Genomic DNA, 72089 nt, shown 5'->3' with positions numbered 1-72089 from the left:
TAATTGACACTCCATTGCACCGAATTCAAATAGATAGATCCCCTTTCATTCCCATTCCCAAAGCCTCTACTGCCAACTGCATTTGCCGCCATTTCGGCGTGGTCAGCTCGGGGAAGAAGGGCGTGCCCGGCCATCGTCATCAAGGGTGGAGCCAGAGAGCCCGTGCCCACCAATCGGACTGTGGAGAGCGACCCGATGGGCGTTTCCTGGAGGCCGGCGGCTTGATCGCCCGAGGCGTTATATAAGCGCGCGCTGAAGCCTTTGAGAAGAGTTCTGAGTTCTGAGAGTTGCGCCAGAGACGGCAGATGAGTCGAGACGAGCCCTCGGAGAGAGAAGGGAGACGCGTCCTGAGGTGAGCCAGAGAAGCAGCTTTGGCTCCACCAGTAGTTTTGGCTCCACCAGTAGTTTTGGCCCCACCAGCAGTTTTGGCTCCACCAGCAGTTTTGGCTCCACCAGTAGCTTTGGCTCCACCAGCAGTTTTGGCTCCACCAGTAGTTTTGGCCCCACCAGCAGTTTTGGCTCCACCAGCAGTTTTGGCTCCACCAGTAGCTTTGGCTCCACCAGCAGTTTTGGCTCCACCAGTAGTTTTGGCTCCACCAGCAGTTTTGGCTCCACCAGCAGCTTTGGCTCCACAAGCAGCGTTGACTCCACCAGGCAGCGTGGGCTCCACCAGGCAGCTTCGACCCGTTACCCCGCGGGAACCAGATTGCGGTGGCATCGGTGGCCGTCGAGGTCCAGCCCGACGTCCCGTGCGGGATCAAGCCCGAACCATCTGCCCCAGCTGAACCTTCCCACTCCTCCTTCCAGTCATTCCTGCCTCCATTCCCCAGTCGTGTAAGTGTGATCGTAGTGTCTTTTGTCTTGTCCTGGGGTATTAATTAAGACTGTAGGTAAGCTAGCGTTGCACTGTGTCTCCTTGATTCCTTCTGTCTTTATTTTATTATCTTTCCTTCTTCCTTGGTTATTTTGGTCCTGTAATTAGTAGTAATAAATATAGTAGCATTTCCAACCCTTTTGCCTTCGTCTTCCTCTTCTTCACATCCGTGTCGTCTGTGATTTCCCTCATTGGACACCTGTGGCACGATTTTGGCCAACGTTTCAGGATCGGGTTAATCTTGGTAACAGTTCGTGCTGCGGTTGCTAAACACCGCTCGGCAATCAAGTAACATCTGTCCGCGGTACGAACGAGGCTGTGCACCGGCCTTTCCGGAGGCCGCGGTGCAGCTTCAGGGACCACGTCGGTCAGTAACAAACGAGGGGACTAATCCCCCCTCAGAGGGGAACCATAGGCCGACGTTGGGTTCCGTAACAATATATATATATATATATATATATATATATATATATATATATATATATATACAGTGGTACCTCGGCTTACGAGTTTAATCCGTTCCGTGACGGAGCTCGTAAGCCAAATCGCTCGTAAGTCAAAGCAAATTTTCCCATTCAAATGCATTGAAATGCTATTAATCCGTTCCAGCCTCAAAAAAAAAACACCAATTTTTTTTGTTAGGTGCTTTTAAATAACAAAAATGTACTTTATAAATAACAAATAATGTATAAACAAGCACGACCTCGTATATACTGTACATAATACAAGAGAATGTAAAGAAATAAACTGGACCTCTATCCATGAAGATATGGAGAAGTTGTTGTTTGTGTGGTTGAAGGAGAAGCAGCTCGCAGGAGATACCGTGACCGAGAGCATCATGTGTTTGAAAAGATTGAAACTCGGATATCGAGCACGGACCACGAGGTGTTTTTTCTTTTTTCTTAATCTCGGTTTCAGTGAACTTTTGCTCTGTGCTCACGTGTACTGTACCTGTACCTGTAATGGTACGTCAGAGGATGGCACCTGTTGTCATCATATTAAGTGCAAGATGTTCTGCATCGTAAGTTGGTACACCGTGGTCTTTCGGCGGTGTTTAAGCCGGCCGTCTTGGCTTCTGTCACCATTGGCATTGAGTCTTTCGATGTAGGTAGGTCGTTGTGTGCCGGTGCCTTGGCCGAATTCCTTCATTGCTGCATTGTTAGCTCACCTGGTTTTTTATACCACATCTTTGGTTATCGGACCAGCGAATGACGTCATCTCCAAAGTATGGCTTATTCTCACTTGTCTTGGACGATCTTCTACTTCTAGCCTTCCACCGTGCATTTGGTGTCCACTGTACTTACTGTACAGTGCCTGGTAAAATTGATGTAATGGGTTTTTGACCGTCAACGCCATGAACCGTCATGAACCGTCAACGCCATGAACCGCTAACACTCAAAAGCCCATTTATCGCGCCTTATAAAGCAAAACGCAAACCGAAAGCCATGCCTCTCAAGCGAGGCGTGCTTCCGTGGTCACGTGATCCACAGGTGTAGCTCATTATACCCGCACGCGCGACACGCTTTGGCGGTCACGTGACCAGCCACTCTGGAGGCGGGGATCCCCGCCGATGACGTCACCGGCTGGAGCAAGGAGATTCCTCGCTAATGTATTTCGACGATTGCGTGTTTTATATCCAAGCAGAGATGCTTTCACGGCAAGATAACCACGTGACCGGAACCGGAAGCCACAACCGGAAAATTCAAAAAAATAAATTTTTTGAGCTCGTACATCGGATCTCGGCTCGTATCCCAAAGCAACAAACCGCCCGAGCGACGGCTCGTATCCCGAAAAACTCGTACGTTGGGGCACTCGTAAGCCGAGGTACCACTGTATATATATACAGACTTGGCATTTAATATGGAATATTTTTTTTGTGGGGGTGAACTTACTTTTCAAGATGACTTAGAACCAAAAGTTCATTGGAATTATGTTGAAATTATTCTAGATTTTGTTAATGTGACCTTTAAAAGAAACAAAAACCACATTTGACATTTTAAAGCAAATAAATTGATCCTTGAAAGTGATGTAAAATGATATCGAACTCAATTCACGGACAGTACTGTGTTAAACTTCTGTGCGTTTTCCACAAGTATATCTTTATTTTGCACATTAGGCAAATTTTTTTTTAACAAAAACAAAAGTTAAATTATGACTGGGATTACGGACAGTAAAATTACAGTTCAGTACTTCGTGTAACCCCCACGAGCATTCAGGAGAGCACGTACACGTTGAGGCATGTTGTTCACGAGATTTGCCAAGGTTTGGACAGGAATCGCTTGCCATGCAGTTACAATAGCCTGCTGCAATTCACGCACAGAGGCAGGCTGCTGGTCCAAGTTGTCGATTTGACGTGTTAGTTCTGCCCACAAGTTCTCTGTCGGATTCATATCCGGGGACATGGCAGGCCACTCCATATGCTCTACACCACGGTCAGCAAGAAAGTGTTGGATCATGCGAGCATGATGAGGCCGTGCATTGTCATCTTGGAAGACAAAGTTTCCTCGAAAAGCTGCACGAACAAATGGAAGCAATGTTTCTTCCAGAATGGCCCTGTGCTTGAACTGGTGTGCAATAGCACGCTGTTTCATGCCGGAATTTCGTAAAGCCACCACTAAATGACAAACAGCATTGTCGAGTTGACGGACCATCTCCAGGGGAAGCGGCAATAACTTTTGTAGACGTGCAGCAGTTGTTTTCCACTAGTACAGAACGCAACAACCCTTATATACCCGATTGTGAAGCCAATCGTCAAATGTACCTGTCCGTACATTTTGTCACGCCACCTGTGATATAATCCTGTTATTGACTTCTTGCTGCGACAGACAATCAGTGACATGGTTCTTTTAACAAAGAAATCACCGAAGCGTAAAAGAAACTCACCAGATTGATATACCGAGTTCAGAAATTAAACCCAAGTCAAGAAAAAAAAAAATTCCATATTAAATGCCAAGTGTGTATATATATATATATACAAATATATTAAATCGAGCCTCTTCATCATCGGCAGTAACAGCTGACCGTTGGTGCTTTAGCGAGTCCTCTTTTGGCATTAAGATGTTAAAAAAAGTCAGGTTAGGGGTCAGAGTTCAGGGGTCAGTCCACCAGTGGCCAGTCGGATGCTCATTAAACAAAGCCTCATGGCATGACCCACCCGACTGTGTGTCTCACAAGCCTCTGATCGATGCCCGCATGATCGCTACCTGGACCCACAGGTCTCTGGGTGACGTGATGATGTCATGCGTCAAAATTTGGCCAAGTCTGGTGAGCATGACAGATTTTCGTGCTTTCTCCACACTCGTCATAATCTTCTGTCTTTGTGATTATTGTCCAATAAAATTACTTTGGATGAAGATATAACCATCAGATTAGTCTTCGTTTGACTTTTCACAGTTAGTGTGTCACAGAAGACATTTTTACCCTGCGTGACCTCACAATCCCCAAGGCACCACATTTACAATTAAGGGGTTTGTGAGCAAGTCTGTCGGTCGGAAAGGAGCACCCAACGTGCAAGCTCGATGCGCAGTTTTGAGGCAGGCAATACATGCGGCCTACGTTATATGCGCTGGAGGTGAGTGGAGTCCAACAGTTTGACAGGAAACCACTGGGTCTGGTTTGAATTAGAAAAAGAAATGTCAAACAAATGCAAAGCGGACAGCATGGTTCCTCAGCAAATTCCAGGTCTGTGCTGTTATTCATCCGTTCATCGCTGAAGGGGACAATCCACGCGATGCGCGTTCGCGGGCGATCCGTCCTAGGCCTGCCAAGACATCACTTTGGCCGGGGAGGGATGCTTCAAAATGACATCCAGAACGGGATCCATATGAGGCCATGGAGCAGCGAGATTGATAGGAAACCTCATCAACTCCTCCCTCATCGGACATGTGTAACGATTGCCTGAGACGCTGCAGTAAACCCCAAGGAAAGTTTGCCATGAATGGCGGGATAAAGCTAGGCCTCTGCAGATGGGATCCTTTTTAAGGATCGCATGGCCCAAGGCAAGCACGCGCGAAGAACACGAGAAAGTGGGTTTCCTCGCTCCCAGGACCTGCTCCATCACAGCAAGGCCCTCCGGGGCCTTCGCGGCTCACCTGAACCGTTACGGAATGGCTCTTTTGCCGGACGGCTGCAAGCCAGCTGCCATCTCTGTGACGAATACCCACCATTGGTGGCCAAAAACACACCTACTTGTTCTGGACTGAAACATTCCTAGAACCCAAAAAATCTTCAAAACACTCTATTGAAGGCAAACGGTGCCATCTGCAACGCCATCATCATGGAGCAACACGTTATTGTATAGGAAGGCCGCAGGCATGAGGTACGGCCTAGCTAAAGTGACATGATTGCGAGAAACCGTGTGAAGAAATCAAATAAACAAATTATTCTCTTTGTCAAACTCTAGAGCATTGCAGTTCCCCCGAGAGGAGACTGCAGAAACCATGGCAGGAGATGTAAAGAAAAAGAGCGGTTCCGTCAGGGAACACACGTGATGCCGTTCTCGAGACTTGATTGGCTGCGTCATCCCTTTTTTCCCCCCTCCAAAACAACTGATCAGAGGAGCTTAGTGCGAAATGCCACTGCGGCCTAACTGGAGGCCTCGGATCGCTCTGGGCCTGAGGTGGGTTCACAAGGTGGGAGGAATGCGTATCCACGTAGGCCTATAAAGGCACATTGTTTGGACCTGTGCGTGGAGCATGCCGACCGAGCGCGTCACGTGAACACCGTATGAAAACATCTTAAACAAATGTCAATCTTTTCCAACCGTAGAGCGAATTAAAGTCATCGCCAAACCACAAGTTTATTCAATAACCAAAGGGCAAAGCCACCGACCCCCACCTTAACCCCCAGCTACACCCTTCGCACCCCCAAATCCCACTTCCGACAGCAGCTCAAAATATTCAGGAAAATAAGCACTTCCAGGATCATCGATTAGAGCAGCTTGAGGTTCCGTCTATCGATTACATACCGAAGCCGCCTCGGCATAGGACGATAGGAAAAAGGATGCGAGAGGAATGGGGAGAGGAGGAAAGGAAGTTTGGATTGGGAGATCAGTGAATGGAGGGAAAGGGAATGGAGCACAGTAGAGGGTGGGAGAAGTGTCAAAAACGTCACCATATTTCAATACGTAATAAATCGACGATTATTCTGCATATCCTTGCCGTTTTTGTACATTATTTAGTTTCATATTCACACTCCAATCGTTTTGCACACGATGATCGACGATAAATCAAAAACACGAACAGCACTCGGTAGAGCGCAAACTTCCGCCAGGCTGAGCAGTTTACGTTTTGTATCCCAATGATCCGTCGGATATCGTCGGGAATTCGGACCTAAACCAAAATCGAATCGGCTTGTTCTCGTCACCGACACAACTCATCCACCAAGATTTGTCATAATCCGTCCATAACTTTTTGAAATATCGTGATATATACCGGTTTTCGCCCTTTCACTCAATGGTGAGGAATCACTTGAAAGATTTTTAAAAATTCTCGTATCCGGTTCCAGATTCTCACCAGAATCGAATCGATTCTTCCCTGTCATAACCCCAACTAGTCCACCAAGTTTCGTCCGAATCTGTCCATAATTTTTTGAGACATCCTGGTATATATCGGTTTTGGCCCTATCACTCAATGGTGAAGAGTTACTTTAAAAACTTGGAGTATCCAGATGCGAATCCAGATCTTTTTTTCTATTTTCATTTTTTTTTATTCATACAGAATCGAGGCTGATGTAAGAGCTAACACATTGAACATGAAAACATGCAGACACATAAAACATACAATGAAGGGAGCGGGAGACAAGAGGGGAAGAGAGAGGGAAGCACACAAGCACAACAGTAGAGAACAAGAACATCGGGAGATCTGTGGAAGGGGGAGGAGGGAGGGGTACACGATATAAAGCAAATGAACACTTCTAGGAATTTCAGGAAAGAAGTTGTGGATTGAAAGAGGCTGATTTTGGGGGTGTTTTAATGGGGGTAGAAAAGATTTAGGTGTTGGATGGGGGACGAGAAGAGATGGTGGTGAACAGCTGTTTTAAAAACCTGGAGGGAGGAGTGGGATTGAAGAGAGTGAGGGAGTTTGTTCCATAGGCGGGAGAAAAGAGGCATTAAGGAGTGAAGGTGAGCAGAGAGTCTTCACCAAAATGGAATCATTTCGTCCTTATCAGACTCCCAAACTCTCCACCAAATTTCGTCCAAATCCGTCCACAACTTTTGCAGATATCTTGTTCACAGACAGACAGACGGGGGTGAAAACATAACCTCCCCCCACCTTCGTTGGCGCAGGTAAAAACAAAAAAGAGAACACAGCAAGACACATCCACACGACGCACATGATACGGTCTTGCGTAGTGTTCCTTGAGCCTCCAGTCGCGATCTCAAAAACAATTCCGAGCTCCACTCCAACAGCAACATTCATTTAAAAAAAGTCTACGGGTGCAATCAGCGATGTTGTCCGCATTAAACTCTCGACACTGCGATGGCGCTCGTTGTGCGAGACGACCAATGACGGTCACTTTGCCCTTTCGACGCGATGGTCAGAGTCCTGTCGGACCTGCAGCTTTAGTCTTCTTAGCTTCCTCTGCTGTCGTCTGGTGCTTCCACAAACTGACGTTTACATCTGACTCTAATTCACCAAATATCTGTCTGTCTGTTCCCAGGTACCGCAAAAACGGCTGAACCGATCGCAACGATATTTTGGGTGGGTGATCCTGGGACCCCCTGGAGTAAAATAGGCTATATTGTTTTTCCAATTTTTTTCCCAATTTTTTCCCCCATTTTTTCCAGACACGATGGAATAACATTTACCGATATGAACAGTGATGTGGCTTTTATTGAAATTCTACAAATACAGTTTAGATTTTGATGATTTGCGTGTGATATGATTTAACGGATGTTTATATGAATCGTTTAAAATAAAATAAAAAGCCTTCAATTTCTGATATTTTGCCTTTTCATTTGGGCCTCCCAATTCAAGCCCCGTCCGTAGGGCGGGTGCCGTTGCTAGTTTTATAAAATTCAAGCTTGTTATTTGGTTCCCATCTGAGCACTTACCTTAGGATGCGGTAAAGCCAGCTTCAAACGTCCCACGTACAGTGTCCGCCATCTTCAGGTGTCTCCATTAGTCTGAACCAGTCCTATCCATGGACGCTCCTCCATGAGCCTAAGACGCTGTCGGAATGAAAAAGACAAATCAGGAGGGCACTGGGGTCACCTGTACATCACAGAAGTTACTCGGTGCATGGGTAATATTTGTGAAATGCATCATGGGATCTTTGACACCCCACAAGAGAATGCGTGAATTCCAGAAAGTTTGTCTGGATGTCTGCAGGAAAGGTTCGATCGGCAGGACAGCCTGGACCTCGAATCGTACCAGACAACAACAAATGAAGTCGGTCAAACAAATTACTCCCATTGAACATCGTGTAGCGGAACCCGACACCTTAAGTACACCGTCGTCACACGTCACGACCGAGCAACCTTGGACCGTCAGACCAATGCTTCATCTGTCCTTCCCTAGCTAGCCCCCCAATGAAGAGGTGTGTGGAGACTTCCAGACACAGACGGACCAGGTATCACACGAGGCGGTGTGCGAGCGAAGCAAATGATGAGCAAGCGACGATGCGCTTTCTCAAACGCACCAGGAGGGAAGTTGGGCATTGCGGTCGAGGCTCTCGAGGGTGCACGGCAGGTGTGGAAGCGAACGATACGAGTGGCGTTTAACATCCGAACCTCCCCAAAAAGGTGCAAAACACAGCTGGTTTACCGTAATAAAACGTTCTAAACACTCCGCTCGGAGCCCTTTTTGCACCCAGCGGTCTCCGATGGCCGACATTCCCTGCAAATTCCTCCGCTAAAGGTCCAATCATTATGGTCCGTTTTGAGCCATATACCCTCCTCAAACAGCACAGACACCTTTAAAAGTGCTGCCGTCGATAGATCATTTGGCTGCGGCCATTGTACGGTCAATGCTTGAGGATGGGTGTTAACAACTTGCAAATTTTAAAGAGCCCTAAAACCGCTTCCCCTCCGCCATAAAATGCAGGATTCTTCAGCGACGGGGTCATGGTGGGGCGGTGGAGGGGATGAGGAGGAGGGGGGCAGCTCACATACAAATCAGGAGGCGGGCGTTTGTGTTGAGACAAATGGACAGTAAACGCTGAACATTCGGGCATGTATCAAGACGTCTTGTCGCAGACAGACCCCGTTCGTCTCGCACCCGAACCTCGGGAGAGCGTGGAATCGATTCTTGTCCGGAAAGCCTTCAAACTTTCCTGTGGAAATGTTTGACATTTTACCTCCTGGAACCTTTCAATCCCACAACCCACAATGACCTCAGGGTCTCTCTCCCGTTTCCACAACACCCACTGAGAACCTGCTCACCATTCTCTTCCACTTCCTCTTCTCGTGCTGTGGTGCATCTGTTGGTTGCTGTCTGACTGTTTTCCTTTTACTCCAATCTTGTCCATTACTTCTGCTCTTCCATGATCCTCAATACAGGACTTGAACTTCAATAAAAAGTCTGAATTCTGAAAATGGCAAAACCTGTCCCCATCCGCTTTGTATTCGCCCTAACCACAACAACAACCTTAACCCTATCCCCAACAACCCGAACCCTATCCCCAACAACCCTAAACCTATCCCCAAGAACCCTAACCCTAACCACCCGAAACCCAACAACCCTAAACCTATCCCCAACAACCCTAAACCTATCCCCAACAACCCGAAACCTATCCCCAACAAGCCGAAACCTATCCCCAACAACCCGAAACCTATCCCCAACAACCCGAAACCTATCCCCAACAACCCTAACCCTATCCCCAACAACCCTAAACCTATCCCCAACAACCCGAAACCTATCCCCAACAAGCCGAAACCTATCCCCAACAACCCGAAACCTATACCCAACAACCCTAACCCTATCCCCAACGACCCTAACCGTATCCCTATCCCTAACAACCCGAAACCTAACAACCCTAAACCTATCCCCAACAACCCTAAACCTATCCCCAACAACCCGAAACCTATCCCCAACAACCCGAAACCTATCCCCAACAACCCTAACCCTATCCCCAACAACCCTAACCGTATCCCTATCCCTAACAACCCGAAACCTAACAACCCTAAACCTATCCCCAACAACCTTAAACCTATCCCCAACAACCCTAACCGTATCCCTATCACTAACCGCATCCCTATCCCTAACAACCCGAAACCTAACAACCCTGAACCTATCCCCAACAACCCTAAACCTATCCCGAACAACCCTAAACCTAACAACCCCAAACCTAACAACCCTGAACCTATCCCCAACAACCCTAAACCTATTCCGAACAACCCTAAACCTATCCCTAACAACCCTAACCCTAGCAATCCTAACCCTAACAACCCTAACGCTAGCAGTATGCTAAACATGACGAAAAGAGCTAAAAACAAGTCTGGTGTCAAGAAAACCATTGACAGGTCAAAATGGCAAAGATCAATCGTTCTGATTGATGGACAGTAAACGATGGAAACAAATTTCAAGTCAATCGGATGAAAAATGACGAATTCACGCAACCTTGACCTTTTCATCATAAATAAATAAATAAATAAATAAACAACAATCGACTTCTAGCTTTTCATTGGTGGACCAATTCAGTGACCCAATTGGCAAATTCAATTGAACAAAAATTGATGAATATATGCGACGTTGACCTTACACCTTTTTACCAAAAAAAAAAAAAATTCCACTTCATATTCTCAATGAAGCTTTGTTGAAAATTTGTTGTTGAAAACAAAACCTCAAATGGTAAAAAAAAAAAAAGAAGAAGTTACGGCCTCAGACGGACGTAAGCACGCACACCTGCACGGGGGAAAGGGGGGAGGGGGTTAATTAATTAAAACGGCACTCAGTAGCGCATGCCTCCGCCATTGCAGGTTCTTCACCAAAATCGAATCGGTTCGGCCTCGTCACGCACCCAACCTGTCCATCAAGTTTCGTCCGAATCCGTCCATAACATTTCGAGATATCCTGCTCACAGACAGACTGGGAGGACATAACTTCCGTTAACCTCAGGTGGCGGAGGTAAAATTTGATAAACCTACCGCGACCGGCACTATCACAAGTATCGGCAATCTCGAATGCCACCTAGCCCATCAACGTGCGACTATCTTACATAACCGGTCACGTGACCTGGCACACGCAGGGTCCAAAGTGTTGAGATTTGCTCTCACGAGGCCGTAAAATAACAGGTATTACGAAGAAGCGAGGCTTGCACGCCAAAGGCTGCCCGGGCATGCACTCCGCAGGTAAGCGTTTTAATGGTGGACATTTGGTAGGTGGACTATATGTTTTAGAAGATCCATTTAATGGGTGCAGGGAATTCAGAAGCGAGAGAATGCGCGTTGAACAAAGGAAAACGGAGAGCCCGGGTAAATCCCACGGTATTCCAGCATGCGAGGCACATTCCAGCGACTTCGAGTGATGTAATATTATACAATGGATTTTGACACGAGGATTCGCAGAGAAATATTTATTTGATTTGACATTTTCTTTCCCTCGCGTGGAGTAAAGCAGAGAAACGAATCTGATATGTACAGGTAAGTTAAAGTCTAAACACCTTGGTCACGGAATAACCCGATTTAGGGAGACGATGTGCATGATTAAAGGGTGGTTCGAGAAAGAAAGAAAAAAACACACGCACACACACGCACACACGCACGCACGCACACGCACGCACGCACACACACTTTACCGGGCAGACGCAAAAGCTTTAGGGATAAAACAATGATCACGTTACCAACTGCGCCCCATACTATTCCTCACTGTTTCAGCCGATACACCTCATTACACCAGTTGTTGTTTGTTTTTCTCTCCACCAGCTGCAGAAATAATTTGGAACTTTTTTTTGCAGAACTCCAGACAGCGAAGGTTGGAACTCCGGAGAACGACGGTTGGAACTCTGGAGAGCGACGGTTGGAACTCTGGAGAGCGACGGTTGGAACTCCGGAGAGCGACGGTTGGAACTCCGGAGAGAGAGAGAAAAAGAGAGAAGGGTAGAACCCAAGAGCGACATTGGTAAAGCCCCAGAGAGATTGGTAGAGCCCCAGAGAGATTGGTGGAGCCCCACAGAAATTGGTGGAACCCCAAAGAGATTGGTGGAACCCCAGAGAAATGGGTAGAACCCCAGAGAAATGGGTAGCACCCCAGAGAGATGGGTAGAACCCCACAGAGATGTGTAGAACCCCAGAGAGATGTGTAGAACCCCAGAGAGATGGGAAGAACCCCAGAGAGATGGGTCGAGCCACAGAGATGGGTAGAATCCCTGAGAGAGAAGGGGGAGAAATCCCAGAGAGAGATGGGTAGAACCCCAGAGAGAGAGAGAGATGGGTAGAACCCCAGAGAGAGAGAGAGAGAGATGGGTAGAACCCCAGAGAGAGAGAGAGATGGGTAGAACCCCAGAGAGAGAGAGAGATGGGTAGAACCCCAGAGAGAGAGAGAGATGGGTAGAACCCCAGAGAGAGAGAGAGATGAGTAGAACCCCAGAGAGAGAGAGAGATGGGTAGAACCCCAGAGAGAGAGAGAGAGATGGGTAGAACCCCAGAGAGAGAGAGAGATGGGTTGAACCTCAGAGAGAGAGATTTCGGTAGAATCCCAGAGAGAGATTGGTAGAGCCCCAGAGAGATTGGTAGAGCCCCAGAGAGATTGGTAGAGCCCCAGAGAGATTGGTAGAGCCCAAGAGAGAGATTGCTAGAGCCCCAGAGAGAGATTGGTAGAGCCCCAGAGAGAGATCAGTAGAGACCCAGATAGAGATTGGTAGAGACCCAGAGATTGGTGGAACCCCAGAGAGATGGGGAGAGCCACAGAGAGATGGGTAGAACCCCAAAGAGAGATGGGTAGAACCCCAAAGAGAGATGGGTAGAACCCCAGAGAGAGATGGGTAGAACCCCAGAGAGAGATGGGTAGAACCCCAGAGAGAGATGGGTAGAACCCCAGAGAGAGATGGGTAGAACCCCAGAGAGAGATGGGTAGAACCCCAGAGAGAGATGGGTAGAACCCCAGAGAGAGATGGGTAGAACCCCAGAGAGAGATGGGTAGAACCCCAGAGAGAGATGGGTAGAACCCCAGAGAGAGATGGGTAGAACCCCAGAGAGAGATGGGTAGAATCCCAGAGAGAGATGGGTAGAATCCCAGAGAGAGATGGGTAGAATCCCAGAGAGAGATGGGTAGAATCCCAGAGAGAGATGGGTAGAATCCCAGAGAGAGATGGGTAGAACCCCAAAGAGAGAGATGGGTAGAATCCCAGAGAGAGATGGGTAGAATCCCAGAGAGAGATGGGTAGAATCCCAGAGAGAGATGGGTAGAATCCCAGAGAGAGATGGGTAGAATCCCAGAGAGAGATGGGTAGAACCCCAAAGAGAGAGATGGGTAGAATCCCAGAGAGAGATGGGTAGAACCCCAAAGAGAGAGATGGGTAGAATCCCAGAGAGAGATGGGTAGAACCCCAAAGAGAGAGATGGGTAGAACCCCAAAGAGAGAGATGGGTAGAACCCCAGAGAGAGATAGGTAGGATCCCAGAGAGAGATGGGTAGAATCCCAGAGAGAGATGGGTAGAATCCCAGAGAGAGATGGGTAGAATCCCAGAGAGAGATGGGTAGTGGCCCAGAGGGAGAGAAAGAGCGAAGGGGGTAAAACCCCAGAGCAAGGAGGAAAAACTCAGCCTCATCACGTGATGCACGTTTCAGGTATTAATAGCGAGGTATGAATCCAAAGATAAGGAGAGAGAAGGAATGCAGGTCCACCATGTCATTTTCCACCTGATGTTGGATCGGTCCAATTCGAAGCAATTTATTGTGACCCTTAGCCCAATCACAAGGGGTTAAAGCAGAGCTTTTGAGGACAGACACTCGTGGGATTTACAAGTTCATGCACGAAACATGTCCAGCAAGCGAAAGAGGTGGTTAAGCTATGGTGTGGTGCCACCTAGCGTCTACCAATGGCATTGTGGTACAAACATGTCCGTCCGATGGGCCCCTCAATAAAACTGGCTCATCCCGAATGAGATTTAGCGAGGTTGACTGAATCTCGGCTGGTCGTTTGTGCCGAAGTTCAGTTCTTCACTTCTGATTGGAGAACCTCTGGGCTGCTTTCAACAAACACATGTATTTGTGACCTCATATGTGTCCTCACCCATAATCATGCATCGGATGTGCACGAACGCAAGACCAGAGAGTCAATTCTGCGACATTGAGTATCCGAGGTATTAGTGCATGGAATGCGAGTTCACATTCACACGTCGCATGACGGGTCGTGTGTGGAGCAGGTACACGCAGCAAGCCGAGGTGTACAAATGTGCCTGGTCCGCAGTTTCGGCTGGGCTCAGAACATCTGCCTTACATTATTAACCCTTGGATGCAGTGATTGGGCCTCGGAGGCCCACAAGGTTTTTAGCTGCGACAAGCAGCTCTATGAGAGGACCCCGTTGTTGTTCTTGTTGTTGGGGTGCCTTTTTGAATAGCGCATGCGCATACACTCGGACATGCGTTGGTATGAGGTAAGAACGGCTGGTCGAATTTGGTAGCGCATATTGCAACGGATATCCTCATGATTCTACATGTCGCAGCTGGTGACCACACTGTGGTCATTTTTCTCTTGTTTTTGTTGCAAAAACTATGCTGTACAATTTTTTTGGGAATGAGCCTCATTTACACCAACTTTCACATTGTTACACAAAATTCAGTGACATAAATAAATAAAAATTCATTCAGGCTCGTGGGAAAATCTTCATTCTTCACTTATAACCCGAAAATCCGACACGAATGGAGGCCTGGGGCCTTCGAGGCCCCGCATAAATGTTGTTGTACTCCTATGTTATATCATTATTTTCTTGATATGAGCCTTGTATATGCTCCGATAACTTGGTTACAAATAATTCAGTGACAAAAATATGAAAATTTAAAAAAACTTTACACGAATACATTTGTGGGGCCTCCGAGGCCCAATGGCTGCATAGGTGTAGGATTTTTGACAGTTGTGGACATATACATTCTAAATAAAAGGATAAGTGAATCATATTTTTTGAGCAAATACTCCTCCATGAGCCTCAACGTTTTAGAGAAACAAAAGTCGAAAAACCAAGAACAAAAAAAAGAAATTCTCCAAAAAAAAAAAAACCCAAGCCGTTCATTACTTGTATGGGATTCTTCCAACGCATAGGATCAATGATTCATTTTCTGAGCAAATACACATTCATGAGCATCTACCTGGATTGAAAAAGGATATGAAAAAAAAAAATCTATTTAAAAAAAAAAACGACACAAATACATTAGTGGGGCCTCCGAGGCCCAATGGCTGCAAAGGTGTCGGATTTTTGACAGTTGTTGACATATACATTCTAAATAAAAGGATTAGTGAATCATATTTTTGGAGCAAATACTCCTCCATGAGCCTCAACCTTTTAGAGTAAAAAAAAAAAAGTTGAAAAACCAAAAACAATTCATTACTTGTATGGCATTCTTACAAGGAATAGGATCAATAATCCACAATTTCTAAGCAAATACACACCCATGAGCATCGACTTGGATTGAAAAAGGATATGAAAAAAAAAAACGATTAAAATAAATAAATAAATAAATAAATTAAAAATTAAAAAACATGACACGAATACATCCGTTAAGCCTCCGAGGCCAAATGGCTGCGTTCATGTAGGATTTTTGACGCCTGCATCCAAGAGTTAATTAATTAAACAGTCAGGAATAGTTTATTTTTCACATCTCGAGAGAACTGAACAAATGAGATACAAATGGTGCAAATGGAGACCGACTCGGCTACTTTCCGGCGCAACGGAAATCCTGTTGAGTTTGGCCGTTTTTACTGACCAATACTGAACCGAATGTGGTTAAACATCCAAGGTTGGAATACGCTGCTCGCTTTCAATTAAGAAGCATCATTAGTGGAATTTCCCGTGATGAGGCCGAAGCACAAGGTCCGCTTCTCAAACATCACAGAGGCATGTTTCCCGCAGTCTATTCTCCAACATTGCTCCCTCTGTCCCTCAGGAATTCCAGGATGCACGTGTTCTTTCAGTAACCACATATTGCTTGGACTTCCAAGATGCAGACTTACCGCACACCTCCTCTCTTTTCCCTATTTGTGGAACCACTTATTTGGGGCTGTTGAATCCAAGTATTCCCACCAGGATGTCAAAAGCAGGTGGTGTACTGGATTATTTCATTCTTTTTTGGGGGGTTTTTTTTTTTTTTTTTTTTTTTTTTGTTTGTATACAAGATCGAGGCTTGTGTAAGAGCTAACATTAATCACAAAAAAAAAAACGGACAGATAAAACATATAATAAAGGGAGCGGAAGACAAGATGGGGAGAGAGGAAAGCACACAAGTACAACAGTAGAGAGCAGGGATATCGGGAGATCTGAGGGAGGGAGAGGGCTTGGGGAGAGGAGGCATGGGAAGGGGGCGGGGGTGGGAGAGATATAAAACACAAGGACACTGCCATTCTCATTTCACATGGACACTGCCAAAACACAAAGACACTGCTAGGACTTCCAGGAATTAACGGGAGTAGAAAAGATCAAGGTTTTGGATGGGGGAAGTTAAGAGATGGTGGTGTACAGCTGTTTTAAAGATCTGGAGAGAGGAGTGGGATTGAAGAGAGTGAGTGAAGAGTGATTCACATCATTTTATTCCATCACCACTGGTTAAATGAACCAAACGTAAGCAACTAGCAGACATTCATGTTGTATGTTAGAATCCATATAAATGAGGAATGAGAATGGGAAATAAACGAAGGACGGAAGAGACGAGGATAAATAACAATGTGGAAAACGGAAAATAAATCCTTTCAAAAAGCATGACTAAACAGCGGATTCTTCACATGTGATTGCAAACGCTTACACAAGCACGCTACTATGAGAGAATGGCGGAGGAAAGGAAGAACGGTCGAACCAGGAAGGCACGAGAAAGGAGGAAAAGCGGGAAAGGGTCACGACAAGAAAAATAAATGCGGTGCTCAAAGGACAATTCCGAGAAGCAGAACGGAATGATTCGATTCCCGAAGTGCGAGAATCAAATGAGGAGCGAATAAACAAAGGAAGAAGTGATGAATGAACCCACGGCTTCACACACAAAAAACAAACAAACAGGGAAACAGATTGCACTGGAATTTCACACAAAGGCTGTACTCGCGGAACCACCGTGATGGACATGAGATCCTTCATCTTAAGAAACGCATCCAATAGTTTTAAGGCACTTACATGGAAATATTCACATTTTATTGTAAAAGCAGAGAGAGAGCCGCCAAACAAACTCGGGAACAACCGGGGGGACGGCAGCACGGAAGCAAAGACGAAGGACGGGCAACCAACTAAGCGAAACTGCATACCTGAGTGAGATTAGAAACTCCGGGGCGGGTGACGCGGTCACGCCAAATGCGGTGGGCCGTCTCGGAAACCGGATGTGAAAGCATGCAATTCCGTCAGCAGCATCCTATAGGATTTGTCCGAAGTGCATTTTGACGTCGCGAGAGATGAAAAACCACCCGGTCGAGGTGCAGACAGAATCTACACTGGGACTGTGGGGATGCAGCCCTCGATCTCCACCAATTCAGGCCAACCTTCATACTTGTTTGTCTCTTTCTTGTTTATCATGTGCTGAGGGGAAGAGAAAAAGAAAATAGAATCCATTAATAACGGCAATGACGAAAATCGTGACAATTCACCGATTTCTCAAACATTTTCCGAAAGGTGAGCGCGGGTACCTGTAGGCTATCCTGCCAGCCCCTTAGTTACCCGGCCCCGAGTGCTCCAGGAAGTTACGTCACTTCCCACAAGATCACCGGCTGTCTTTGTCTGAAGTGAAGTCCGTTGTTGTCTAATGTCTACGTCTGCACGCATGCATGTACATCGTTTGTTGGGCAGCTTATTCATGAACCTTAGATCAAGTAGAAAACCAGAAAGGCACTCGGTAGAGCACATACCTCCACCAGGCTGAACAGACTATGTTTTGTATCCCACTGATAGGCTGGATCTGCATCCAGATGTGAAACAAAATCGAATTGGCTAGCTCGTCACCAAACCAACTCGTCCACCAAGTTTAGTCATAACTCGTCCATAACTTTTAAAAATATGTTACATATCGCTTTTCGCCCGATCTCTCAATGGTGAAAAATCACTTAAAAATTAAATAATTCTCATGTCCAAATCCATTTTCAGGTCTTCACCAAAATCTAATCATTTCAACCTTGTCACACACACACACAAGCTGTCCACCAAGTTTTGTCGAAATCCATCAATAACTTTTTGAGATATCCTGCAATGTATCGTTTTTGGCCCAATCTCTCAATGGTGAAGAATCACTTAAAAATTAAATAATCCTCACATCTGAATCCATATTCAGATCTTCACCAAAATTGAATCGAATCGTCCTCGTCAGACATCCAACCTCTCCACCAAGTTTCGTCCGAATCCGTCCACAACTTTTTGAGCTATCCTGCAATGTATCGTTTTTGGCCCTATTTCCCTTTGCTGAATAATCACTTTAAAAGTTCTACTCGTCGGATCCGAATCTGGATCTTCACAAAAATCTAATAATTTCGTCCTTGTCACATGCACTACATATCTGCCAAATTTCGTCCGAATCCGTCCACAACTATTTGAGATATCCTGCTATGTATTGTTTTTGGCCCTATTTCCCTTTGCTGAATAATCACTTTAAAAGGTCTACTCGTCGGATCCGAATCTGGATCTTCACAAAAATCGAATCATTTCGTCCTTGTCACATGCACTACATATCTGCCAAATTTCGTCCGAATCAGTCGACAACTTTTTTAGATTTCTTGTTCACAAAAAATGTACAAAAGAGCGCGCACAGCTGTAAGGACGAAGGACGGGAACAGTGGTGAGTTTGAGGCGAAGGTGGGAGTGCATCAGGGGTCGGTACTAAGTCCACTACTGTTTGTAGCTGTGATGGAGGTGCTGGCTCGGAACGTAAAGGAGGGTTTACCGTGGGAGTTGTTGTATGCAGATGATCTGGTGTTGATTGCAGAAAGTATGGATGGACTGAAGGAGAAGATGAACAAGTGGAAGGAATGTATGGAGACGAAAGGTCTGAAGGTGAATATCGGAAAAACAAAGGTGATGGCAAGTGGTGAGGTGGAAAGAACTGGGAAGTGGCCATCTGCTATGTGCAGGAAGGGTGTCGGAGTGAACTCAATTCAATGTACAATGTGCGCTGAGTGGGTTCATCAAAAATGTAGTGGTTTGAGAGGGTCATTAACCAGTGTGGCAGCTACATTCAAGTGTAAGGTGTGCACAGAGGGAGATGCAGATGGAGGAAATGTTGAGTTGGATCTTGGAGACGGCATGAAGCTGGAAGGTGTGAAAACATTTTGTTACCTAGGAGACATGCTGAATGGAGAAGGTGGATCAGACTCGGCAACGGTTGCTTGAGTGAGATGTGCATGGAAGAAGCTTCGGGAGCTGAGTGGCGTGCTGACGAGGAAGGGAGTGTCATTGAAGCTGAAGGGAAAGGTGTATGCTGCATGTGTGAGAAGTGTTATGATTTATAGGAGCGAGACGTGGGTAATGAACGTAGAGCAGCAAAGAAGGCTGGAAAGGGTGGAAATGCGAATGGTTCGGTGGATGTGTGGAGTATCGTTGAGAGAGAGGAAGTCAAATGATGAATTGCGAAAGATGATGGGAATAGAGCCTGTGATTGATGCTGTGAAGAGAAACAGTTTGAGATGGTTTGGTCATGTGTTGAGGAAGGATGAAAGTGACTGGTTGAGAAGAGTGATGGAAATGAATGTGGAAGGAAGTAGAGGACGGGGAAGACCAAGAAAGACTTGGCTAAAGATGGTGGAAGAAGAAATGTGGGCAAGGGGGTTAACAAGGGGAGATGCAGAAAATAGGGCAAAATGGAGAAGATTGTCATGGGGACCGCAAGGCTAACCCCCACTCTCGCAGGGAAAATGGCCTTTAAAATGCCTGTTGTTGTTGTTTGTTGTTCACAAAAAAAAACAGAAATATACAGACAGACAGACAGGGGTGAAAAACATAACCTCCATCCTCCTTTGGTGACGCAGGTAATAAATAATTATAAAACCCACCTAGTACCATCGATGATGCAAATATGGGGATAATTTTTGAATTGTAGTTGAAGGCGATGCAAATTGGTTGGAAAAAAAAAATCAAAGAAAGCGCCAACGGGTCAAGTTCGGGTCAAGTTCAACCATCGCTTGTGAATACGAAACGATACATTTTAAAATAGAACACCAACGTGCCATTTTATCCTTGTGCAAAATAAATACCCAAATATTTGAAGGGTGAAGGAAGTCTATACCCCCCCCCCCCCCCCCCACCCCCATTAGTCATAACGAGAAATTAAATAAAGATGGATTAATGCTGCGCAAGTTTACCAAGTTGATGCGAACTCTTGATTGCCCAAACTCCACAGCACATCTTGCATCTTCATTTCCTCATATTCTCATATTCTCAACTAGTGGGGCAACTTAGCATAACAATTGTGCATTTTGTGAGGAAAGCACCAAATTTGGCACACTCGTAGACTATCATATTATGAAAAGATCTGGATATTGGGCCATCTCAGATTCAGAGATTTGATTTTTGCAAGATTTCGATTCGATTGGGATCGAAGAGAACACCTTCTTCGTCTTCTGTACAGTGAAGTTGCCAGCCCTGAATTCTCTGGCTACATCTGGATGCTTCATTGGGAGTACAGCCATGTCCCTCAGGTGAACAGGGACCCACCTGGCATAGTGTGTGTGGTCTAAGGCATGGGACCAGTTCCGTCAGGGCATCAAGGCACATCGTGAATGAAGCCTGCCGCAGAGAACGCACGTAGACCAGTACCAACATCTCTAGTTCCAGCACAGTTGCCCAGTACTGAAAGTTGGGAATGTCTTCTCCTCTCTGGTGACACCAGTCTTCAAACTTAGGCAGGTCTTCTGCATCATCAGCATATGTCATACAGTGGCGTTCATATGCACGGTGTTGCAGGATGTGCAGTGCCGCTGCAGTGATTTGATGAGCTCTTCTTGTGCGGGTGACATGGGCAGCTCGCAGGAAGGAGTCGGCCGTCCCTGGCGTTGCAATCTCAGCTTGAAAATCTGCAAAATCTGCAAAATCTGCAAATCTTGCAAAAATCAAATCTCTGAATCTGAGATGGCCCAATATCCAGATCTTTTCATAAAATGATAGTCTACTAGTGTGCCAAATTTGGTGCTTTCCTCACAAAATGCACAATTGTTATGCTATATTTAGCTTAGCTGCCAGACTAAACCGAGGCCTACCACCTGCAGGCTTATGAATAAATATTGTTTAAGCTCCATGGTGTTCGGGTTCAACCACTCGGATCACGTGGTCTTCCACGGTGTGGTGCGAATTTAAATTGCATGGTTTCCCAGGATTTTGTCTTCAGCAAACGAGACACAACAAAACGTCCCAGTCTTGTTCGGCATTTCGTACAGTCTCCCGGAAGTTTACAAAACCCCATTTTGTACGCGCCGCACGACCACTCAGCTCGGGTAGCTCCGACGCTGTTGCAGGCCAGATTTCAGTCAGATTGGCTGTCTTCTTTCATCTCCCACTCGAACAGTGTCATGTTCCTCGTATGGTTACCCCATAAACAACTGTCACTCACCACCAACTTGAACCACCTTACCCCACCTTTCTCTGTGATGACGTCAACCATCACTAAGCCGGCTCATCCTATGTTGTCCTAAAAGAACGTCACGGCACTGCAGCTTTGCGCAATGAAGCATGCTCCATGTGCCAATCATCCTTCCCACTCGGATTTCAAACTACCGAGCTCGGTAATGTTTGTCCCTTTAATCCCCCCGACCGAGATCCATCAATCACATTCTCGAAAAAGTGCAAATCGCAATGGCTGTTTGAAGAGAGCTATCAAAATTGACTAAAGTAGGCAAGACATGTCATGCGGCCTTCATCTGCTTCAACAATGGCTCTTAACAACAACAACAACAACAACAACAACATGCATTTTAAGGCCATTTTCCCTGCAAGAGCGGTTAGGTTAGCTCTTAGTAGAAACATTTTCGGAAAAAGTAAAGTTTTTACTCCTACCCTCCCTACCAACATCTCGTCGTCCATCCTCCCTACCTGTGATGATTTAGTCCGTCCTCCCTACCTGTGATGATTTATTCCCCATTGGATGAAATTGGCAGGACATTGATCGAGGATATGGGAAGAAAGAACCCGACGCTTTGGGCGTTAACCTTTGTCAGGGCAAAAAAGGTGAAGACGATGGGTTAACGCACGAAACATCACCTTTACCTTGCTTCCCAGGCTATAGTCTACTTGCCAAGCCTATAGAGCCCTCTTGTGAACCCGGAAATGTTGAGTACCCCAACGTTTTAAGTTAGAAATGTACAGTATGGGTCCCCAGCACTTAGAAACTGCCGGATGCTAACTTGCATATGTTGGGCAATTAGCAAAATTAGCATTAATAGCATTAACCCTATCAAACATAGGCCTGGGACACTGAAATTTCTGTTTCGCTCTATTGCTCCGTTTGAATGCTTCGTGTGAGCAAACGATTTGAAGGATCTGTATGAAATTTGGACATAATACACTTAGACAGATATGCTTTCCGTGAGTGTTATAAAAATTTCCTGCGATCAAAATTTCATGTGAAAAAGGGATGTAAAAGCCGTGGATTTTTTTTCACCCAACATTTTTTTGCGCGGTTAGTGCCCCTACTCTCATGTTGAGCTACAGTTTCAATGTTAGTGTTTATTTGAACAGATCGTAACCTGGCACGTTCAACGCACTAAGCCCCATCTCGCGAGCTGCTATAGTTTTTGAGATATTGAGTATTTAGATTAATTTTTAGGTTTTTTTTGAGTATTCAAAATTTGCAGTACCAATAGGTGCACACATAATTTCTGTCTGACAGTTATGAAATTTGGTGGTCTTATAGAGTTTTGGACGCCCTTTCCAACAGTGTATTTAGAATTTTGCTGCGACAGAAATGACGTCATTTACGAAACATTTACGAAATTAACTATTTTTGGGATCACCAAATGACCATAGGCTCTGCTAGGGTTAATTAGAATAATCGCTTGTATTGACAATATTTCATGTATGTATGTAGGCTGGTGCCTCTACAATAACATTTTTTTTCCTTTTTTTTTCAGGTTGGCATGGCAGGGAAGAAATGCAGCGTCGCAGGGCAGGGAAGAAATGCCCCCAGGACCACGTTGGTCAGTCATATAAGCGAGGGGACTAATCCCCCCTTGGTAAGTGGGGAAGGCCGACGTTGGATTCCGTAACAATATATATATATATATGCTGCCCTGCGACGGCAGGGACAATGACTTCAAAACGTCCGGATCCATAGGCATAGCATCTCTACTTAATAGGAGTGAAGAGCTTGGAGATACAGCTATACATGAGACTTTGTCAAACATCATTGCTACCCATGGTGCTACATCAGCCTCCGTATTATGTCACAAATCATGTTATAGCTCATATACCTCTAGGTCGAGAAATGTAAAATGTAAGTCGGACGCAAGTAATAGTCAGCCAGGAAAGCGAATTCTTCGCTCTAAAGTATCTGCCTTCGAGTATTCGAAAGACTGTCTGTTCTGTGGTCTCATTTGTGAACCAAAAGACCCCAAACACCCTGAAAGGTGGAAGCCAGTTAAACAATGCCAGACTGTAGACAGACAAGGTATTCCACCCTTCAGAGACGTCATCTTGTCTAAATGTGATGAGCGCCAGGATGACTGGGCTGAGGTAGTGGCGCTACGGGTGAATGGCGTCGTGGAGCTGCCTGCAGCTGATGCGCAGTATCACACAAAGTGCTACAATGACTTTAGGAAGGTGTCTATTGACTCAAGTGCAAGTGATAGTTGTAAACCAGTTGATAGCTGCTTAGCTGCTGTCATTGACCATATGAATGCAAACAAGTCGTTCACCTGGACTGTGTCAGAGTTGCATGATGTATATGTAGTTAATTCCGGGGACCACTGCAGGAAGCAGATGCTATCCAACTTGTGTGATTATTATGGTGACACTATAGTTGTACTTAGGGTTGAAGGGTGCGATACTATTGTTGGCTTTCGACAGTGCGTTGGTAAGTCACTCAAACTAGTAAAACAAGCTGAAACCTCTAGTGCTGATGATGATGTCACCAAGCTTGTCAGGAGAGTGCGAGCAGAGGTCCGGAATATTCCCTTGCCCCGTCAATATGACCTTGGCAGCTTCCGACATGACAAGGTCGTTCAAGCCACAAGTCCAACCCTTCTGAAGCTCGTCTCCAGTCTCGTGTCCAAGGAAGGAAAAGTGACTAAACCATCACTTACACTCGCTCAATGCATCCAGCAGCACATCAGTAGGAGCTGGAATCAGATAACTCTGGGGCTTGCTGTCAAACTCCACCACAAGTATGGCAGCTCAGAACTGGTTCAGAACCTACATGAGCATGGCATTGTCACTACCTACGATGAAGTCCTACGGTTCCGGAAGTCAGCTGCCAAATATACTTCTGAGGACCCAGATAAGTTCCTGCGCGCAGTCGGCCTGGAGAGGCACATCGGCCCTATCCACAGTTGGGGTGATAATTTTGATCTTGTGGTCTTCACACCCAATGGTTGCTGCACGACTCATGCCATGGCCACTCAGTTTGTGCAGAATCCAGCAGGTCTCCTGTTCCCCGGAGGAGCCACACCTGGTGGTAAGGTCATGTCACTGAAACTACCCCATCTGACGAAGCTTGAAGCTGGGAAACTTAGTATAGCTCATAAGAGCAGTTTTGTCATTGAACATTACACAGGCCCCAAGAAGATGACTCCACCAGCTCTGAAAGAAGTCCCAAGAACTGATGCTTTCCAAGATGCCATCAAACAGAGTGTTTCAAGAGCACAGAAGGATGCTGCTTGGCTCTCGCAGCTCCACTCTTCCCCTCTTCCCCTGGACTGGGCAGCCTACAATGTTGTGCAAGATCGCAATGGTGATGACAGTGCTCCAAAGCTGAAGACGATAAGTGTCTTTGGACATGCCTCCATGGACGGCGTGCCCATCTACAGGTGCTGCTTTGGAAAGCAGCAGACTGCCCTGACCCACCAGCTGTGGACATAACAGAGTTTGGATGGAATAAGAAGGAAGGCAAGAAGGGAGAGGAAGTCATCATGCCCATCCTGGATGCAAGCCCCGTTGCTCCTCCTGCCGTGTTGGAAATGATCAGCTGTAGCTGCAAAGCTGGGTTAAAGCCCTGTTTAACAGCAAAGTGCAGCTGCGTAGCTGCAGGCCTGGCCTGTACCAGCTACTGCTTCTGCAAAGGCTCTGATAGTACATGTTGCAACACACTCACACACTCACAGCAAGAAGAGAAATATGACAAGAATGTAGAGTCAGGAGAAGAAGATGAAGACGATGAGGATGAGTTTTATGATGAGGATATGCTTTATAACAGTGCAGAGTAGTAGAAGTGCAAGACGCTCTTTCTTGATGGAAGTTTTATGTTGTGTAACTAGTGCACATATTTTTCAGCTCTGATAATTTTGGGTATACCTGTGCTTTAATTTTGAGGATATTATTTACCCATAGTCATATTATTCTAGTTTGGTATGGCACTTGCCTTTGTTACCTCTAATACCTGTGAATAAAAGTGGAGCAATAGAGCGAAACATAAATTTCAGTGTCCCAGGCCTATGTTTGATAGGGTTAATGCTATTAATGCTAATTTTGCTAATTGCCCAACATATGCAAGTTAGCATCCGGCAGTTTCTAAGTGCTGGGGACCCATACTGTACATTTCTAACTTAAAACTTTGGGGTACTCAACATTTCCGGGTTCACATTGCTGGCAAGTAGACTACTACATGGCATACATACCGAGATCAACATCCTATTGATTTTACCCATCGTTCGATCCGTCCGCCAATGCAGATCGACACAAGACGTCACCAGCAAGATGAGTTCTTCATTCTACCCAACTTAACCCTTGGAGTTGCAAGTTTCCTTCAATCCTCTCTCTACTCATTCCTTTGCTTGGTGCATCCACCTAATGTCCGTCAAGGCATCGCCTTTTTCCCTCCATCTCCTTTGGAAGCCTTTCACCGACTGAAGCCGAGTCAGATTATCGCGTGTGTGTGTGTGCGTGTGCGTGTGCGTGTGCGTGTGCGTGCGTGTTGCATTCAGACCCCTTCACTTTTTTCACATTTTGTTATGTTGCAGCCTTATGCTGAAATCGTTTAAATTCATTTTTTCCCTCATCAATCTCCACTCAATACCCCATAATGACAAAGAGAAAACAGGATTTTAGAAAGTTTTGCAAATTTATTGAAAAGAAAAAACTAAAATATCACATTGGCATAAGTATTCATACCCTTTGCTAGGACACTTGAAATTTAGCTCAGGTGCCTCCCATTTCTCTTGATCATCTTTGAGATGTTTCTACACCTTGATTGGAGTCCACCTATGGTAAATTGAATTGATTGGACATGATTTGGAAAGGCACACACCTGTCTATATAAGGTCTCACAGCTGACAATGCATATCAGAGCAAAAACCAAGCCGTGAGGTCGAAGGAACTGCCTGCAGAGCTCAGAGACAGGATTGTGTCGAGGCACAGATCTGGGGAAGCCGACAAAAAAAATCTCTGCTGCATTGAAGGTTCCCAAGAGCACAGTGGCCTCCATAATTCTTAAATGGAAGAAGTTTGGAACAACCAGGACTCTCCCGAGAGCTGACCGCCCGGCCAAACTGAGCAATCGGGGGAGAAGGGCCTTGGTAAGAGAGGTGACCAAGAACCCGATGGTCACTGGCTGAGCTCCAGAGATCCTGTGTGGAGATGGGAGAAACTTCCAGAAGGACAACCATCACAGCAACACTCCACCGATCTGGGCTTTACGGCAGAGTGGCCAGACGGAAGCCTCTCCTCAGTGAAAGACACATGAAAGCCCGCTTGGAGTTTTCAAAAAAGCACCTAAAGGACTCTCAGACTAAGAAACACGATTCTGTGGTCTTATGAAACCAATATTGAACTGTTTGGCTTCCGTCTGGCCACTCTGCCATGAAGCCCAGATCGGTGGAGGGTTGCTGTTTGAATTCATAATTGTATTCCCTCAACCGCACGGAACTACTTCACATCCGGATTTAAATATTTGTTTATGTCACAAATGTTGGTAAAAGTTTATTTTTTATATTAATGCTATTTAATTTGTGATTGGAGTTTTGCTGTTTGGAATGAAAATAGAGATATCGAATTCAAGTGGATGACGAAATGCTGTGAGGGCTCTTTGTTCTAACTGTGACATTCACGGATCTCCATATGCAGATTCGCCATTGACTGGGTGGAGAACCATTGAAACGGGTACGTTTTTTGTGGATGTCTTTTCGCTGTCCTTGCTTGATGTTCGACTACAGGTGGCACAGGAATGTGGAACTTATTGGTTCCATGGTTTCCCATTCGCCGTTTTTTTTTTTTAAATAAATTTACCTTGGTCTTTCACAAACTTGCTGGCCATGTCTGACATGCGATTGAAGGTACCACAGGAATGTGGAATTTATTGGTTTCGTGCTTTAACATTCACCGTTTCTGCATTGTATGTATGTATGTATGTATGTATGTATGTCTATAATCAAGCATATAACATGTACAACACTGACCGGCTTTGCCCATCCTCTCACTTCTGTCAAACCTCCACTCCATCCAGCTCTCACACATTATATAATAAAAGGTCCATTATTGAGACCCTCCACAAGTCTAAGCTTAACATTCACCTCCTTCCATTCATCCCCTCTTTTCTCACCAGTTATATAGTTTTACCGGATCTGTTTTCACCTGCTCTCCCAACCTGGCCCCCAGGTCTACTGCCCCACACCACCTCATGGTTTCTCCCAGTTATACACAAGAGCTTTCCTACTCCCACTGGGACCTTGTCCCCCGTTCACCTGAAACACTTCTCTTGCTGTCATGTATCCATAAAATATTGAACCGATTCCTCCAAGCTCCACTTGACCCTTTGCCCACTGTATGTTGACCCTTTGCCCCCTGCTGTTCCACAAATCTCAGCAGCTACAACAAAAAAAAAAAACTAGAACAGCACTCGATAGAGCACACACCTCTGCCAGGCCGAACAGTTTACGTTTTGTCGCCCACTGATAGGCCGGAAATGGATCCCGATCTGAACCAAAATCATATCAGCTCGTTTTTGTCACCTTACGATGAAACTAATCTAATTTTGTCATAACTCGTCCGTAACGTTTTGAAGTACCATGCTGTGTATCGATTTTGACCCCGTCTCAAAATGGGTGAACATTCACTTTTAAAAATAAAAAAAAGGTCTCGTATCCGAATCCGACCGTGATCTTCACGAAATTCTAATAAATTTGACCTTGTCACACACCCAACTAGTCCACCAAATTGTCAGATTTCATCCACAACTTTTTGAGATATCAATCTCACAAACAGACAGGGGTGAAAACATAACCTCCGTCTACCTTCAGTGGCGGAAACAATAATAAGAAGAGCGAGAATCGCTTAGCAATACCTGTCCCGTCCCATGCCAATTTTTTTTTTTTAAACCAAGTTTTAAAAATTGATGAAATGCTCTGAAACTCGAACGTGTTTTGTAACTTATCATAATAAAGACATGTACCAAGTTTCAGTTGAATATGTTAAAGGGTAAAGGGAAAAAGTGCAGAAAAACACAGGTGGGTTGAACGGAAGGATGGCTGGACGAACGGACGGACAGCAAACCTATAGTCCCCTCCCTGGCAGGGGACAAATAATATGAACTCCGAGAGTCAGAGACTTCCATGAGGCTTTGCAGCCACATTAACAACAACACCTAAAGAAGAGGCACGTACGGCAACCACATTGGCGCATCACGACGCAGGTCACCATGACACTATGCACAAGGTTGCTGCAAATGGAACAGCTTCATGCAGAGATCATTTTTGCCTCTAGAAGCTGCTGCAGAATAAATAAATAACAAGCGTTATGCCTAGGTCCCCTGTCGGTGAAGTGATGCGAGTTGACAAAGTGGAAGACGCAAGGCGGCCATCTTAGATTTTGACGTGGCGACCCAATTTTCAATAGCGTTCTTCCTTATGCATAGATACACCCACACACCAGATTAGAAGTTAGTAGTTCGTTTATTTTTCAAGATATTTTGCTCACAAGGTTCAGACATATATATGGTGGCGGCCATCTTGGATTTTGACGTGGCGACCCAATTTTCAATAGCGTTCTTCCTTATGCCGAGATACATCCACACACCAAATTAGAAGTTGGTACTTGGCTTATTTTTCAAGACATTCCGCCCACAAGGTTCAGGCATACATGGCGGCGGCCATCTTGGATTTTGACGTGGTGACCCAATTTTCAATAGCGTTCTTCCTTATGCCTAGATACACCCACACACCAGATTATAAGGTGGTACTTCGCTTATTTTTCAAGATATTTCGCTCACAAGGTTCAGACATGCATGGCGGCGGCCATCTTGGATTTTGACGTGGCGACCCAATTTTCAATAGCGTTCTTCCTTATGCATAGATACACCCACACACCAGATTAGAAGTTGGTACTTGGCTTATTTTTCAAGACATTCCACCCACAAGGTTCAGGCATACATGGCGGCGGCCATCTTGGATTTTGACGTGGTGACCCAATTTTCAATAGCGTTCTTCCTTATGCCTAGATACACCCACACACCAGATTAGAAGTTAGTAGTTCATTTCTTTTTCAATATATTCCGCTCGCAAGGTTCAGACATTTACTTTTCAAGATATCGCGCTCACAAGGTTTAGATATGGTGACAACCATCTTGGATTTTGACGTGGCGACCTAATTTTCAATAGGATTCTTCCATATGCCTAGTTGCACCCACACACCAAATTAGAATTCGGTCCTTCGCTTACGCACGCACGGACGGGAAAACCATCGTCCCCCTTTCGCTCCGCGACTGGGGACAAAAAAAGCTAGCAGTATGTCCCTGGGTTTAGAATGTTGCAAGGCTGCTTTCCCAATATGCCAGGCATTTGCCCTTCCACTTTGGAAAGCCACAAATACCTCCTTGTTTAACTCCCTACATTCCATCCTCTGGTGGATTCTTCAGGCATCGCCATCAGACAAGACCTCCCCTGCACAGACCACATTTCCAAGCTGTCCTCTAAAACCGTAAGAGTTGCCATCTTTTGTGGGATGCCACTCCTGCGCCCGCTTTGGATTGACGAGTTGTGTGGTGACTGAAGCTCTGAACTTTAAAAGGCCGAGTCAAAGAGGTCATTTTATCGCGTAATTGCAACCGAAATGACGATGTACTACACAGACACACTGCTACTGCCTCGAGCTCACGCACACATCTGTCGATGCAATTGAGCAGGGACAAAATAACAACCTGAGAGTGCAACACGATATACATACATGATTATAGAATCTGAACACACGTGCAGTAAGTACCTTCTCAAATGGAGTGTTGGTGATACCTTTGGCTCCCACAAACACCCAGCTGTCGCGGAAAGCGAGCGATTTAATGGATTTGCTTCCCAGCTGCTGGATAAGTTCCCTCGCTTCGTCATTCAATCTAAAAACCATCAAACATACTCCTCAGCCGATTTGAAACTTGGAGAAATTCCACATGCATTACAAATGTGTCCGTTTGATTTCCCTGCAGGGCAAATTTACATTCCGTTGGTTTGACCACTTACTTTGTTGCTCCGTCATCAAAAGTCGCGATGAAGACCAAGATTCCTTTTGGGATGTCTTTGAGGAATGTGATTAAGTCTTTCACATCTAAAAGGAATGAAAAACAAAATTAAAAGATACTTATGAAACACTCCCTTAAAGATATTTGTGAACTACTTATTGCTGGTACAGTAAATTCCACCAAAGTGTCCGATAGAGGAGCACGTGACCAGGGAGTGAGTGGTTAGATAAATCGGATATGACAGATAATTTCAAGCTTGCTGAAAGCCCGCCAGGTAATGACAAAGAAAGTCAATCACCTGGGCAGTGGGGCTAGAAGAGTGCAGCAAACACAGACATACACAAAAAAATCAAGGTGGAAAACATGAAAAAAGACTCAATAAAAATGAACTCTATTTAAAAGGGCAAACAAAATTACAACTAAACAAAGTAGAAGTACAAAGTACATGCAGATGGTATGAAAATACAAGTTACAATACATGGTGAATAAATCTGTCACCTCAAACACATACATGAGCAAAAGGGGTCAACCCCCAAGAGCAAAATTGACAGAACACCACAGGGAGTAATCAACGATAACTTGTATAAACGAAACAACTTTGATATGATCTCCAGCTGGAGCCTTGTTGATAGCTGTTGAAGGTCAAAAATTAAAAGGCAACCAGGGTTAAACCAAGACTCAACACCTCCAGAGAAGACGAGGGTTGACCCCAAAAGAGTGCAGCAGCACAGAGCAGAACCCCTCCCACAGAGAAAGAGAGATGCCACAAAGGGAGGTAAACCTCTTCCCCCCCCCCCCCCCCCCACACTCCCCTATCGGAGGGAGCGGTGTGCTCAGCACCCCTCGTGGAGAGAGCGTCTACGCACAGCGCAGCGAGCGTCCCCGCACAGCGCAGCGCCCCTCCCGCAGAGAGAGTGCCTCCGCACAGCGCAGCACCCCTCTCATGAAGAAAGCGTTTCTGCACAGCGCAGCTCCCCTCTCGCAAAGAGAGCGTCTCCGCACAGCGCAGCGCCCCTCCCGCGGAGAGCGCCTCCGCACAGCGCAGCTCCCCTCCCGCAGAGAGAGCATCTCCGCACAGCGCAGCGCCCGTCCCGCGGAAAGGACGCCTCCGCATAGCACAGCACCCCTCTCATGAAGAAAGCGTTTCTGCAGAGCGCAGCACCTCCGCACAGCGCCGCTCCCCTCCCGCAGAGAGAGCGTCTCCGCACAGCGCAACGCCCCTCCTGCAGAGAGAGTGCCTCCGCACAGTGCGGCACCCCTCTCATGAAGAAAGCGTTTCTGCACAGCGCAGCGCCTCCGCACAGCGCCGCTCCCCTCCCGCAGAGAGAGCGTCTCCGCACAGCGCAACGCCCCTCCTGCAGAGAGAGTGCCTCCGCACAGTGCAGCACCCCTCTCATGAAGAAAGCGTTTCTGCACAGCGCAGCGCCTCCGCACAGCGCAGCTCCCCTCCCGCAGAGAGAGCACAGCGCCCCTCCCGCGGAGAGAGCGCCTCCGCACAGCGCAGCTCCCCTCCCGCAGAGAGAGCGTCTCCAGACAGCGCAGCGCCCCTCCCACGGAGAGAGCGTCTCCGCACAGCGCAGCACCCCTCCCACGGAGAGAGTGCCTCCGCACAGCGCAGCACCCCTCTCATGAAGAAAGCGTTTCTGCACAGCGCAGCTCCCCTCCCGCAAAGAGAGCGTCTCCGCACAGCGCAGCACCCCTCCCGCGGAGAGAGTGCCTCCTCACAGCGCAATTACCCTCCCACAGAGAAAAATCACCACCACACAGCTCAACTCCCCTCCCGCGGAGAGAGCGTCTCCGCACAGTGCAGCACCCCTCTCATGAAGAAAGCGTTTCTGCACAGCGCAGCGCCTCCGCACAGCGCAGCGCCCCTCCCGCAGAGAGAGAGTGCCTCCGCACAGTGCAGCACCCCTCTCATGAAGAAAGCGTTTCTGCACAGCGCAGCTCCCCTCCCGCAGAGAGTGCGCCTCCGCACAGCGCAGCTCCCCTCCCGCAGAGAGAGCGTCTCCACACAGCGCAGCGCCCCTCCCGCGGAGAGAGAGCGTCTCTGCACAGTGCAGCACCCCTCCCGCGGAGAGAGCATCTCCGCACAGCGCAGCACCCCTCCCGCGGAGAGTGCCTCCTCACAGCGCAATTCCCCTCCCACAGAGAGAAAGCACCACCACACAGCTCAGCTCCCCTCCCGCAGAGAGAGCGTCTCCACACAGCGCAGCGCCCCTCCCGCGGAGAGAGAGCATCTCCGCACAGCGCAGCGCCCCTCCCACGGAGAGGACGCCTCTGCACAGCGCAGCGCCCGTCCCGCAGAGAAACCGCCTCAGCACAGCGCCCCTCCCACAGAGAGAGAGCACCTCCACACAGCTCAGCTCCCCTCCCGCGGAGAGAGCATCTCCGCACAGCACAGCACCCCTCCTGCAGAGAGCCCCTCAGCACAGCGCAGCGCCCGTCCTGCAGAGAGAGTGCTTTCGCACAGCGCAGCGCCCCTCCCGCGGAGAGAGAGCGTCTCTGCACAGTGCAGCACCCCTCCCGCGGAGAGAGCATCTCCGCACAGCGCAGCACCCCTCCCGCGGAGAGTGCCTCCTCACAGCGCAATTCCCCTCCCACAGAGAGAAAGCACCACCACACAGCTCAGCTCCCCCCCCCCCCCCCCCCCGCAAAGACAGAGCCTCCTCACAGCACAATTCCCCTCCCACAGAGAGAGCACCTCCACACAGCTCAGCTCCCCTCCCGCGGAGAGAGCATCTCCGCACAGCACAGCACCCCTCCTGCAGAGAGCCCCTCAGCACAGCGCAGCGCCCGTCCTGCAGAGAGAGTGCTTTCGCACAGCGCAGCGCCCCTCCCGCGGAGAGAGAGCGCCGCCACACAGCGTAGCGCCCCTCCCGCAGAGAGAGCACCTCCACACAGCGTAGCGCCCCTCCCGCGGAGAGAGCAACTCCGCACAACACAGAGCCCCTCCTGCAGAGAGAGCCCCTCCGCACAGCACAGCATCACTCCCACGTAGAGAGTGCCTCCGCACAGCGCCATTCCCCTCCCACAGAAATAGCTCCTCTGTAGAGCGCAGCGCTTCTCCCACACAGAGAGGGCCACCATGGAGCGCCCCTCCCATGGAGAGAGCATCGCCGTACAGGGTAGCACCCCTCCCGTGGAGAGAGCGCCACCATGCAGCACCCCTCCCATGGAGAGAGCGCCGTCGCACAGCACAGCACCCCTCCCGTGGAGAGAGCACCACCATGCAGCACCCATCCCGTGGAGAGAGCACCACCATGCAGCGCCCCTCCCATGGAGAGAGCACCACCATGCAGCACCCATCCCGTGGAGAGAGCACCACCATGCAGCACCCCTCCCGTGGAGAGAGCACCACCATGCAGCGCCCCTCCCGTGGAGAGAGCACCACCATGCAGCGCCCCTCCCGTGGAGAGAGCACCACCATGCAGCGCCCCTCCCATGGAGAGAGCGCCACCATGCAGCGCCCCTCCCATGGAGAAAGTGCCTCCGCACAGCGCAAGGCCTCTCCCACGGAAAGGGATTTATTGGATGCTATTGAGATTGGATAGAAGAGGGTAGTCAATGTGACATTTCGATGAAGCTGTTTCAAACAAATGTCAAACCTACCTCCGCCCCACATGTCAATGACCTTCGTGTCTTTCACCTTACCCGTACTTCCTAAAACACACAAACAGGTATACAAAGTTACCGCAATACATTTTTGTCGTGATGGATAAAACTTTTTGGGTATCAGGCAAAGGTAAAAGTAAAATGTAATTACACTTTAATTTAACAGGTTCAATATGACATCATCGTGTGGTGGATAACACAGTCAGCCAACAAGTGAATGAAAGGAAAAAAAACAAGAACTAGTTTTGCTAACCAGTGAAGACAAGTGTTGCTCTGCCGCAGCAAACAAATATAACAATGGAGGAAATAAACAGGACATTTATCGAGGAATGCTAACCACCGTGGGAAGCAAGTGTAAGCTCACATTTTGGGCGTCAATCCCTTTTTCCCCTCCGACGAAGGGTTAACGTCCCAAAACATCAGCTTTCGCCTCGATTCTCAAGGCCGTTAGCATATGTTAATCAATGTCTTGTTGATCTCATCCAAGTAAGCAATGTAAGGTCAATCATGCAATAAGTGTCTAGGCTCAACAATGGATGGAAATTCATTAATTTGCAAACAACTGCAACTAGGCGTCTCGTCTGCTAGCATTAGATGGTGGACGTTAAAGATCCCACGGTGTCCTTCGTGAATCGTAGGTGCGCTATCGCTGGCACCGTGACAACCGAAATTCCCTTCCCCCTCGCAAATTACGATACCTGCAGCCAAGTACTTTATAAGAAAGAAGAAGAAGCACCTACCCCACACATTGCACCAACAAGGGTGCAGATGAGCCACTGTTGCAGTACACCTGACAGGAATCTAGAAACGGGTCAGTTCCAGAACACAATGGCCTAATCTTTTTTTTTCTTCAAAAGGTACCGTCACGTCACAGATAATGGCACCGTCACAGATCATAATGGCACCGGGAATGAGCTCGAAGGTGCACGCACTACCACTGTCCTATCCTACCAGGCCTAAGGCCAGCAATGATACTTGGCTACATCCTCAAATACAAAGTCGAAGCAAGCAACCTTTCCTTGGAAACACTCCGAGCATGCTCAACAAAATGCTTTTGCCGCAAAAACAGCCAAACGCTGAGCTTACCATCAACTAGTGCAATATTGAAACCTCTTCCGACATTGTTCTTCACACTGCTCATCAGTCTGCAAACAAACACCACAATCCAGGTTAGAAAGCACATGATGGAACACGTGGTACAATGCAAATTTGATTACATGGCTGTGTTAATTAGTGTGAACCAAGAGGTCTACAGGGCGGAGGGAAAATATACGAGACAGACAACAGCAGGTCAGAGGTAGAATAGAGACAAGATGGACAAATAAGGGATGTAGGTCCATCTTCCATATGCTCCATCTTCCCTCAATCGATCTGCATCTCATTTGATCACAGCCACGTCTTTAAATTCCGATTTGCACAAGATTTCCCAGTGGGGCAAATGTAATTAGGTTAAATTCAATGCTTCTAAAACTAAATCTCTTCCCATCTCTCTCTGAAACTCCTCTCAACTCGCCAATCTCCTTTGAAAGCTCCACAATTACACCATGTCATACAATACACCTACTAGGTATTACCATAACTTCAAATTTATCCTGGAATCCACACATTACACAAATAGCTAAGTCTGCTGCAAAGAAACTGGGAGACATGTTCAGATGTCGAAGATTCTTCTCCTCTCAACAGTTGCTTCCACCATATAAAGGATTGATTCCTCCTTGTATAGAGTACTGCTCAGGTTGAACGGGCACAGAAAGGTTGAACGAGTGGACGTTTTGAGATGGTGGTGAACTGCTGTCTTTAAGACCTGGATGGAAGAATGAGCTTGAAGAGAGTGTAGAAGGTGGTTCCACAGGCAGGAAAAAAAGAGGAATAAATGATTGGAGGTGAGCAGTGATCTGGGATTTTGGGGATTTCACCAATATGGGGTGGCTGGTGGACCACGTGCGTCCTGCAGACATCTGGAGGGGACAGATCACGGAGAGGGCAGAGGGTGCAAGAGCAGAAAGGAGGCAGAGAAACAGAGACCACCGACCTGTTGGCAATGGCGAAGTGATAGGCCTATAGACTCAGCTTCATCGCAAGAGATTGCAATGATCCTGAAGGCCATGGTTTCCATGCGTCTTGCTGAGAAAAATGTGGGCAGGGGAGCCAGCCCAGAGTGGAGAGCAGTACTCTATCAAACTGCAGATGAAGGCCTTGTAGGTGTATAGGACCTCAGGTGTGTCAAGGAAGGACTTTGCATGACAGAAGATGCCCAGTCGGCGACTGGCATTCAGAAGTCAACTTCGAAATGTGGCTTACCCAAGAAAGATCATGGCTGATAGCAAGACCCCGGAGTTTTTATGACTGAACTTCCACAAGATTGTTGTTGAGAAAGTAGATGAGATGTTTTGTGGTATGGTCCAAAGAGACAGAGACAGAGACAGAGTGTGGGATTTCTCTGGGTTAAAAGACATAATTCAAGTGTTTGATCAGTTTGTGATGTTGTCCAGGTCTGAAGAGAGGGAAGAGGCTGCTGTCTGTCTGTCAGAAGGATGAGGAATGTTACCGCACAAAGTGGAATCATCAGCAAAGATATAAAGAAGGATTTTCCAGAGAGTCAGTAAGATCATTGAAGATTAGGAATAGGACTGGGCCCAAAACAGTGCCTTGGGGAACTCCAGCCTTGACAGGGAGAGGAGAAGAAGAAAGGGTTCCGTTGAGAGGCACACGTTGGCAACGAGAGTGGAGGAAGTCAGAAATCCAAGAGTGGAGTTGGCCTTGGATTCCATAGGCAGACTGTTTAGAGAGCAAGGCCAGATGCCAGACTGTCTCGAAAGCTCAACATTCTCACTCCAGAGAACCGGTTCTCTGGAAAGGTCCAGAGAACCGGCTCTGATTTCATGCCTGGTATTGAGGGCCTCAATCCATTGTTGGGGGAGCAGAAGCAGCATGTCCAAGGTAGGGACCTGGTCTGAATCCAAATTGATGATCCGAGATGAGGCTGTTGGAGAAAAGGAAGGATTTGACCTTGTAACGTTTCCAAATTTAAAGTGTTACTTCATTGTCCAATTGTCATCAGTGTTTAATTGTGTGTTTTGGCCAGTTGGAAATATTGGCCCAACGGGAAGCTCTTTCACATTATCTGGGACCGAGAAGGCACCATGTCCACAGGTGAACACAAGGAAAGGTGCAAACATGAACACCTTCTAGAATGCACACAGGTAGGTCAGTGAGTGTCAGTGCTACCAAAACAGATTCTTGTCAAGGACTACACTGGGTGGTTTGCCACTGCCTTCCCAGCAGTAGTTAAAGTAGGAATTTGTAATTTGCGTTTGGTGCCAGCAATAACTCACCTCCTCTTCGTGAAGGACACTGTGGGATCTTTATCATATGATGGCAGACAGAACGTCCAGTTTAACGTCCATCCGAGGAATAGCACACGCATTGACGAATCACCTGCTTGTGAAACGGATGACACTTTCTAGCTGGGTCGGGATTCAAACCCAACCTCGACAGCTTATAGGTGAGTGTGTGCGTGCACAATAAGGCCAACCTCCAATCATTTCTTTGTTTTAAACACATTTCTTTGTTCTTTATTGTTTAAATTCAGTTTGACGGTTTGGGTAGGAGGGGGAGTACTTTCATCTCTGGTCTTCTCAAGAATGGATATTCCCAACCACCACATTCAACGCAACCAGAAGTCAGAAATGTGGAAGAATGATCCAAATATTGATACCACTGTAACCAAAAAGGCCAAAACCTCACACACAGCTTGGACTCCAGTAAAACCGAACATGGGGCTTTCCAACGGTAATGCTGTCAATCTCACCGATGGCCAAACAAAGCGACATTATGAATGCCGATTCATGAAATCGCATCAGTACTCACATATCATCTTCAAGGCAAATCTTTGGGCCCACTATGCTGGCGGCTCCACTGAGTAGCCTGAAAGCCAAGTGGCCCGACGCGCACAGCACAGAGAGGTTACACTTGTTTCGTACAACCTTTGCCTCTAAGGAACAAAAAAGAATGATATATTCACAACTGCATGATACAGCAATTCTAATAAAGTACCCAAAATGAAACATCTAATGGAAATTTAAAAAAGAGAAATGGACAGAAGGGGGAACAGCAAGGTCAGTTGGAAAACAAATCTAGCGGCAGAGTCGAGCAGGTAGCAAAGGCCGAGCGGCGGGGTGTTCGCAAAGGCCGAGCGGCGGGGTGTTCGCAAAGTCCGAGCGGCGGGGTGTTCGCAAAGGCCGAGCGGCGGGGTGTTCGCAAAGGCCGAGCGGCGGGGTGTTCGCAAAGGCCGAGCGGCGGGGTGTTCGCAAAGGCCGAGCGGCGGGGTGTTCGCAAAGTCCGAGCGGCGGGGTGTTCGCAAAGGCCGAGCGGCGGGGTGTTCGCAAAGGCCGAGCGGCGGGGTGTTCGCAAAGGCCGAGCGGCGGGGTGTTCGCAAAGGCCGAGCGGCGGGGTGTTCGCAAAGGCCGAGCGGCGGGGTGTTCGCAAAGGCCGAGCGGCGGGGTGTTCGCAAAGGCCGAGCGGCGGGGTGTTCGCAAAGGCCGAGCGGCGGGGTGTTCGCAAAGGCCGAGCGGCGGGGTGTTCGCAAAGGCCGAGCGGCGGGGTGTTCGCAAAGGCCGAGCGGCGGGGTGTTCGCAAAGGCCGAGCGGCGGGGTGTTCGCAAAGGCCGAGCGGCGGGGTGTTCGCAAAGGCCGAGCGGCGGGGTGTTCGCAAAGGCCGAGCGGCGGGGTGTTCGCAAAGGCCGAGCGGCGGGGTGTTCGCAAAGGCCGAGCGGCGGGGTGTTCGCAAAGGCCGAGCGGCGGGGTGTTCGCAAAGGCCGAGCGGCGGGGTGTTCGCAAAGGCCGAGCGGCGGGGTGTTCGCAAAGGCCGAGCGGCGGGGTGTTCGCAAAGGCCGAGCGGCGGGGTGTTCGCAAAGGCCGAGCGGCGGGGTGTTCGCAAAGGCCGAGCGGCGGGGTGTTCGCAAAGGCCGAGCGGCGGGGTGTTCGCAAAGGCCGAGCGGCGGGGTGTTCGCAAAGGCCGAGCGGCGGGGTGTTCGCAAAGGCCGAGCGGCGGGGTGTTCGCAAAGGCCGAGCGGCGGGGTGTTCGCAAAGGCCGAGCGGTGGGGTGTTCGCAAAGGCCGAGCGGCGGGGTGTTCGCAAAGGCCGAGCGGCGGGGTGTTCGCAAAGGCCGAGCGGTGGGGTGTTCAGAAAGGGCAGCGGGGTATTCATCCAGTTGACAATAAGTGCTGCAAGACAGGAAGCAACATGGTAAGGAATTGCATAAAGAGCTTACGTAATGACATTTTGTGCAACTTACGTGAAGCGGGTATTTCTTTTTTGCCTACAAAATAAAACAAACAAAGACAGTGAGAATTGCTTTGCAATATATTTCCCCCCGGTCCAAATGAATGGAACATACTATTGACCCTACTATTATGGCCCATGTACCCCTATCATCAATGCAACCTATTATGGCCCACTGCGATTATGGCCCATATACTTGTGTCATCCATGCACCCGATTTTTGCCCACTGCGATTATGGCCCATGTACCTGTATCATCCACGCACCCTATTATATTGGCCCACTGTGATTATGGACCATGTACCTGTATCATCCATACACCCTATTATTGGCAAAACTGCGATTATGGCCCATGGACGCGTATCATCCATGAACCCTATTACATCACAGTGTTTCTTGACATGGTTTATGTGCGCCATTAATTTAATTCTTCCCTCACATTGGGTTATAGATTAGATTTATGGAGTTTCAGATTTTTCAGAAAAAGATTTCAATCCAACCAATTATGGCTGGAATACCACTTCACCAATGTCATCATCATTATTATCACCCTATATATCCAATGAGGTGTTGATGACACAGACAAAGTTTTTTTGTTTTTTTTTCCGTTGAGCGGTTTCAAAGAAAATGTCCAAATATTTTCCTTTAATCCAACATGGCTGCCATAACATGCGATCTATGATGTCAGAGTTAACAATTAAATATTCTCCATGGAGAGTCCCTCCTATGTTTAAAGTTTTGCATCAATGGGCTATCCAGTTGCAGAGAAAAACATTTTTAAAGCAAGCAAGTCAGGAGACGACGATGGTTCACGAGCGAGCGGTATTCAATGACAAAGGTCAAAACCGACATTGAAAATATATAAATAGGAATGTATTATCTGTTATGAGACTAGTTAGCTACACAATACCAAAAATTCGGTTTGATTCCGACAACTTTGAAAATTTGACCTTTGTGACCTTAAAATGTCAAAACGAAGGTTACTGACCTTGAATTGAGATAGAAAATAATGTATAATCAGGTATGAGGTTAGTTAGCTACACAATACCGAAAATTCGGTTCGATTCCGACAACTTTGAAACTTTGACCTTTGTGACCTTCAAAGGTCAAAGGTCGAGGATTCTGAAATTTGTTGGAAAACATGTATTTCATTATGTATGTGATAATATAAAATCATGTACGACATTTCACCCTATCAGGAAGCGAACAATGTAATAAAACCATCAAAAATCGACCTAATTTTCATGACCTTGTGACCTGGACCTTGGGGCGAAAATGAAAAATCGAGCTTCGTGGGGCTAGACACCTGACATTGGCCGAACTAAATATCGAAACCCCTGTCAGATTCCACCAAACCCCTCGAGAAGATTTAGCTTGAAATTGATTACCCCCTAAAAATACATCTTTTTCGGGCGTGGCTCCGCCCACAATGGGCGCAATAAGCCCACTCTACGCAGGACACAACTAGATCATGATATCAACCTCCCAACCAAGTTTCATCAAGACCGGATGATATCATCGGGTAGTTATGCTGCGGAGACAGACAGAGAGAGACAGAGACAGAGACAGACAGACACGACGACGAATACAGTGGTCTCTTGATAACTCGTGAACCAATATATAAACAGGGCGTTTCAAAAGGATTGATACAACTTTGACTTCCTGCCATTTCTTTGTTTTTTGACCTATACAGTTTTCCTTTTCATGGTTTGGTGGTGTTATAGTGGTATTTGTTCCTTGGGATTTCTAGCTCCGTAGCTCAACTTTGCCTTTGATAGTGGAGCAGAAGACAAAAGTGGTGGCTCTGTGGTACGAGACGAAATCATATGTGGACACTCGCCGGAGGTTCTGCCGGGAATACGACCTCAGAACACGCGATGGACCCACAAATTGTGCCATTCAACGTATTGTGAAACATTTTGAGCACAAAGGTGTAGTGCACAACCAGGGCAATGGCAACAGTGGCAGGCCAGCATCAGTAACCAAGAGCCAAGCCAACATCGAGGCCGTGTGGGATTCTCCAGTGAACAGTCCCAAGAAGTCCCACCGCCGGCGCTCCCAGGAGCTGGGCATCAAACCAACAGCTTTCCCCTTTTCCCAAACATCATCATCTCTATTAGGATGAACCAAGTCAAGATGACATGAGAAGGAGACTCGATATGTGCAAATGGCTCAGTGACAGGATGGCGCGGTACCCAAACTGGACCAACTTGATGTGGTTCAGTGATGAAGCCCATTTCCACTTGAACGGTGCCATCAACAACCACAACAACATTTTCTGGGGGAGAGAACCACCTCAGACCCACAGGAAGGTTGGACAGAACTTTGGAGTCAGGATCAATGCCTATCTGAACCGAGGGGCACACATCGAGAACGTCAATTACAAGGATTTTGCATAAATAGTCAGGTTCACTATGTTAACAAATATAATTTCGTTCAAAATTTTGGGAGATTAGCAAACCTGTACATTTTTGGAATCATCAGAGCATGGAGAATCCGAAAATCAATGTTGGCATTTGCACAGACACCTGCATGGCCGCCATTTTGGATTTTCAAAATGGCCGCCATAAAATACATATTTTGCGCTATCTCGGCTTCTTGTCAAACTAGAAAATGAATTGAATATGCTAATCCTATGTTTTCTGGGTCAAGGAATCCAATAAAGGCCTCAAAATAGTGCTCAGGATTATAGAAAAGCAACAAACAGAGGTAATTGAAAACCATTGTCTTTATATTTGTGATATAACTGTATTACATAATACAGTAAATGATATTGCAAGTCCTTTGAAGTTATAGGTATGGGTTTATAAAGCAAGAAAGCAGCCTTGTTAGTATCAGATTGAACTATAAGTCCTATACACAGGATCTACTAGGTCGATACCATTCAGGAATATGCTTTTTACAGATCTTCATCACTGTCCTGAGTGTCATTTTCGCAAAGGTGTCTACGCAAATGCCAACATTAATTTTCGGATTCCCCACGCTCTGAATATTCCAAAAATGTATAGTTTTGCTAATCTCCAAAAATTTTGAACCAAAAAAAACATAGTGAACCTGACTAAAATGCCAATTTCAGACCTTGGGCTCTCACTAACTTTAGCAGTGACTTACTGCAATAGCAATCACTCTTTTTGAAACACCCTGTAGACACAAACACACAGAGACAGAGACAGAGACTGACAGACTGACAGACGCATTGCAATAGTCTCGCATCCCTTTCAGGATGAGAATAACAAAACAAAATAAGGTACAAGACAAGGATAGACTCCGATAATACATATCAGTAAAAACACATCCACAAGACTTACCGAAAACGGATACTCGGGATATAACGTTGTGAATGTTTCCTTCCATTTTGATGTCGAGCTCATGATAGGCCACAACAATCAGAACGATCACGATCAAGGCCAATATGCTGAGCCTGACTGCACCTGTAATAAAAAAATAAAAAATAAACAATGCCGAAAACCCGAAAACAATGGGTCCGGCGATGCACAAAAATGGAGTCCAATGTCATCTACCCTGACTGAAGAAAACACATGGTGAAAGGAGAAATCCCGGAAATGGCTCCGACATGGACAAACCTGCACTTCAGTGTGCACCCATCTAGTGCAACTTAGGACTAGAACAAGAGTCCCCCCCCCCCCCCCTCCCCTCCCCAGCCCCCTATTCACTGTGCTCGGTGACACTCTGCCCCAGCATGCATCATACCGACTACCGAGGCTGTTCAATTTATCAAGCAATTCCTCCCCACCAATAAATTGTGAGTCTCCCATCAGGTACAGATCATCCGAATTGGTGGGGTACCACGTTGTGGAGAATTTTCACCTACTGTTACACCACTGGACCCACAATTAACCCCAGAAAGGATAACGTGCCATTCCAGGTTTCCAACGACGTAATTTCTCCAGATATAAAGGCCTGCACATCCCATAAGCTATTTTATGAGGACATTCTGTGACGTTGACCATTTATTGCAAAACATGTATTGTTTTGCTCCCAAAACATGTATTGACCACCGCTCAATTGTGCAATTTAGTGCAACAATGTTTTGTATCATAAATTTCACTAAAGTCCGGTTGAGCTAAAAAACGGTTGCGAATTGGTGAGAGATCGAGTATTCTCACATATAGCCAACTTCCGTAACTCAAACATTCAACTTGTCAGAGTTATTTTTAGAGAATTACCAAATTGCAGTACTGAAAGTGGAATAGCAAAATAATTGGATTTTGATGTTGAAAATGTGGAAACAATTATTCATTCCCACTGGACCAGAACCAGAATCTAATCGGCTTGTTCTTGGCACTTAGCCAATATCAGGCTATATATCGTTGGTCCAATCACTCAATGGTGAAGAATCACTTAAAAATAAAAAAATTATCAGATCCGGAAATTCACCAAAATCTCATCATTTAATCCTCGTCACACACCCAACCTCTCCACCAAGATTCGGCCGAATCCGTCTGGAACTTTTTGAGACATCACACTTATCGTTTTTTGCCCCATCTCTCAATGACGAAGAATTACTTTAAAAATTGTCGGATCCAAATCTGGATCCGGATCTTCACCAACATCTCATCATTTGGTCCTCGTCACACATCCAACTTCTCCACTGAATTTTATCTGAATCCGACAACTTTTTGAGATATTGTGCTGTATGTCGTTTTTGGCACTATATCCCTCAATGAATGAATGAATGAATGAATGAATGATCGTTTTAAGGCAATTTTCCCCGCTAAAGCGGGGGTTAGCCTTGCGGGCCCCATGCCAATCATGGTTCCCTGTTTGAGGCAATGTTTTTATGGCCGGATGCCCTTCCTGATGCCAACCCTTAGTCGCCTCTTATGACGCGCAGGGATACGGTGTACCTATTCTAAATCGGGGTACACACCACGATCATTCATCCCAGCAAGCTGGCATTCAATTTGCCGACCTCGGAAAGATGACAGGCTGAGTCAACCCCCCTGGTGTTAATTCAGTGATCGACCGGGATTCAAACTCAGGATCTTAGGATCCCAAGCCGGCACCCGAACCGCGAAGCCAACATCAGGCTATACATATATCCCTCAATGGTGAAGAATCAATTAAAAAAATTAATAATTTTCGCATCCGAATCCATATTCAGATCTTCACCAAAATCGAATTGATTCGTCATTGTCACACACCTAACCTGTCCACCAAGATTCGGCCGAATCCATCCACAACTTTTTGAGATATCGTGCCATATTTATCGGTTTTAGCACTATCACTCAATGGTGAAGAATCACGAAACAAATTGGTGGATCCAGATCTGAATATGGATCTTCACCAAATTGTAATAATGTTGTCTGTCACCTACCCAACCTCCACAAATTTTTATCTGAATCCATCCACAACTTTTTGAAATATTCTGTTCACAAAAAAACAAAAACAGACAGAGACACAGATGTGAAAAGACATATGATACCTATGTTTGCGTGGTGTGTGCTTAAAAGGATCTAGAATATCAGGGGTTCTTAACCTTTTTCCGTCAAGACCCCCAACGGATTGCCCACGATGTCCCCATATCCCCTTCGCCATACTGTTGACTAACCAAGGTGCACCGAAGGTGCACATAGCTAGGGCGGACTGGGGGCATTTCACCCTATAATTTTTTTGATTTCTAGGTGCTCTGTGGTGCATTCTGAGGGGTGTTTTTACTTTAATTGCCTATTTTTTGGGATGAAAATTGGTAACTTATTACCCAGAAAATGGGCCAAGTTCGGGGATGCGCGCCTGATTACCAGTCCCATTAGGTTCCAGTGTGACATCAAAATATCTCAATAGCTTAGTTTTACATACTAGGGCATGCCCGTACTATATATAAGCTAGGACGTGCCCGTACGTGGGTGCAAAAAAACATGCGTGCAAACAACAACAACAAAAAAAAAAACTTTGAAACCACGTGGCAGTAACGACCACAGAACCCCCCCCCCCCCTCTATTTACATGAATGGTTTGGTCCATTCGCAACGACCACAGAACCCCCCCCCTCTATTTACATGCAATGGTTTGGTCCAAAGCGAACGGCTTGCAGTGTTTGGTAAAGAAATCGCCATAGCTCGGTAACTACTTCTCCGATTAATATGAAACCTTGAAAAGGCACATCCTCGGGTCCCCAGCAATATACCTGGCAAGTTTAAAGTATATCGGACCGGTAGTTGTCGAGAAACAGCGGTCACAGACAAACATACACACATACAAACACACATACACACATACAAACACACATACACACAGAGATTAATGGAATTATAGATAGATGGATAATTAGGAACAGAACAGGAAAGAAAATCATTCGGATTTTATCCCCATTTATTTCTTTGCTTGTTAACAAAGAAAGAAAACAAACTAAACTAAACTAAACCATGCAAGTTTTATGCAAGCCGTTTTACTAATCTAGTGAGATTGTTGCTGCTGTTTTCGTGCAATCAGAATATGGAATCGGGGCACAGTTTGTGACAACGCCACTCGCATATCATCGGACACGTCAAATCGATTTCTCCACTTTGATTTCAGGTTCAATAATGCAGAGAAACCTGTTTCACAGAGATACGTAGTTGTGAAGGGAACCAACACATTCATTGGTCTCTTTGCCTTCGCCATATTTATTATGTATTTAAAGTTGATATTTCATTGAATTTATTACAATTTATTATGATAATTTATTACGAGTCGCATACCCCCAAAGGGTATGGATACCCCAGGTTAAGAATCCCAGATCTACAGTCACGTGAAAAAGTAAGTACACCCCATGTAAAGTTTTGTCTTTTTCAACATATTTCAACATACAGCTATTTGATCTTAATTTCAACAATATCGATAGATAAAGGTGATATAATATAACAAATATCATGAAACATTTACATTTTGTAGTCCATTGTATAATTTAAATAAACATAAATACAAATTTCGCATGTGGAAAAAGTAATTCGGGTGGTTCCGGAATTTGGGACCGCAGGGACGGAAAGTGCAGGTACGGGGTGCCAGTCACTCCCCAGCCGGCCCGCTCTCAAGGTTCGGATCGGGACAACGGGATTCATTCCGGTCGCCCGGTCGGCCCGGAGGTGGGGGTGCAGGGCCTGTCACGGAACGTCAAAACAAACGGCCTGCCGGGGCCGCCCAAAAGTCGGGCGTGAGGGGCGCGTCCACTAATGGAACGCCTCTCGCTTCCCAGATCGAGGGCCACGTGGTCAGGAGAACCTCGTCCCTTCTGGTTGCCTTGCCGTCCCACCGTGAGCGCTGGTCAGGGTGTACTTCAAACTAAGCTTAAGTGTCAAGTGTTAAGTTCCTCCTTGCCCTCGCAAGGGAAAGGCTAGGGTCAAGCTCTTCCAAATTTCCAAACACTAGAAATTGGACGTCTCAAATTAATTAATTAATTTGTTAATACATCTCAGTCGCCCGCGACCTCTCTAGCGCGGGTGTCGAACCAGTTCATTTCCGGTGCGGCCGGGCCGAGTATCGACCTGGCCGTGGCCGAAGCCGTTGGTTCCGCCGTAGCACGCTAACGCGTAGGCTCGCGCGTCCCTGGTCCGCCGGGGCTCCGCGGGTGTCCTACCGTGCCTGGCGCCGCTATTCTCTTGACTTCCGGGAGTAGGTGCCGGTGCCCGGGGACGGATTTCGCTGTCTAAACATGGTAGCGCTAGGCCAGTGGGACCGCCGGGACCCACGTGCACTCACACGTTGTTCTACGCGTGGGCGGCAGTATCAGACCGGGCGCCCAAATGCTCACCGGCTAAAGTTCATCCTGATGCGCCCACATTGTGCGGACAAACCCCACCAAGTCGAGGGCCACGTGGTCAGGAGAACCTCGTCCCTTCTGGTCACACTGTGCCTATCGGCCGGCCTCGAAGACCGAAATTGTGTCGGTTACCGATCCTTCGGGTTCGGAACTATGCCACTTTTCAGGGTGGCATAGTTCCGAACCCGAAGGATCGGTAACCGACACAATTTCGGTCTTCGAGGCCGGCCGATAGGCACAGTGTGACCAGAAGGGACGAGGTTCTCCTGACCACGTGGCCCTCGACTTTTACACAAGAAAAAAGAAAAGAAAAAAAAAAAAGAAGGATGGGAGGTCAACCAAGAATGTTGTCATTAAACGCGTGCTTCGTTGAATGGTGACGCATGAGGTAAATGCTCAAATTTTCTTCAAATTAAAGTTTGACCACAATAATATTAAAAGTGTGTATTATTATTATTATTTTTTTTCATCAACCACTGTCACAACGGGAACCCAACTGGTTGACGGGTCGTCTAGTGTATTTATATAAATTTTTGATGTGCAGCTTAAATTGCTTCCCCATGACGAAAAATCACCGCACACCACTGCAAACAACGTCTCAAACCAATAGTCAAACATGTTCCACTCCGTATACTTTGTTTATTTTTTTTGGTCTTTTTTCAGCACAAACTCTTGTCATGTCGCAACTTGGTGTAACCTGTATACACCATTGTATATACGTTTTACATATTTTTATATTTTTTCTCATATTTTTCTCTTTCTGTTTTGCAGATGAACCCTTCATCATGTCGAAAAGAAGGAAATGGAATGATGACTATGTGCGCTTTGGTTTCACTTGCATAACGGGAAATGATGGCTTGCAAAAACCCCAGTGCACTCTTTGTAGCATTGTGTTTTCCATCTCAAATCTGAAACCATCCAAGCTTCAAGAGCACTTCAAGAACAAGCATGGCGGGGCTGATGTTGAAGGACATGATGTTGGGTCATTGAAAATCAAAAGAGCTCGTTTTGATTCTGCAGGAACTCTTCCAAACTTGGGTTTCGTTTCTGTTGAAAAACCACTCCTTGCTTCATACCAAGTGGTACAGGGGTCGAAATTATCGACGGCAAAAGCCGGCGTGCCCAAGCTATTTGCCGTGCTGCCCCCGAACTTTACATGATCACTACGGCAGAGAGTTGCAGTGCCCTTTTTCTTCAGTTGCTGCTGTGCCCTTTTAGTCAATAAAGCATAATAATAGAGACCAAAGTATGAATAAAGTAATGATGAAAACAACAAACTGACTTCGTCGGCTTTCGTTTTCTCAGTGCATGTCGGAACATTAGCGTAGTAAGCATATACATTGTCTAGGCTACCTCGTTTCCCATTCTCTTACTGAATACAGAATGTTGCAGTCCTATCGTCCTTGGGTACGGGAAACGAGGTTCAAGGGCATCCCATAATTTATATTGGCCCCGCCTACGACCATTCGTCATCCCATACGTCATCCAGCATCATCAATGAAACGCAAAGCATTATGGGCTACTATGAGCACATAAATTACAGCGTGGCTATTATTGCCGATGTTTGCACACCCACGTCGTTTCCTACCAACCGCGCTGTATTAGCGGGGGTAATACTCATGGTTGGGACGGCCTTCCGATTGCTTCCGTCCTGACTATAGGTATGTTACAATCCCGCAAGGTCAGCGGTGGTGTACATCTGCCGCTGTACCTGTGCGCACATGTCTACGAGAGGCTGTAGGGATTTCCAGGAAATGCAGGTTTTTCATTGGCTGTCGGAGGGTATTTCCGCGTACGTCATAGCCGATGACGTAGTGGAATTGTTCGCGCTTCTAACCTCGTTTTCGAATTTACACGAGACCTCTTCAATTTCTGTCATACGATCGACTCGAACGTTTGGCTTGTGTTCAGCACTTTTCAAATCAACGATCGAATGTTCCGGACAAAATAAAAGGTATGTTGGACGTTTTTCCAACATGTAATCTAGTTTGTGGTGGAATTTCATTGCAATCTGATGATGCGAAGTAAGATATTTTGGCCCCGATATCGGGCATGGTCCTTGCCGTGTTGAGCAACATTGAGAAAAGATGGCGACCTGTGTGATATGATGTCCTTACACTGTTGAATTCTTTTGCCGATTGTCGCCTGATATTTAGTATGAAAATATTGATCGTGGATATACAATCACGCAAAATATGGATGATTCAGATGTTCAAAAGATCAGCGAAAAAGTGGAAGAACATGGAACAGCTTACGGACATAATTGATGAGCATATGCTTAAACCAACAAAAGCATGTGGAACCAGATGGATTGGTCACCGACTGCTTGCTGTAAAGGCTTTGGACAGGGATTACAAGACCCTCCGTATGCTTTTTGACGACCTGGGCTCTGGTGAGAGAGAAGATACAACTGCAACGGTGTCTGCCACCATGAATGGGCACATCAAAGACTTGAAAACCCATAAATTTGCATTGTATCTGGCAGTGTATCAGGACTTGTTGCAAGAACTTTCTGTTCTGTCGAATAGATTCCAGGCAGAGGACATCCCCATCACCTCTGTGAGAGCCAGTGTTGAGGTTGCTGCTCTTGCCCTGAAGGCAAAACTGGAAACTCCAGGCACTCATGTACAGAAGTTTGAGAGGGAAGTGCAGGAAGCCAACACTGACTCTGACACTGAGGATGGGGACAATCAGACCAAGAGGCTGAAGTACAGGGATCTGGAGCTTTATGGTCCTAGAGTACCATCTGTTGAGGAGTTTCAGGCTGGACCCTTGAAAACTGTAGTTGACAAAGTGATTGATTGTTTGGACAAGAGATTTAACGAGTTCTATGAGAATGAGGTCCTGATTGCGTTTGAGGTGTTTGACCCCAGCAACATGCCAAAGGGCAAGGACACCCTTGCTGCCTATGGCAATGCCAAAGTCACTTACCTTAGCAATCACTTTCAGCAAATCATTGAAAGAAATGGTTGTGATCCAAGTCAAATACAAAGAGAATAGCTGTCCTTGAAGCTTGACATCAGCAGAAATCATGGAGAGGAGTCCAATTTCCTAGGTCTATGGAAGACCATTCTGACAAAAAAGGGCCACAAATACCCTAATATACTTCATCTGGTGCAGATCTGCCTTGTGTGCCCAGTGGCCACATCACATGTAGAGAGACAGTTCTCAGCAGTGAAGCCTATTCTTGGGGATTGGAGGCTAAAACTGGGGTTGGGTATGCAGGAACACCTTCTGCGCATCAGCACAGAAGGGCCCGACCCCGACGACTTTGATCCTACACGTAGCGTTGCCAGGTGGCATTCTACGAGTGCATTTGGACGTAGGCCTGATACTACACCCCTCTCCCCCAAGGGTGATTGAATTGTAATCATGTATACCTGACTCAAGACTGAGTCAGTATTGAGTAAAGATGATGTCTGATGATAATGATGAAAAAAGTTCAACTCTGTCAAACAAAAGTTAAACTTTGTTACATGGACATGATGACAATGCAGTTCTGAGTTGAGTTGAGTTTTCTGAAACTGTTTATATTCTAAAAATACATTATTAAAAAGTTTAAGTTGATTTACTTGTTCTGCCAGTAACATTTCCCTGCCTGTTTAAGTTACTGACACACTTTGCCTTTGTGCCCACAATAATAATTCTAGATTGCCTTGGTGCCCCCCAAACCCAAAAGAAAATGCCTTGGTGCCCCCCAAACCCAAAAGAAAATGCCTTGGTGCCCCAAAAAAATTGAAGTCATCAAAGGCAAACATTGCAGTGCCCTCCCTACAGAGTAATTCGACCCCTGGTGGTATATGCAGTGGCCAAATCCAAGAAGCCCCATACAATTGCAGAACATCTCATCAAGCCATGTGCACTGGAAATGGCAACAACTATCCTGGGCAAAGAAGCAAGAAAAAATTTTGAACAGATGCCCCAATCAAATAATGTCATTCACAACCAAATCAGTGATTTGAGTGAAGATATTTTGGACCAATAGTCAGGTTCAGTATGTCCAGATTTAAAGTTTCGTTGGATTTTTTGGGGGAATTGGAAAACTATATATTTTTGGAAACTATATTGTATAGTCAGTCAGAAAACCAATGTTGCTATTTGCACAGACTCCTGTATGGCGGCCATCTTGGATTTTCAAAATTGCCGCCGTAGAACTAATTTTTCTCAATATCTCAGTTTCTAAATAACATAGAGCTTTGATTCTAACGGCTAAACATACATTTTCAAGGGCCCCGAATCCAATGGTAACAAGTTTGATAAGCTAGACATGACCATAGAGCTCCTATGTGGCGGCCATCTTGGATTTTTCAAACTGGCCGCCGTAAAATTGATGTTTCTCAATATCTCAGCTTCTAAACAACATAAAGCTTTGATTCTAACGGCTAAACATACATTTTCAAGGGCCCCGAATCCAATGGTAACAAGTTCGATAAGCTAGACATGACCATAGAGCTCCTATGTGGCGGCCATCTTGGATTTTTCAAACTGGCCGCCGTAAAATTGATGTTTCTCAGGATCTCATCTTCTAAATAAGACGGAGCTTTGATTTTTCTAAATCCCAAAAACAATCCAACGAAATCTAAAATCTGGACATGCTGAACCTGACTGCGTTGACTGTAATGAGAAATACTATTCTACTGCGAGTAGTTCCTGAAAAGGGGAGCCTTTGTGTTCTTTGCTGCAGACAACACGGACTTTGCCGACGATACTCCTGACGGGAAAGGAACCACTCACGCAACGATTACTGCAGTGTACCAGAAGTCAGATTTTATTTTATTTTATTTTTTTTATACAAGATCGAGGCTCGTGAAAGAGCGAACATTAATCACACAGAAAGACAAACCGACACATAAAACATATAACATCGGGAGCGGTAGACAAGATGGGGAGAGAGGGGGAAGGACACAAACACAACATTTGAGAGCAGGGACCGAGAGACATGGAGACATCGAGAGATCTGAGAGAGGGCGAGGGCTTTGGGGGGGGGGGGGCATGGGAAGGGGGCGGTGGGAGAGGTATAAAACATATGGACACTGCCAGGACTTCCAGGAAAGAAGTTGGAATTTCAAACAAGGTGGATCTGGGGTGAATTAGCGGGGGTAGAAAAGATCAAGGTTTTGGATGGGGGAAGATAAGAGATGGTGGTGAACAGCTGTTTTAAAGACCTGGAGGGAGGAGTGGGATTGAAGGGAGTGAGGGAGTTTGTTCCAGAGGCGGGAGAAAAGAGGAATGAAAGAGTGAAGGTGAGCAGAGAGCCGAGATTTCGGCAGTTTAACCATCAGAGGGTTGCTGGCAGATCTTGTGCGACCTGTAGGAATATTTGGGGGACAGAGCACAGAGAGAGCTAGGGGTGCAAGGCCGGAGAGGAGTCGGTAGAAGACAGAAAGACCACCTACCTGCCTGCGGTGAGTGAGTGAAAGGCCCTCAGAGATAGCTTCATCGCGGGAGATTCCAATAATTCTGAAAGCTTTGGTTTCAACAGCGTGAAGCCGAGCTAGGTGTGAGGCAGGAGCACCGGCCCATAGGGGAGAACAGTATTCCATTGAGCTGCGGATGAAAGCCTTGTATGTGGTGAGGAGCTCAGGTGTGCCGAGGAAGGACTTCGCACGACGGAGGATGCCCAGTCGGCGACTGGCTTTGGAGGCCAGCTTGGAAATGTGGTTTTCCCAAGAAAGATCATGGCAGATAGTGAGACCCAAAATCTTGAGCGACAGAACTTCTTGGAGAGGATTGTTGAGAAAGTAGATGGGAGGGTTGTCCAGTCGATCTTTTCGGAGAGACATAGTAAGAGTGTGAGATTTGTCAGGATTGAAAGACATGTTCCACTTGTTTGACCAGTCTGTGATTTTGTCCAGGTCTTCAGAGAGTGAGGAGGCAGCAGACTGCCGATCTGAGGGAAGAGGAATGGAGCGGCAGAGAGTGGAGTCATCAGCAAAGAGATAGAGAGGATTTTCGAGAGAGTCAGAGAGATCATTGATGAAGACCAGAAAAAGCACGGGGCCCAGAACACTGCCTTGGGGAACTCCAGCCTGAACAGGAAGAGGAGATGAGAGAAACCCATTCAGGGCCACACGTTGACGACGACTAGAGAGGAAGTCCGCCAGCCATGCGTGGAGATTTCCATGGATACCAAAGGAGGAGAGTTTGGTGAGCAGAGCGGGGTGCCAGACCGTGTCGAAGGCACGTGATATGTCGAGGGAGACAGCTCTAATTTCCTGTTTGGCATTGAGGACCTCCATCCATTGTTGAGACAGCAGAAGCAGCATGTCCAGAGTAGAGTGACCTGGTCTGAAACCAAATTGATGATCAGAGATCAAGCCATTGGAGAAGAGGAAAGATTTCATATCCGAAGCAATGATGGATTCCATGTAGTCTAGTAGGAAGACTAGGTCCCCCTGCACCCCCCGGAGATATACTTCTAATCAGTGTTTCTAGATTGGAAAAAATGTGTAGAAAATGACTAGCTATGGCCCCAAGCTGAAAAAATGTCCCACATACCATTTTTATGCAAATTACTGCTGCAAATTTTATGCAAAATTATGCAAATTTTATGCAAATTTTTGATGAGGAGTAGAGTTGAGGGGTCTTTGAGGGCTTCATCGAGGTGCTCTCGGTTGCAAGACTGGGTCATTCTGAGAAGCACAGCAGGGTCAGAGATCATGATGTTCTCCTCCTCAGTGAATCTCTCCATCAACAGCCTCTCCATTGCCTCACACACTGTTTTGAGGCAAAAGAGGGACTTTGCGTAGGCCTTTCCACTGAGAACACCTTTGAGAGATCCACTTGTTACTAGTTGTGCCTCAAAGAGAATCTCTGCATATCCAGAACCACGCATCTTGTGTCCAGTGAGCATCCCGATGTAGTTCATGGATGTGTGGAAGGGTCCAATCGTTACTACATGACTAGCAAATTCATTTGGCCAGCGCCAGATGATGGGAAGGGCTTTCATGCAGACACCCAGATCAAATGTATTCAGGACCCATCTCTGACCCACCTCAGCAGTTGCTGCCTCGGAACGCTTCAGTAGCTCACGAACAACTGCGTTGTCTGTGATCGGTCTGTGCCTGGTGCCTGCATGGCATGGCAATGGCCTGCAGCCTGTGCCTGGGCTAGGGGGTTTCACCTCTGCAACTGGTTCTCCCCCACCCAGCAAATCAACAGTCGACTACTGCACGCCTATCCACCAACCGATCACAGACAACGCAGTTGTTCGTGAGCTACTGAAGCGTTCCGAGGCAGCAACTGCTGAGGTGGGTCAGAGATGGGTCCTGAATACATTTGATCTGGGTGTCTGCATGAAAGCCCTTCCCATCATCTGGCGCTGGCCAAATGAATTTGCTAGTCATGTAGTAACGATTGGACCCTTCCACACATCCATGAACTACATCGGGATGCTCACTGGACACAAGATGCGTGGTTCTGGATATGCAGAGATTCTCTTTGAGGCACAACTAGTAACAAGTGGATCTCTCAAAGGTGTTCTCAGTGGAAAGGCCTACGCAAAGTCCCTCTTTTGCCTCAAAACAGTGTGTGAGGCAATGGAGAGGCTGTTGATGGAGAGATTCACTGAGGAGGAGAACATCATGATCTCTGACCCTGCTGTGCTTCTCAGAATGACCCAGTCTTGCAACCGAGAGCACCTCGATGAAGCCCTCAAAGACCCCTCAACTCTACTCCTCATCAAAAATTTGCATAAAATTTGCATAATTTTGCATAAAATTTGCAGCAGTAATTTGCATAAAAATGGTATGTGGGACATTTTTTCAGCTTGGGGCCATAGCTAGTCATTTTCTACACATTTTTTCCAATCTAGAAACACTGATTAGAAGTATATCTCCGGGGGGTGCAGGGGGACCTAGTCTTCCTACCAGACTAATGACTTTGCTGATAATTGGGAGAAGGCCGATTGGTCTGTAGTTGCTAGGATCTGTTTTTGCACCTTTTTTGTGCAAAGCGGTGATGTTGGCTGATTTCCAAGCAGATGGCAGTTGACCTTGAACAAAAGAGAGGGTGAAGAGAACAGAGAGAGGCTGAGATAGAGCAGCAGAGCAGGATTTTAGGACCCGTGGGCTGATGCCATCGGGTCCAGTTGCAGAATCAGAGTCGAGGGTTGACAGAAACTTTTCCACCTTGTCAGGAGGAAAGGACACGGAGTCCAGGAGCAGCAGGGTACGACTGGGTATGGTGGGTACAGAGAGGGATGGGTTTGGGACGCAAGATTTAGAGGCAAACACAGAGTTGAGGCATTCAGCTTTTTCACGTGCGGAGTCAGCTGTGTAGCCGTTTGAGGTAAGGGAGGGGATGGAGGGGGAACAAACACCAGAAACGGATTTGACCAGACGCCACCAGGATTTGGAAGAGGGAGACAGATAAGAGAGTTCGGTCTTGAGAACGGAGAGATATTGTTTCCTGGCTCTCCTGAGGGTGGACACACACTTGTTTCGGGCTTTGTGAAAGGAAATGAGATTTCCTTCCGTTGGATTTGCTTTCCAGGAGACGAAGGCAAGTTGTTTCTGGGCAACAGCCTCACCACAAGATTCCGTGTACCATGGACGGGAGGAAGGGTATGACAACTGAAGACGAGATGGGATAAATCTGTGCATGAGAGAGAGAAATTTACTTTGGAAGAATTCCCAGGATGAGTTGATGTCAGAGGTGGTAGAGATGGGAGACCAGTCCAGATGATTGATGGCTGCTTGAAGACCGTGCCAGTTGGCCTGAGTGAAATGCCAGACTCGTCGACGCTGAGCAGGCTCCCTGAGGATGGTCAGAGAGATGTCCACTTTAACAAGGACATGATCAGATGATCCGATCGGAGCAGAAGAAGAGCAGCAGACATTTTCAGGGAAGTTAGTCATAACCAAGTCCAGAAGAGAAGATGTTCCGTTGACTGAGATCCGGGTCGGGAAATTGACAGATTGTGTCAGTCCCAGTGAGTCGCAGAAGTCCTTTGCTGAGGAGCCATGGCTGGTGAGAGAGGTACCCACACCCAGCCAACTGGCATGATGACAGTTGAAATCACCACATATGAGGAAGAGAGAGTTGGGATGAGTAGATAGAAGTTGGTCCATATCATCAGACAGCGATATGTAGATGGAGTCATCACTGTTTGGTGGACGGTACAACACACATATGAACAAGAGGTGGGAGCGAAGGGGAAGCCGTAGCCAGAGGTATTCCTGGGGGTGAGGTGGAGAGAGTGCAGTGCAGGGCGAGTGAGGAAGAGAGTTTTTGATAAAGATAGCAACCCCGCCTCCAGGACGAGGCTCAGGTCTATCATACCGGAGGAGGGAGTAGCCCGGGAGAGATACTATGGAATCAGAGACATCATAAAGGAGGAAAGTTTCTGTTAAGCAGATCACGTCTGGTTTGACAGAAGCAACCTGTATGGAGAGATCAGTTAAGTTTGAACGAAGGCCCCGGATGTTTGAGGTCCATACCGTTAATGAAGAGGAAGGGGGAGCATCAGATACAGAACAGGGGGGAGGAGGGGTAGGGTAAGATGTGGAAGAGGTGGAAGAGATAGGGAGAGCTGTTGAAGGTGTGTCAGAGATTTCAGAATAGCTCGGAGAAAGGGAAGGATGGGGCGGACAAAAGGTTTGATGGTGATTGGGTGAGGCACAATGAGGTGTTATTTGAGGAGGGGGAAGAGCGAGGCAGAAGGTTGGGGGAGATGGAGGTGAGAGTTTGAAGGGGGAAGAAGTGGGGAGGACGCTTTGAGGAGGGGGAGTGAGAGGGGGGAAATTGAGAAGCAATGAGGGTGGGGAGATTTGAAGGGGAGGGGTGAGGGGGGAGTTTGGGAGGGAAGGGACAAGGGGAGGGATTTGAAAGGGATGGGATATGGGGGAGATTTGGAGGGGAGGGGTGAGGCAGGAGTCTAGGAGGGGAGGGGCGAGGGGGCGTCTTGGCGGGGAGGGGTGAGGGGGTAGTTTAGGAGGGAGGGGGCAAGGGGGGAGATTTGAAAGGGATGGGTGATGGGGAAGATTTGGAGGGGAGGGGTGATGGGAAAGATTTGGAGGGGAGGGGTTATGGGGAAGATTTGGAGGGGAGGGGTGAGATTGGATTTTTGAAAGTGTACGATTTATGGGAAACGAACATTTATTGCAAAATGAGTTTCTTGTGACCTTCGAGTTAAAAATACGTTTAAGGACGCTGGATGGAGGATGGAGTGCAGGAGAGTTTAGGGAATGTAGAAAAAAGGCACTATAGGAGATGGATATTTTTTTTGGGATGAATTGATTTGGTGAGCAAGTCGAAAGCAGCCTTTTAAAGAAGAAGAAAAAGGTGTTATAAAATATGACGGAATACATAACTTGAGGGGAAAGTGTAAACATTGAAGGTTAATGAGTGAAAACTATCTGGGGAAATGGGGGAGAAACACGTGGTCGAAGAACGAACGAACGAATAAGAATGAATAAACGAATGAGAACAGAGAAGGAAATGTTTTTTTTGTTTTTGTTTTTTTTCTCCCCCGAGTTGAGATTTACACAAGGAAGTAGGCTATGGGTGAAAAGACTGGGAATACAGAGAACGAAAGTTATTGGATCACAAAACGACGGACCGCTGAGAGAAAAACAAAGCCTCAAGGTTGTACAGTGCACACTGTACAAGGCCTCAAGACACGACACGGCAAACAGACGATCAATTTATGAAAGATAAACACCGAGAAACAACCAAAGTTGCACACAATAACTTCACACACCGAAAGATAAATACAGTTTCGACAAAATACAATTGTGAACAGACTTAACTTCGAAAAACGTGGAGACCGTGTGGAGCTTCGAAAATCCCTCCCACCGTCCTGTCCCTGGAGAACCAGTTGCGCAACCTCTGATCATCGGTGATGCACAGAGTCTATCGGTCACTCCATACCATGTAGATGTGCTGCACTGTGACAAGCCGAAACCACGGCTTACTAAGACAACAGAGGAGTTTGTCATCAACAAGGGGGTCTCCAGATCCTATCAACTGACACAACTGGGATGGGTTGTTGCTTCTGCTCTATCCAGGATGAAAGCGAGGGAACACTTCAGCAAGATTCCAGGTTGGGCAGGATACAACTCGCTCTTGTCTGAACGCCAGTCCATGACTCGGGTTGGTGCCTTGCCACTACTTCCAGAGGTGGCGCATGAGTGGCCAACCCTACTGACCGTGATCATGCAAGGCAGTCAGCTAAGGATGTTGGCAGTTGGTGAAGATCATCCCACTGTAATTTCATTTGACATGGCCCTCTACGAGAAGGTGGTGCAACTGCTGGATGCAAGACCTGACTTGAAACGCACAGTCGTCCCCAGACTGGGTGAGCTGCATGTTGTCATGGCGGCTCTACGAGCCCTCGGAGCCTCCATGGAGAACTCAGGCATTGATGATGCTTGGGTAGAAGCTGATGTCTCTGGTCCAGCCACGACGCGGCAAATCCTGAAATGTACACACTACAAGCGGTCTCTCCGTGCCCATATATATTCATATGTAGCACTTTATGAAATGGTTCTGGAGGAGTTCTTGAAGGACAACCCACAAGTAAAGGATGTGTGTTTCGAGGCAACAGAGGGAGTAGAAGCTGCCTGTGCTGAGACGAACAAGTGCACGAAAGCTGAATCTGTAAAACAAGCAAACACCAAACTCCTTCAAGTCTTGACATCTGATGGGGTGGTGACGGCACTCGAGGAGTGGGAAGCAAGGACATCCAAGAATGCAATGTTCAAGTCAATGATGAACTATCTACATCGGGTGGAGACAATCCTGTTATTCGTGGCAGCATCACGGAGTGCTGACCTGGTGCTTCACCTCCAAGCTGGAGAAGAACTGAGCAAGTTATTCTTTGCCATGGACCGGATCAAATACAAGCGGCTCTGGCCCCGATACATCGCAGACATGTATGACCTAAGAACCAATCACCCTAGGACCTGGGAAGAACTAGGAGCTGGCAATCTATCAGTAACCAAGAATGACATCCCGTTTGTATCCATTGGACCAGATCATGCATGTGAACATCTGAACAAGCTGATGAAGATTCACTCTGGACTGATTGGCATCTCTAACAATGCCAATGCTAGACAGAGATTCTTCATGGTTACACCAGAATTATCATGCCTGTCAAAAGACTTCAAGAGTCAGTTTGGCCTGGAAGGTGACAAGATCACAGAACATCATGACCTTGGTCCAAGTGCAGTCAAGAGGGAGCATGAAGCAATCAACAAGATCAAGGCTGCGATACTGAGTCACGGGAATCCATTTGACACTGAAGGTGACAAGCTGCACAATGTGATAACGAATGCTTACATCCCAGATGAGTATGTACCACAGATCTTGAACATTGATGTCACTGGTCAGAAGTTGTATGAAGACTACGTGTCGGAGCGTATCAATGGAGATGTTAGCCTCTGGGCACCAGTCAAGAAGGAGAACAACAAGATGTTCACGTCTGGGAACAAGAGAACCACAGTGAAACTCAGAGACAGGACTGTGGATCTGAAGGAGACTAAGGAACTGTATGGAAGGCTCATGGTCCTTGCCAAGTCAAACAGAGACGTCAACCAGAAATATGCCATCGGAAATTACGAGTTCACTGTGACACCAAGAGCACTGTTCGCTCCAGATGGGACAATTCTTCCATGCACTGACAAGTCGAAGTTAATTCATCTCCTCGACAAGTTAGCAAGAGCAGAAATTCACCCCGAAGATCAGCAGCAGACACCAGCTGCAAGTGTTCTACAAGAAGATCCAATGGACACAAGAACTATGGCATCCACATCTAGTAAACCTACAAGTCGGAAGATTGCACTGGTGGATGGGATGGTACTTGTGCATAAGCTGACAAAGAAACCAGCCACTGCAGTGAAAGTCAATGATCTGGGTGAATGCTTCAATGACAGACTCATTTCTCTAACAAAAGATTGTGATGAGATCATACTGGTCTTTGACACGTACAAAAACGATTCTCTGAAGAGTGCTACCAGGGCTAAAAGAAGGCAAGGAAAGGATGCAGTACAGTATCAAGTCAGAGATGACACCAACATCAAACACATCCCAATGAGCAGATTCCTTTCTCATGACAAAACAAAGGCTGATCTGACTGACTATCTGGCAGCGAAAACTCTAGAATACAACAGTCACTCATCCAAGTTGATCATCACGTCTGCTTCAGGGCGTACTAGGAGCAACAGTGACCTGCTCTTCGAGGACAACAACCATGAAGAAGCTGACACCCTGTTGATCCACCAGGCCGTGCTGGCATCCCAGCGAAACCCACATGATGCGCAGTTGGTGTTCTTCTCTCCCGACACAGATGTCCTGGTACTAGTCATAGCAAACTATGACCTACTGCTGAGGAATACATCCATTTCCATGGCCTCTGGAATACTTCAAATAGAGCCACTGTGGACAGCTCTAGGGGTCGAAAGAGCAAAGGCGTTGCCAGCCTTTCATGCTTTCACAGGGGCAGACAACACTGGGAGGTTCTCTCAAATAGGCAAAGCAACCTGGCTGCATGTCTACCTCAAAGCAAGTGAAGATGTCATAGACACTGTGCGAATGCTTTCAGATGCAACTGAAGTGACGGAGGACATGTTGTCCACACTAGCTAACTTTGTATGCGCTGCTTACTCTCCAAATGGCATCCACATCGACAGCATCCCCGAACTACGATGGTATCTCTTTTGCAAACACATGGCAGAAAGTGACAGGCTTCCTCCTACTCTTGGAGCTCTCAAGCAGCACATCCTTAGAGTCCATATCCAAGCCATAGTGTGGGGTCAGGCAAACATTGCTCAACAGGATCCTCAGCTGAATCCCCTGCAAAACGGCTTTTACAAAGACACGGATGTACAAGTGAAACCAACCACAACTGAGGAGCCTCCAGCCCCCAAGGCCATCATTCAAATGGTTAGATGTCAGTGCAAAACAGACTGTTCTTCATCTAGATGTTCCTGCAGAACAAACAACTTGGCTTGTACAGACCTTTGTCAGTGTGACATCCAGTGCCAAAATGATGAGGACTCAAGATGTGATGAACGAAAGCGATGATGAGGATGATGATGACTTTACTCAATGATGAATCAAAGCTCTGTGCTCTTTAGAAGGCGAGTTACATCAGTTTTACGGCGGCCAGTTTGAAAAATCCAAGATGGCCGCCACCTAGGAGCTCTATGGTCATGTCAAGCTTATCGAACTTGTTACCATTGGATTCGGGGCCCTTGAAAATGTATGTTTAGCCATTAGAATCAAAGCTTTATGTTGTTTAGAAGCTGAGATATTGAGAAACATCAAGTTTACGGCGGCCAGTTTGAAAAATCCAAGATGGCCGCCACATAGGAGCTCTATGGTCATGTCTAGCTTATCGAACTTGTTACCATTGGATTCGGGGCCCTTGAAAATGTATGTTTAGCCATTAGAATCAAAACTTTATGTTGTTTAGAAGCTGAGATATTGAGAAACATCAAGTTTACGGCGGCCAGTTTGAAAAATGCAAGATGACTGCCACATAGGAGCTCTATGGTCATGTCTAGCTTATCGAACTTGTTACCATTGGATTCGGGGCCCTTGAAAATGTATGTTTAGCCGTTAGAATCAAAGCTCTATGTTATTTAGAAGCTGAGATATTGAGAAAAATTAGTTCTACGGCGGCAATTTTGAAAATCCAAGATGGCCGCCATACAGGAGTCTGTGCAAATAGCAACATTGGTTTTCTGACTGACTACACAATATCGTTTCCAAAAATATATAGTTTTCCAAATCCCCCAAAAATTCCAACGAAATTACATAGTGAACCTGACTACAAGTCATCTCAGATATCAGAGCTAGTCCTCTTAAAATCCCCATTCAGTTGGATGAGTCAACTGATGTCTCCAGTTGTTATCAACTCATCACATTACCTCAACTTGACCACAACCTTAATCACCCGTGATGTACCAAAGTTTGTTCCTGGCATTTCAAAAAAAAAAAATCGGGATCTAAGGTGGTCTATGGGGGGTGGGGGGGGGGGCTTGACCCCCAAAATAGGTATTTGCTGTTTTTTTCTCAGAACCTACACACAATTTTGATGAAACTTCACCACAACCTTCATCACCCGTGATGTACCAATGTTTATTCAAGGCATTAGAAAAATTGGGGTCCGAGGAGGGACAAAGGGAGTGGGGTTTCCCCCCAAAATAGGTATTTTTTTGTTTGTTTGTTTAAGTTCTTACGATTATGTTAGTTTGATTCTACATGCTGCCCTGTCTTCTAGCAACCATTGAAATTGGTTTAAAATAACTTTAGTCGGTGTAGTATACTGTTTATTATACCACGTGATTTGCCCCTATGTATTGGAGTATTGCCCCGATGTTTTAATACATATTAACAAAGTTACACAATTAGACCCATTTATAAACAAATCATTAAAAGCCTCAGAGTAAAAAAACGATCGTTCACATCACATCTCTCGGGTGGTGTTGGTGGTGGTGGGGATGTTGAGGGTGGTGGTGGGGATGTTGAGGGTGGTGGTGGGGATGTTGAGGGTGGTGGTGGGGATGTTGAGGGTGGTGGTGGGGATGTTGAGGGTGGTGGTGGGGATGTTGAGGGTGGTGGTGGGGATGTTGAGGGTGGTGGTGGGGATGTTGAGGGTGGTGGTGGGGATGTTGAGGGTGGTGGTGGGGATGTTGAGGGTGGTGGTGGGGATGTTGGGGGTGGTGGTGGGGATGTTGGGGGTGGTGGTGGGGATGTTGGGGGTGGTGGTGGGGATGTTGGGGGTGGTGGTGGGGATGTTGGGGGTGGTGGTGGGGATGTTGGGGGTGGTGGTGGGGATGTTGGGGGTGGTGGTGGCGATGTTGGGGGTGGTGGTGGCGATGTTGAGGGTGGTGGTGGCGATGTTGAGGGTGGTGGTGGCGATGTTGAGGGTGGTGGTGGCGATGTTGAGGGTGGCGGTGGCGATGTTGAGGGTGGCGGTGGCGATGTTGAGGGTGGCGGCGGCGATGTTGAGGGTGGCGGCGGGGATGTTGAGGGTGGCGGCGGGGATGTTGAGGGTGGCGGCGGGGATGTTGAGGGTGGCGGCGGGGATGTTGAGGGTGGCGGCGGGGATGTTGAGGGTGGCGGCGGCGATGTTGAGGGTGGCGGCGGCGATGTTGAGGGTGGCGGCGGCGATGTTGAGGGTGGCGGCGGCGATGTTGAGGGTGGCGGCGGCGATGTTGAGGGTGGCGGCGGCGATGTTGAGGGTGGCGGCGGCGATGTTGAGGGTGGCGGCGGCGATGTTGAGGGTGGCGGCGGCGATGTTGAGGGTGGCGGCGGCGATGTTGAGGGTGGCGGCGGCGATGTTGAGGGTGGCGGCGGCGATGTTGAGGGTGGCGGCGGCGATGTTGAGGGTGGCGGCGGCGATGTTGAGGGTGGCGGCGGCGATGTTGAGGGTGGCGGCGGCGATGTTGAGGGTGGCGGCGGCGATGTTGAGGGTGGCGGCGGCGATGTTGAGGGTGGCGGCGGCGATGTTGAGGGTGGCGGCGGCGATGTTGAGGGTGGCGGCGGCGATGTTGAGGGTGGCGGCGGGGCTGTTGAGGGTGGCGGCGGGGATGTTGAGGGTGGCGGCGGGGCTGTTGAGGGTGGCGGCGGGGATGTTGAGGGTGGCGGCGGGGATGTTGAGGGTGGCGGCGGGGCTGTTGAGGGTGGCGGCGGGGCTGTTGAGGGTGGCGGCGGGGATGTTGAGGGTGGCGGCGGGGATGTTGAGGGTGGCGGCGGGGATGTTGAGGGTGGCGGCGGGGATGTTGAGGGTGGCGGCGGGGATGTTGAGGGTGGCGGCGGGGATGTTGAGGGTGGCGGCGGGGATGTTGAGGGTGGCGGCGGGGATGTTGAGGGTGGCGGCGGGGATGTTGAGGGTGGCGGCGGGGATGTTGAGGGTGGCGGCGGGGATGTTGAGGGTGGCGGCGGGGATGTTGAGGGTGGCGGCGGGGATGTTGAGGGTGGCGGCGGGGATGTTGAGGGTGGCGGCGGGGATGTTGAGGGTGGCGGCGGGGATGTTGAGGGTGGCGGCGGGGATGTTGAGGGTGGCGGCGGGGATGTTGAGGGTGGCGGCGGGGATGTTGAGGGTGGCGGCGGGGTTGTTGAGGGTGGCGGCGGGGATGTTGAGGGTGGCGGCGGGGATGTTGAGGGTGGCGGCGGGGATGTTGAGGGTGGCGGCGGGGATGTTGAGGGTGGCGGCGGGGATGTTGAGGGTGGCGGCGGGGATGTTGAGGGTGGCGGCGGGGATGTTGAGGGTGGCGGCGGGGATGTTGAGGGTGGCGGTGGCGATGTTGAGGGTGGTGGTAGCGATGTTGAGGGTGGTGGTGGCGATGTTGAGGGTGGTGGTGGGGATGTTGAGGGTGGTGGTGGGGATGTTGAGGGTGGTGGTGGCGATGTTGAGGGTGGTGGTGGGGATGTTGAGGGTGGTGGTGGGGATGTTGAGGGTGGTGGTGGGGATGTTGAGGGTGGTGGTGGGGATGTTGAGGGTGGTGGTGGGGATGTTGAGGGTGGTGGTGGTTCGAAAGAAAATAGATTTCACTGATTGTGGTCATGAACAGGTTCACCATCAACAGTCACCAACACCACAGGGATGTTAAGAGAGTCGTGGAACTCACCGGAAACGCGCATCTTGAACCGCCGGTGAGTCACGTGCTGGTAGTGGTGGACCGCAGGTCCCAACTGTACGTCCGCGCGGGCTTCGCTTTCAGAGCCTCCAAATCCTCCAAACACCACAGGGATAATCCTTTCTGAAGGGTCACCAGCGAGATAACCCGGGCCCACTCCCCACGGAAGGGCAAACGTAAGCACCTCCTAATACTGTCCTCCCACAAGCTGAAGGAGAATGCATCACCGGCTCACCGCCTGCTGGATACTGCGATTGGGTGATGTTATCGTTATCGTTGTCGTTGTTGTTGTTGTGAAAACATTTGCACTGTTCCGAAAACAAATCACAAGCGGCATGTGCTCATTTTTCCATTTGAAAGTCATAACATCTATCCAATTATTATTTAAAAATCTAAACGCTATTTATTTACGAGAGGAAATTGGAAACAGCGAATACAGCCGCTAACAACACACATGGCCGCCATGAACAGCACAAAGGAAAAACTAACCCGTCTTCCATCTATCTTGGATGCCGGATGAAAAGTCGTTACTTAAATGTGTGTAAAGACGTGAGTGAGGTCTTCACGTCTGGAGATATCTCGTCACTTCGGCAGGGAGGGAACATGTGATGATGAAAGAGGGAGACAGCAGGGGATGACGGTATTCAGTGATTTCTAACTTAAGTTAACATACTGAAGTGCGGTGCTACGCACACAACTTGCTTGCCAAAAAGGTAGGCCACAACGCGTTGGATAATCAAAAGTCTTTATTAGGAAAGCTCAAACTGTAGCATTGGGCAGGCTCGAGCTTGGAGCCCGCATATATGTGCCGGGGCCACGCCTAGTACCCGGGCGTGGCCGATCGGTCGATAGGCGGGGCATGCCCTCCAGTTCCCCGCCTGGACGTTCGCGCCACCTGCTGGTGCGTTGAATTCGTGTCCTCTTGCTTGTGTCCGCCACACGCGCCCCCCCAGAATTCCCGCGCACCTGAAGGGTGCGTTTGCGGGGAAGCCGGATGACCCGGCCGAAACGCCCCCTGGCGATGGGTGCTGGTCTGGGGGGTGGCGGGGCTGGGGGGGTGCCGGGGGTCCGACCGCCGGGGGGCGGCCTCGACGCGGAGGAAGAGCTGCTGGCGGGGGTGCCGGGGGTCCGACCGCCGGGGGGGCGGCCTCGACGCAGAGGCAGAGCCGCTGGCGGGGGGTGGTCCGGATCGAGGTGGGCCGGCTTGAGGCGGTCCACGGAAATGCGATCCGGGGCACCGCCGATGTCGACCGTGAAAAATTTGTCCCCGGTCTCCAACACGCGGAAGGGGCCCGTCGTACGGGGGCCGTAGCGGTGCCCGGTGGGCGTCGTGCCGGATGAACACGTACTTGGCCATGCGAAGCTCCGGGGTGACGTGGGAAGGCGGGCAACCGTGGTGTGCCGTTGGCACCGGGGCGAACCTCCGGGCGGTCTCCTAAAGGGCGGAGCGCTGTTGTGCCGCGGACCAAGGAGCCGTGGAGTCGGGGATAAATTCACCCGGTAGCCGCAGTGGTTGCCCAAAGACCAGCTCCGCCGAGGACGCGCGCAGGTCGTCCTTGGGCGCCGTCCTGAGGCCCAGCAGGACCCAGGGGAGTCTGTCGACCCAGCCGCCGTCGCAGAGGCTGGCCCGGAGCGCGGCCTTCATGGAGCGATGAAAGCGCTCGCACAGGCCATTGGCCTGGGGGTGGTAGGCCGTGGTGCAGTGTAGTTTCACCCCGAGCCCTTGTGCCACCGCGGCCCAGAGCTCCGAGGTGAACTGGGGGCCGCGGTCGGACGAGATGTCCGAGGGGGCACCGAACCGGGCAACCCAAGTGGCGATAAAGGCTTGCGCCACCTCAGGCGCAGACGTCGCCGCCAATGGGACGGCCTCTGGCCACCGTGTGGTGCGGTCGACCATGGTGAGGAGGTGGGTGAACCCTTGCGAGGGGGGCAGAGGTCCCACCAAGTCGACGTGCACGTGGTCGAACCGCCGCTCGGACACCGTGAACGGGGCCAACGGTGCCTGAGTGTGGCGGTGGACCTTTGCGCGCTGGCACGCGAGGCACGTCCTGGCCCAGTCACGGACGTCCTTCCGGAGGCCATGCCGGACAAACTTTGCCCCGACGAGTTTCTGGGATGCCCTAGCGCCAGGGTGGGACAGGCCGTGGATGGCGTCAAACACCGGGCGCTGCCAGCCAGCGGGCACGATGGGGCGAGGCCGGCCGAGGGAGACGTCGCATAGGAGGGCTGTGCCCGCAACGTCGAATGGCACCTCGGTGACGCGGAGGCCCGTGACGGCGGTCCGCAAGACCTGGACGCCGGGGTCGGCGGTCTGGGCCTCCGCCATCTGGGCATAGTCGACCCCGAGGTGGACCGCGTGCACGGCGGACCGGGAAAGGCAATCCGCCACCGGGTTGTCCTTACCCGCCACGTGACGGATGTCCGTCGTGTACTCGGACACGGCAGAGAGGTGGCGCTGCTGCCGTGCCGACCATGGCTCGGCGACCTTGGCCATCGCGAGCACAAGGGGCTTGTGGTCAACGAAGGCCGTGAACGGGCGGCCCTCCAGCAGATGGCGGAAGTGTCGGACCGCCAGGTGGAGCCCGAGCAACTCACGGTCGAAGGTGCTGTACCGGCGTTCGTGCGGGCGAAGCTGCCGGCTGAAAAACGCCAGCGGTTGCCAAGCACCACGCACCCATTGCTCGTGCACCGCGCCCACTGCGTAATCTGACGCGTCGGTGGTGAGGGCGATCGGTACATCGGGCGCCTGGTGCGCCAGCATGGTGGCGTCGGCCAGAGCCAGCTTTGCGCCTGGGAACGCCGCGGCCATCGGCTCCGACCATGCGATGTCACCTTTGCCCGGCTTGCCCCGGAGGGCCTCGTGCAAGGGGCGGAGGAGCTGGGCGACGTGGGGCACGAAGCGGTGGTAAAAGTTCACCATGCCCAGGAACTCCTGGAGCTCCTTGACCGTGCGGGGCCGCGGGAAATCCCTGACCACCTCCACCTTGGCCGGTAGCGGGACGGCCCCGTGCTTGGTGATGCGGTGCCCCAAGAAGTCGATGGTGGTGACACCGAAACGGCACTTGGCAGGGTTGATGATTAGGCCATGCTGGCCCAGGCGTTCGAACAGCGTGCGGAGGTGGAGCAGGTGGTCTTCCCGGGACACGCTCGCAAACTAGGATGTCGTCCAGGTAGACGAACAGGAAAGGTAAGTCGCGCAAGACGCTATCCATAAGCCGCTGGAACGCCTGAGCCGCATTCTTCAACCCGAAGGGCATCCTCAGAAATTCGAAGAGGCCGAAAGGAGTGATGACGGCCGTCTTCGGGACGTCGACCGGTTGGACGGGGACCTGATGGTAGCCCCGGATGAGGTCCACCTTCGAAAACACGGTCGTGTTGGCCAACCGGGCGGAAAAGTCCTGAATGTGTGGGACCGGGTAGCGGTCGGGGGTGGTGGCATCGTTGAGCCGGCGGTAGTCCCCGCACGGCCGCCATCCCCTGCCGGGCTTCGGCACGATGTGCAGCGGGGAAGCCCAAGCGCTGTTGGAGCGCCGTACGATCCCCAGCCGCTCCAGCGTGGCGAACTCCGTTTTCGCCACGGCGAGCTTCGTGGGCTCGAGTCGGCGTGCCCGGGCATAGACTGGCGGCCTGACCGTGGGGATGTGATGCTCCACCCCGTGTTTCACGGCCACCGCTGAAAAGGTGGGCCGCGTGAGGGCCGGGAAACTAGCGAGGAGGCGGATAAAGTCGTCCGCTGCCGGAAGCGTGCAAACTAAACTCGCCGGGACGGAACCCTCCAGCAAGCCGCTCGGTGAGCCGCTCAGTGAGCCGCTCAACGAGCTGCTCAGCGAACAAGCGAGCGAGCTAAAGGTTTCTGCCTGGACGAGCCGTTTGTGCTTTACGTCGACCAACAACCCATTCGCACATAGGAAGTCCGCACCGAGCAATGCCATCGGCACGCTGGCGGTCACGAACGGCCATTGAAAGCGTTGCCCGCCGAACTGCAGGGAGAGGCAGCGCGTCCCGAACGTGTGGATGGGTGTACCGTTGGCGGCAAGCAACGCGGGGCCCCGGCCCGCGGTTCGCTTGTCTGACGTGTAGGCTGGGATGACGCTTACCTGCGCTCCTGTATCGCAGAGGAAACGGCGCCCGGACAAGGTGTCCGTGATAAAGAGGAGGCTGCCGGAATGGCCGACGCTCAGGGCCGCTACCGAGCGCCGGCTTGGTAGTTTCCCGACTTGTCAAACGAGCACGACGGGCAACACTTCCTAGCCTTGTGGTCGAACCTGGCATGGTAAGAGCACCAGGCTTGCGGCGGCGGGGGCTTCGGCGGCCGCGGTTTTCTCGGCGGTGGTGGTGGTGGGCGGGGCACGGCAGCGGCAACGAGGGACGCAGCAGCATCAGCCTCGGGATCCACGACGGCCGCACCGTAACCCGACCGCGTGTCGCAAGCCGCGAAGAACTTGTCGGCCTCTGTAGCCAGGGCGCGGGGTTCTTTTATTTTGGGACCGGCCAGCGCGACGCGTACCTGTGCGGGTAGCTGGCGTAGGAAGAGCGCCCGAAATAAGAAATCCGGGGCTTGGTCACCCAGCAACGACAGCATATGATCCATCCGCACGGATGGTCGTGTGTCGCCGAGTTCGGGAAGGTCCAGGAGGCGGTCGGCCCGTTCGATCTCCGTGAGGCCGAACGTGGCGATGAGGAGACGTTTGAGCGCCCCGTACTTGTGGTCGACCGGCGGGTGCCGCAGGATGGACATGACTCGGCGGCAGTGCCGGGCCCGAGGGAGGCGACCACGTGGTAGTAACGGGTCTCATCCGCCGTTATGCCTCGAAGCTGAAATTGTGCTTCGGCCTGCACGAACCACACATCAGCCTGTGCTTCCCAAAACTCCGGGAGTTTTACCGTGACGGCGTTGTTGGCCATGGCGCGTTCGGTGGACAGCAACGGCTGAACCAATCGGGGTCACCAGTGAAGTGCGGTGCTACGCACACAACTTGCTTGCCAAAAAGGTAGGCCACAACGCGTTGGATAATCAAAAGTCTTTATTAGGAAAGCTCAAACTGTAGCACTGGGCAGGCTCGAGCTTGGAGCCCGCATATATGTGCCGGGGCCACGCCTAGTACCCGGGCGTGGCCGATCGGTCGATAGGCGGGGCATGCCTTCCAGTTCCCTGCCTGGACGTTCGCGCCACCTGCTGGTGCATTGAATTCGTGTCCTCTTGCTTGTGTCCGCCACAATACATCGTTTTCTACATAACACATAACAGACGGTGCAGGCAGAATCGATTAACCAAGCTCATTCCTCACAAACTGACGAGCTCCCAGTGGGCGTGGTTTGAAACCAGGAACAATCAATCTACTTGGAGTACGAGAGGATGAAGCGCGAGGGTGAAGAGGAAGAGGCTGTTTCAAGCGGACTTTCGACTGTCGAGGGTTTTTAAGCTAAATGAGCGCGATAACTTGGAGCGGATAAATACTGTACCTGACTGTTCTTTAGTTACCCTTGGGATTATCATCAGAGTGCTACTTCACCAACCGTTCGCTGTTCACAGCAAACTGCCAAACTTTTTTTACTTCCCGGAGTTAACGTATTTTTTTCTTCTGCCATTTTAGATCACTTTTCGGGTTTACCCGCCGAGACCTTCGACTGGCTTCTGTGGAGTATTGGCTGCATCTCGGTGGAATAGCCCACATTTACTCCCCTTTCACCACATTTGGCGAGCGTAGCGGAGCCGGAGGATTGCCAGGAAGTATGACCACACGTGAGTAGGAATTCACACACACATAATTTCTCCAGGTAGGAGGGGATGCAGTCGCGTCGGTGGACAAGAAGGATATACAGAAAGAAAATCTCAGGAAGGCAAAACTGGAAATGTGGAAGGTCGTGGGCTTGGGCGGAAGTGGTGGTTTAACGGTTGTATAAAGATCATGGTTTGGGATTGGGGATGATCTCAGATCAGAGGCTGTCTGAGGTGAACAGCTGTCTTGAAGACCTGGAGGGAGGAATGAGAATGAAGTGAGCATGGAAGTTGGTTCCACAGGTGGGAAAAAGAGGAACAAATGAGTGGAGATGAGCAGTGATCCTGGATTTCGGTACTTTAATCAGAAGGGGGTTGATGGTGGACCATGTGCACCCTGCACAAACCTGGGAGGGGACAAAGCATGGAAAGAGCAGAGGGTGCAAGATCACAAAGGAGATGGAAGAAGATAGAGAGACCACCGACTAGTCTGCAATGGCATAGTGATCGGCCCTTGCTTCGTCTCAGCTTCACCAAGGGAGCTTCCAATTATCTTAAAGGCCTTGGTTCAACGGCATCAAGCTGAGCAAGATGTGAGGCAGGCAGGGGCAGCAGGCAAGGGCGCCAGCACAGAGGGGAGAGCAGTACTCCATTAAGCTGCGTATTAAGGGCTTGGTTTCCATGGCATCAAGCTGAGCAAGATGTGATGCAGGAGAGTCATCCCAGAGGGGAGAGCAGTACTCCATCAAGCTGTGGATGAAAGCCTTGGTTTCCATGGCATCAAGCTGAGCAAGATGTGAGGCAGGAGAGCCAGCCCAGAGGGGAGAACAGTACTCCATCAAGCTGCGGATGAAGGCCTTGGTTTCCATGGCATCAAGCTGAGCAAGATGTGAGGCAGGAGAGCCAGCCCAGAGGGCAGAGCAGTACTCCATCAAGCTGCGGATGAAGGCCTTGGTTTCCATGGCATCAAGCTGAGCAAGATGTGAGGCAGGAGAGCCAGCCCAGAGGGGAGAACAGTACTCCATCAAGCTGCGGTTTAAGGGCCTGCAGATGGATTGGACTTCAGGTTTGCTAAGAATGGCCAACTCTGAAATGTGGTTTACCCAATAAAAATCATGGCTGATAGTGAGATCCAAGAGTTTTGAGTGACTGTACTTCTTCAGAAGGATTGTTAAGAAAGTGACGGAACTCAAAACTACCAGTTCAGGGATTTTTCACTTCCAACTCATTTGAGCTCATCTTACCGAACAGGAATTGCCGTGTTTTTCTGTTAAATATTTGTCCCAGTGTTGCTGTTTGTGTTTCCGTCCAATTTTCCATGTAAAATTGTACCTTGCTGTACTATAAATGACGGATTCGTTTTCGTGTTGTTCAAGGCCTACCCCTTGAATAGCTGCTGTGAAAAATCGGTGTTCCTTAAGGTCTCTGTGTATCTTGCTTTGCTTCTTTCTTCCCAAATTTTTTTTTTTTGATTCCACCTCCTCAACATTTTCTTATTTTCCCTCCTCGCCTCAAAAAAAACCAACTTTATCTTTCACTCTACAACGATCTCATTAACTCTGCCA

At 48.5% G+C, this 72089-nt stretch overlaps 1 protein-coding gene across 1 annotated transcript; it reads right to left on the bottom strand.

The window, feature by feature from the left end:
* Nucleotides 1–16531: 16531 nt before the first annotated feature.
* Nucleotides 16532–65115, bottom strand: LOC137417491 (protein FAM3C). Its single transcript, XM_078770466.1, has 9 exons — nucleotides 64797–65115; nucleotides 42768–42890; nucleotides 39474–39497; nucleotides 38049–38172; nucleotides 35265–35323; nucleotides 34176–34226; nucleotides 30568–30652; nucleotides 30320–30443; nucleotides 16532–17521 (listed from the first exon to the last, which is right to left on the bottom strand). Exons 1-9 carry the CDS (start codon nucleotides 64807–64809, stop codon nucleotides 17432–17434), a joined length of 693 nt encoding a protein of 230 aa, XP_078626592.1. The 5' UTR covers nucleotides 64810–65115; the 3' UTR covers nucleotides 16532–17431.
* Nucleotides 65116–72089: the final 6974 nt, after the last annotated feature.

Source organism: Myxine glutinosa, chromosome 1 (assembly GCF_964187855.1).
Source record: "Myxine glutinosa chromosome 1, kmMyxGlut1.1, whole genome shotgun sequence".
Classification (NCBI taxonomy): domain Eukaryota; kingdom Metazoa; phylum Chordata; class Myxini; order Myxiniformes; family Myxinidae; genus Myxine; species Myxine glutinosa.
This window is presented reverse-complemented; position numbering and strand designations above follow the sequence as displayed.

What these genes read in the sequence shown, in the direction of transcription:
- LOC137417491 (XM_078770466.1), bottom strand. An exon ending in CAATATTGCACTAGTTGATG is followed by an intron (nt 34,227 to 35,264) that starts GTAAGCTCAGCG and finishes TGTGTGTTTTAG; the next exon opens with GAAGTACGGGTAAGGTGAAA. An exon ending in TTTGATGACGGAGCAACAAA is followed by an intron (nt 30,444 to 30,567) that starts GTAAGTGGTCAA and finishes GATGGTTTTTAG; the next exon opens with ATTGAATGACGAAGCGAGGG.